The sequence below is a fragment of the Apus apus genome, chromosome 3, assembly GCF_020740795.1.
Source record: "Apus apus isolate bApuApu2 chromosome 3, bApuApu2.pri.cur, whole genome shotgun sequence".
Classification (NCBI taxonomy): Eukaryota; Metazoa; Chordata; class Aves; order Apodiformes; family Apodidae; genus Apus; species Apus apus.
This window is the reverse complement of record NC_067284.1, coordinates 8,839,876-8,911,964: the sequence shown is the minus strand read 5'-3', so window position 1 is coordinate 8,911,964 and position 72,089 is coordinate 8,839,876. Positions and strand designations below refer to the sequence as shown.

The 72,089-nt window shown below is 37.3% G+C and overlaps 1 protein-coding gene across 2 annotated transcripts; it reads left to right on the top strand.

Moving 5' to 3' along the window:
- The first annotated feature begins 21,994 nt into the window (after window positions 1-21,994).
- Window positions 21,995-39,072, top strand: MANEA (mannosidase endo-alpha). 2 transcript variants are annotated; one of them, XM_051614792.1, is made up of 5 exons: window positions 21,995-22,074; window positions 26,508-27,100; window positions 30,649-30,758; window positions 33,095-33,171; window positions 33,820-39,072. In XM_051614792.1, exons 2-5 carry the CDS (start codon window positions 26,551-26,553, stop codon window positions 34,454-34,456), a joined length of 1,374 nt encoding a protein of 457 aa, XP_051470752.1. In that variant the 5' UTR covers window positions 21,995-22,074; window positions 26,508-26,550; the 3' UTR covers window positions 34,457-39,072. The 2 variants fall into 2 exon arrangements, with proteins under 2 accessions (XP_051470752.1, XP_051470751.1); XM_051614791.1 differs by lacking the exon at window positions 21,995-22,074 and adding an exon at window positions 22,671-22,884.
- The last annotated feature ends 33,017 nt before the right edge of the window (window positions 39,073-72,089 follow it).

Sequence of the window (72,089 nt, the reverse complement as noted above, 5' to 3'; positions counted from 1 at the left end):
GGAAAATACATGCTGTCAGATGTCATGCTGTATTCATTTAAAATATGGTACACAAAATTTCTACTGTAGTGACAACTATTTCTTGAAAATTCAGAGAATGTGGAAAAAAAACCCCGTTTTCTGACAGTAGGTTTTCCTGGTGACTTTAGAATGAATCTTTACCCATACAGAATATAGTATTCAAAAGAAAACCTTCCTATCAGAAATCACTTTAGGGAAAAAAATGATTAGGTGGATAGAGCATACACAGCATTGAACTTGTTTTTTCCCTCTACCTAATGACCAAGGATTTCCCATATTCTCTTTCATCCCCAGAATACACAAATCTATACTGTAAAGCACTGAGCTTTACCATTACTATTTGTGTTAACAAAGACAGTACGTGGAGGCATTCTCTGCTCTGAATTAGGAATGTGGTGCTGTTTCTCCCTCTTTGGAAATCTGGATTATTTCCTCACCCACCCTCCTCCTCGTCAGGTCTCATTCCCCAGGCTCCCCTTGGCTGCATCCATGCTGTCTTGGGAAGCACATTAGCAAACACTTTTAAGTTAAGTGATACAGGCTGGATTGTACCCATCCTGCTAAAGACCCTCTGCTTTTATATTGACAGTCAACACTATTTAAATTATATGCAAATGACAACGTATTAGGTTACATCTATACCACAGATTAAAACTTGGTTTGACCCTAGGTTTCTACCTAACTTGCTTAGTCTCCACACTGTTAAATAGGTCTGAATACTCTGTTGGATCTTGCATCTCATGCATATCAGCCCACTATGCCAAACTGATATGTGACCTGGACAACATTTCAAAGCAAGTTTGGAAAGCTACCTTGCAGCTGTCAACTACTTCTTCTTAAAAGCAGAATGGAGAACCACTTGTGTGAGCTGAGATTAGACAAAGGTAAGAAGCACCAGCATTGCTTCCCAACTGATAACTGCCACTCCAGCTGCACAGCTGAGTCTCATTTCTCCTTCTTGCAAGAGAAGGCAAGGCAAGGCAAGGCAAAAAAAAAAAAAAAAAGTGAAAAACTCCTGTTATTTCCCTCCTCTCCACTGAGGTCAAACGACAGGTACTACTGTGTCCTATTTCTGGCAGGAGCACTAGGTTCCAGTGAAAGCACAAGCACAAGGGATGCTTCCACAGCCTGCTTCCTGAAAGAGACACAGTCCCTGGGGCCCAGCCTTTTATGTTTTAGTCGTCAACCTGAAGAAAGAATATTTTGCAAATGGGGAAGTACAAATCTGTAGAAAGAAGCACGTCTGAAGCTAGCTGTCTGCCACCTTGGGCCTCTGCCCTCTGTGGGTCAGCAGGCACCTTCCCAGTGCTCACACCAAGGTAAAATGCAGAGCTCTTATTCAATTTCTGAGGAGACTTTGTAGCCACATTAGGGAACAAAAAGAAACCACAGATTTCACCTATTTTGCCACTGACTGAAAGTCACATTGTGAGTTTCAAATTTCAATATTTTGCATCAAATGGGGAATTATATTGGCTGTGGTCATATAAAGGATATGACACTTTGTGAGTCAGCTTCAAGGCCCCAGATGTCTTTCTACTCTCCTCTTCCTCAGAAGATTAGCACACATACTAAACAACATGGTAAACCACTAAAAAATTGGCAAGGGGTACTTAAAAAATTCTGGAATAGATATATTTTGGAATATATAATATTCCAGTTATATATTGATAAAACATGTGTAAACTGTACAATGAACAGGAGCCTGGGCTTTCTCATATTATAAACAACCCTGCCCTAGCCTTCTCCTTCACCAACTTTTTCAGCTTCTTATTGTTGTTTTTCTTTTTGCTGTGTAAAGTAATGACAGGACTTTATCTTTAGTACATAATAATTGTCTCATGCTCGAGAGGCAAGTCACAACTTGTAAGTCTGAATCCTTCCAGGACAATGCCTTCGGAAAGTCTGAATGTTCGTCAGTAGTCAAGCTTTCTAGTTACAGCTTAAGCATTTAAAACCATGAATACAAGTGAGGTTTTCTAAACTCTGACTTTGCTGGCAGGTAAAAAAGGTGAAGGAGTTGTTGTGCTACTGGTTGTGACTCCAGTCTGCACTCTGTTAAATTTGTACAGAATAACTCTTTCTCTTTTGTTGGTTGAGGTGGGAAATAAATCAATGCTTCTTTGCTTTCACTACTGTCACAGCAGACAAAGTATATGGAAAATGCCAACAAATTCCATGCTCACAAAGTCTCAAGCTGTAACATGAAGAGCACAATACAAGAAACTTAGATAATTTCCCATGTGGAAAGAGCAAGGATAAAAGGCTGTGGTCCAATAAACAAGACATGAACCAACAAATAGAAGACTTTTGATTCCCTTTCTAGCTTCACTGCAAATCTAGTCAACAGTCATACTAAAGGCACCTGATACCTCATGGCTCAGATTTCCCATATGAGCAAAAAGTGCAATAGCCATATACAAATAGCTTCTACATTTGTGGTTAAGAATCGTTGCATCAGATTGAAAGCCAAAATTTTCAAACATGGGAAAAAAAACAATCCAAAACAAAAACCTATGATTTCTCTTTAGACTAAAAGTGAGCAGAATTACTAAGAAACAAATCACTTTCAGCCTTTACTGGGTTTTGCAGGAATAGAATTTTCACTGAAAATCAGGTGTCCCTTAACCACCAAAATGCAAGTCTAGGAAGCAAGAACTACCTACCCAGATATCATTTAAACCCCTTTAATCTTAAACTGAAAAAAAATAGTATTTTTTTTTACCCCTATTTTTCTTTATACTTGTTAAATCATATTATTCCAACTTTGAATCAAGTGATACCAAATAATCCTTTAACTTGTATCAATGATGTTCAAGAGGGCTCTTGCAATTTTTCACTACACTTACAACTTCACTACTAAATTTCCAACGAGTGTAGCAAAACATTAATTTTTATATATCCTTGAGTGGAATGATTCCATTCGCTCCATACTGGAACGATGAGTTCAGTTAAACAAAAAAAACCACATGAAAATCATTTGGGCAGAGTTTAACTGCCCAAAATAAATATTTGGGATATAGTTTTATTTAAAAAAATCCAATCCCTTCCAGTGCATGTGTTCACTTCATTGTTCTCATTTGCAATGGTAATCTGCATTAATTCTGCTGTTTTGTCCTCTCTAAACATTTAGATAAATTATAGTAAGTGCATTAGCAACTGACATGTTACCCTTTAAAAGCTTTAAGGAACACCATTGCTTTTAACATGTACTCTTTTGCACTTGTTAATGAAGCATAATTTGCAATAAGTGCATGTCAACTGCAAAGCATGACAGCAATCATTTTCCAAGGATGTGTGGATCATTTCATTTATAATTTGTGCCAAAACACGTGTGCTGATTTCTAGTGCTTGAAAAACATATATAAGGGACACATGAGAGCTGTATTTTGCTACAAAAAGTATTGTGGAGGCCTTAGACCTTCTGAGGATGTTTGCCATCTGCAGGCACCAGTTTCTTACTACTAATCACAGCAATAATAAAATAGTCTATGCATATACAGAAAAATACTAACACGTTCAAGCAAAAAAAAGCCACAACAAACCACCAACCAGCTCTTCCATGAGTGGTTCTAAAGTCACTATACACAGATTTCAAACCAAAATTTACAATATTTTATAATATTGACTAAAAACTGTACAAGCAAGCAAGTGATGAAAGTGAATTTGCTGATGCTTACACCTGTACTGATAAACAAGTCTGGTCATTCAATGGGTGAATGAATATAACTTACACCAAATCTATAACAGCAGAATGAAATGTAGGAATAGACTAATGGCCTTGTACATGAAAGCTTTCACTTAGTGGACAAGAAACAAATAGTATCCTTCTTACTGTTTTCTCAAGTCTGCCTTGTTTCTCACAGTGAAAGCATCATTATTTAAATAACTTCATCTGGATGATGAAACTGCTGTTTTTATTCCAGGCTAGGTTACTTCAGAGACTTCTCTGCTTACTGATGGTGTACTGCACCTAAGAATATTAAGGCAATCAAGAAACTCCATTACCTGAGCCAGGGACTGAAATGATGTCTTGTACAGTCAAATGTCTAATATTTCAATGTTCTGTTAGTGCTAGGGAAGATGAATAAACATCATCACACTGAGAAGCTGTAGCTTCCACCCTAAAGGATTTTGTTTTATGTATAGATCAAATGTATAGGCTGAGTTGCCAGCAACTCTTTCTGGAAGTAAGCACAGCAAAGGCCCTATGAATCTTTAATGCCCAGATCTTATTAGAATACAAATTAGAGTAAATTAATTTTTAAAGGGAGGAAAACATGACTCTTCTAGTTGAGACAGACCAACAAGAGATTTGAAATCAGATTTTCCCAGGCCTGCCTGAGAGTTTACAGAGTCAATCCTTATCCTAGGAACTTCAAGTGGCTTTGAATGTTGTAAAAAACTCTGCCTACCCAGTTGCCTTCCATTCCTTCCAAAGATTCCTCTTCCAAGCCTTGGAGACCTGTGTGTGTCCACTCCTTGTTCAACTCAATATTCTCCTCTGTAACCAACCTACAAAATCCTAATTTCTAACTGATGAACCTCTCTTTCAGCAGGTTCTTTCAGGTAACTAGGGTCAGTTGTTCTTATGGAAGACATTGCCTGCTACAGGCCACCAGATTAGGAGGAAGGTAGAGACACAGCCCTTTTTAGACAGATAGGAGCAACTCCACACTTGAAAGCCATGGTACTCAAGGGGGACATCAACAATCCTGACGTTGGAGGGGCAACTCTGCAAACATAGCCCCTATTTTTAAAAGGGGGAAAGAGGAAGACCTGGAGAACTACAAGCCAGTTAGTCTCAACACTTGCCCAGCAAGATCATGGAGCAGATCCTCCTGGAAACTCTGCTAAGGCACATGGAAAATAAGGAGGTGGTTGGGAAGCGGTATCCTGAGAAAAGTGTAGGGCTGTTGACCAGTTGTGTAGGGACCAGGTCAGGAAGGCCAAGGTGTAGCTGCAGCTGAACTTGGCAAGGGACATGAAGAAAAGCAAGGAAGGCTTCTACAGGTATGTAAACCAGAAAAGGAACGTTAAAGAAAGTGTGCCCCCCTGATGAGCAACAGTGGTGAACTAGTAAGAACAAATGAGGAGATGGCTGAGATTCTCAACAAGTTTTTGCCTTAGTCTTCACTGGCAGTCCCTCTCCACATGGGTCTCAAGTTGATGGCCCACAAGACAGAGACGAAGGAGACAAAGTCACTCCCACCAGAAGCAAAGACTAGGTTTGCGCTCATCTGAGGAACCTGAACATACACAAGTCCATGGGACCTCATGAGATGCATCCCAAAGTCCTGAAGGAATTGGCTGATGTAGTTGCCAAGCCACTCTCCATGATACTTGAAAAGTCATGGCAGTCAGGTGAAGTCCCTGGTGAAGAAAGGAAACATTACACCCATTTTTAAAAAGGGTAGAAGAGAGGACCCTGGGAACTACTGACCTGTCAGCCTCACCTCTGTGCCTGGGAAGATATGGAACAGAAACTCCTCGAAGACAAGCTAAGGCACATAGAGGATAGGGAGGTGATTCAGGACAGCCGGCATGGCTTCACTAGGGACCAGTCCTGCCTGACCAACCTAGTGGCTTTCTACAAGAAGTGACTGCATCAGTGGACAAGGGAAGACCTACAGATGTCATCTATCTGGATTTCTGGAAGGCCTTTGACACAGTCTCCCACAATATTCTTCTCTCTAAGTTGAAGAGATACGGGTTTGATGGGTGGACTGTTTGGTGGATAAGCAATTGGCTGGATGGTCACATCCAGAGGGTAGTGCTGACAAGTGGTGTCCCTTGCAAGGTACAGAGCAGTTGATCTCCCTGATGGACATTTACCAAATACTTGGCTCCCTGTTTGCAGACCCAGCACTGGAGAAAAGGTTTCATGGCTAGGAAATTGCTGAATTTCTGGCAAGAACTGATTATAGGTAGTTGGGGGAAAGGTGAGGTAGAGTGACATGATTAAAGCTTTAAACTATTTTTTTTTTTTTTTTTGCTTGTGGTTATTCAGGATATTATCCTGTAACTACTTAGTTCTTCATTAACTTCACGGATCAGAGCTGCACATGCATCAGCTCTATTTGGGATATTAGCAACAAATACCAATGATAGCAGAGATTTCAGTGAGACTTTTTGAAAATAAAAAATAATTCCATTAGATCTGATAAGATGTCCTTTTCCTTTGGATGGATTCAGTAAAAACAAAATTATTCTCAAAAAAGCATATTCCCAAATCTTTGAGAAAGCATGTTGAATATTCTTCCTTTGGCTTTTGAAAGAAACAAAGAAGTAATTTTGTAATCTAATAGTTAAGATGTTTAAGAATATCTGAAACAATCTCCAAATGCACAAGAAACAAGCTTATAAGTAGTCAGATACTGTTTTGCATTATTAGAATACCTTCTAATCATATAATTAAAAATGTTTAATAATACATGCATCTACCTCAGAGGGACTTAGTGAAGATTATTAGTATTTGTGTAATGTTCTGAAGATGTGTGAGGCTACATAAAGACCAAATATTACTGTCATAGATGATAGCTATAGCACAGGGTCTTGTAAAACACAGGGGATAAATACTGCTTAATATATGAACCTTTGAAGAAATATTTTAAATAAATATTTTAATGCAGGCCTCAGCTTCTATGGTTTCCTGAGTAATTTTCACTTCCAGGGACTATGTTCAGTTTTATAAAGTAATGTCAGTAGAAATGCTAAATTTGGCCATTTTAACCAGTCACAGAAATTATTTTTTTGTCTGACAGTTTTGTCTGAACTGTTCCTCAGTTAAAACATGCAATAAATGAAAAAGAGTCTAGGCTGCAGTGATCAAATCCAGTTGTCAAATATTTTACAAATCAGTTTATTCAGACCAAAGCCTACACGTAATTATTTTATAATTTAGGTATCTTTTTAAAGATCTTATAGAACAGTATTTTTAATTCATATTTACTGCTTATCTCAGAAATTTATGACAAGGTGATAAATAATGGGATGACAGGGTATAATTTATAGAGAGACGACAGGTTAGACCAGTAGAAGAAAGGAGCTATACATTAATACATTAATTGAGGTTAACTATAAACCATCCAATAAGGAACACAGGAACTAAATACACTGAGACTTATAACAGCACAGACAGAGGAAAATATTTAGGGTTCAAGTTTTTTCCAAAGACTAGGATGGTAGCAGTGACAGTAATTTGCTATGAAGTCAGAGATATTATTAATTATTTAGTTGGTATATGTAGACTGCATAACAGTTAAATCAATTGACAATGTGACAATTACATCTCCTGTCAATGATTACTTGAACTGATTAATGAGGGAACACACAAGAGAGATTAGTCTTCAGTACTGCATATGATCTGGTAGAGAATGCTACACTGGGAGATCATAGTATAGTCAAATTTAATATCATCTAAGAAATAAAAAAGTTATATAAATGCACTATATTAATGTTTAATGCTTTTAAAAGCATTATAAAATGTAATTTTAAATGATTATTTTAAATAATTAGTTAAAAAACTGTAGGTGGTCTAGAGATTGTTCAAAAGCACTGATTTAGAAGCTGACTGTAAATGAATATAAAAATATTAATGCAGTCTTCAAAGGGTAAGTGTACCAATCTTATTTCAGTAGCCTGGTTAAATAAAAAAGTGTATTAGAACTAAAAAGGCATACTTCATAAAATTAGAATGTTTTATCACATAATTATGACTATGTGAGATACAACATAAGCTCTGATGAGTTAAAAGAAAGCTACAATGGACATGTAAAAAAAAAAGTAACATTTTGCTAGGGTTAAAAAATATTCAAGTGCATCAGAAGTGGAATATCTAGAGCATGCTTAGGACAAAAAAGACATTAGAAAACTGATTATGGAAGAAAGGTCCAGTATACCTGAATTTCTAAAAGGTTTTGCTCAATTCCAGTGTGAATGGCTTTAAAAGGAACTATGCCATGGATAAGCAATAAAGCTTCTCCTTCATTCCTAACTAGTTGCAAGATTGAAAGCAAAAGGTGAAAGCAATTGTGCATGTTCCATAAAGGGAGGGGACAGATTATTAAAAGAAAAGCTGACCAGAAAGAATTCCTTATGATAATAGCTGACCAGGGAGCAATAACTGATGACAGTCTATCAGTAAATGCATAATGAAACAAAAACTAAAAAAGGAATTTAAAAAACCAAACAGCAACAGAAATCAACTGTACATTCCTGGTATTTATAGTAGCTATTTAATGCTAAGAAAAGAGGCAGCAAAGACAATCTTCTGAAAAAAATTCTGTTGCTCGAGAGAGGTCAGCAAGTCAAACAGAATGCTATAAAGAAAATAGAGATCAAAACACAAAACGGGTTTTGTGACATGGTGCACATTCATGATGAGTATCTATGACAAATACTGTGTGAAGTCCTGATCTCCTCATCTCAGAAAAGGTAAAGTAGACATACAAAAATTATATAGGTGACAGGGATGATCTAAGAAATGAAACAGCTTCTTTACAAGGAAAATTGAATTGAAAATAACTCTCCTACTGGAAGAGAGGTGCCTGGTGGAAGATAAGATAAATTATTATAAAATAATGAGTGGCACACAAAAAGAATAGGTACCATTTTCTCACAATGTAAGAACAATGTAAGAATATGTGAATTATCAGGCAACAGTTTAAAAAAAATAATAACAAAAAAATAGAATTGTCATCCGAGATGCAGTTGAAGTGTAGGACTTCATTACCATACAAATTCGTAGAAGTCAATGGTATAAAAGAAAAGTTGTAGAAGATTTCAAAAGGTAAATAGACAAATTCATGGTGGAAAAACTGTGAATAGTCTCTGGTTCACAGGACAGCTGACTGTTGGAAGCAAGAAGCATGTTCTACGGACTCAGTATAGGCTCAGTCAATTCATATACTTAACTAGCGAAAAGAGAGTATGGGCTAAATAAGACTTCTTAAAAAACAAACAAAATCCTCCTTCCCCCCAAAAAAAACCACAACAAAACAAACCGAAAAAACAAACCAACCAAAAAAAATAATTAAAAAAACCCAAACAAGTAATGGATACCAAATTATTTCATATGCTTGATCACTTGATCTTTATTCTTGAGGAGAAGATAGCTACTCCAACGCTTTTGAAGTTCTGGAAGGAAGACTGATACCACCTGTTTGCTGTCTTTCCACATGGAAGTTATGTATGCTGTTCACAAGGCTCGGAACTCAGATTTGCAAAAAATAGATACAAATAAAAAAAATACAAGCACCTTCCTCTGACCTGTTTTTCTCCCAGATTAGTACAAAGCGACTTGTGTACTAAACAGTAGCTGAGCTGCAATATCAACGCTGCAAAACATGCCCCCTGCCGTACACTATTTTTTGTAATTTAAAAAAAAAAAACAACAAAGGGAGTCAAGCAGCACATGACAAATGTTGTCCACAAGTTTAATGAAACACTGGGTGATGAGAGATATTGCAGTCATAAATACAGTGTAGCATCCTATGTTAAACAGATAGAACCAATTTGTTATTTGATACCATAATCCCTCTTTGATTCAAAAAGTTAAAAAAAAAAAAAGAGTAATCAAGTTATAGAATACTTTATTTGCTTCCACTTTATATTGAAATCCACTGTGTGAGACTAAAGGAAAATGTAAAGTCTTTCTTTATTCAAGTCAATGGCCTAGAGAATCATTATCAAACCCTGCTATAAAATAGATTTGCTGCTGTTGGATTTTGAAGCTTTTGGGGGTCTATGTCTTACTTATGTCTTACGAAATACCTTATGAAATACCAGTAATTGTAGATTTAAATTATACTTTCTTAGCAAATTACTGTTACAATTTTAACAGGGTTGTTCAGATATATCTTGCAGTTCTAGACAATGAAATACTGTACTTTTAAATTTTAAAGCTGTCAGAGTAAATACCATGTTAAATAAATCTAAATACTACACTACGTGAACATGCAAATTCCTTGTTTCTATGTTCCATTTATCAGTCCCTTTAGTATCCAGGCAGTTTTACACCATGCCTTGGGTTTGCATATATTTGGAGAAGCTTGTAATGGATTAGGTTGCTGTTCATTAGGAGACCCAGTAATACAGAGAACGTTTGAAAACCGTTACCAACTGTTTATTAATTAAATATATGCTTCTTCAAAGATAATGAATAGAGAAAAGTCCACCTTCCATTTTCCTCTTTTCCTGCTATAAAATTGTTATTCCCTTTCCGTATTATCTTGCATCAGAAATATACATGAATAGGCTATCATCCTTGAAAGCATTGTTTAGTTTCTCATCCATCTTGGTCTCACTTCATATTCATTATTCTTATGCTGCTTCTCAACCACTAATTATTTCCATGTTTCATCCCATTTTTTAGCTGGCCTTGTGTGTCACATGTTTTCAAGAAGCCCATTTGTCTGGTGACATCTAAGCAATACTATCACACAGCAATAGTCTTTCCCAGACTTGAAGTTCATTTACCCAAAAATCAGCACCTTTCTGCCTCAGAACAGCAGTATCTCAGCTGAGAATTCACATAACTCACTTCCTTACCCTCCTCCAAGTCCTCTGTTCTAGTTTGCTTCAGACAGGCTTTGCAAATAGCCACCAGCATCCACCAGTCTTTGCAGTTGGCCAAGCTCTCTCTTATCTAGCAGAACTAATAATCATCTCCAGTTCTGAAGATTTAAGAAACCTAATCACAATGAGGAATTTCCAAAATTCTGCCTAGGTGGCAATAAGAAAAAGCTTACCCCAAAATTGTCTTATTTATTTAGTTAGTTGCAATTTGAACTGCACTATATATATATATAATTTCATTTTAAGTTGCTGCTAAGCAGGGTACCCTGTTTGTTTTGCTGCATGTGATTATGTCCATTTTAAAGCATAATCTAGAGTTCAAAGAAAGGTAATAGAGAGATATTAAAAAATACCCAAGAGTGCAGATATCTAATACATAGACTAGCTATAGCATAAGTGAAAAAAAAAGTGATACTATTAATGCTGTCAGGAAGCAGTCATTGCCAAGTCCCATAAGAAATGGAAGGAAAGAAACTTATCCAAGGGTTTAAAAGTGGACTATCAAGAGTTTGTTGCAATGCAGAAAACTGGTAGAAGTCTCTTTCACCAGCAGCAAGATGGGAGGAAAGGACTTGTTCTGCAAAGTAGAATGTGGCATGCAAAGATGTGTCAACTCACTGTTCAAGTCTGAGTTTTCTTTTTCATGTTATCATTGTCTAGTTTGTATTTTAACAAAACTTTGCTCAAACATGCAAAACTCTCTCCCTTTTTAATGTAAATAACTTCAGGAAAAACAGGCTGTCCTACGTCAAAAATTTAGCTTGAGATTCTTCAGAGTTGATATTACTGAACCAAATTTGCAATTTCCAGCAAAAAAACCCATATCTATTGACCATTCGGGACAGGCAGAGATACACAAAAGAAATACAAAAAAAAAAAAAAACTAATCGTATTAGTCATGTGTGCAGAAGAGGTGCAGATTCTACAGTGCTAAGGATATTGTATGAAACCATGCATATTTACCATACTATTTTACAAACAAAAACCCCAAAGCATTAATTTACTGTCCTCTTAATTTATTCTCATGACAGAAAAGGGCAACATGATACATTATCTGTTTTTTAGAAATTATTTAGATTTACTACACAGTAAAAGTGATTTAAGGTTCTGCCAGATAAAATTAACCATCTAAACACACCAGAAAACTGAACTTCCCTATTTGGGAAAAAGACACTTGTCATGGTAGAAATTAGATTATTTTAATTGCCCAGTTTTATAAATTTTCTGCTTACTTAGGGATTGACAATTTAATTTATTGTATTTTTATTCCTATTTTTGATTGATCCTTTCGGATATTCCTCCACATGATTGTACATACTACATATTAATCCTTCAAGGGCAACAGTCTGTTCCTGAATGAGGATTACCAAATTTAGAGCAATAGGTGGAAAGTGGGAAATACAGCCCTGTTTATGGAACATGGGGGAAGGGAATGGCTTTCTCCTCCCTTACTAAAGTAGGGAAGATATTTCTAAGCATGTCATAGTCCTTTGCACTATAGGCAAAAATTATGTAAAGTGTAGTCCCGATGCAGAGTATAAAACTGAACTAGAGTTACAAATGCCTGATCTGCCTTTCACACAGGAAGACAAAAGTTTAGTGCTCTGACCTAGGACAAGTAAAAGGGCACAACATTCTGTTGCAGCAGGGACTGCTGTGGAGCATCTCCTTTGGGAGAGAGAACCAAGGAGAGGTGACTCAAATTAAATGGAAATTGATTGCCTTAGACTGAATCAATTCATTACGATTCTTCCACAAAGACTTGCTAGTGCATTGATTAGCACCATGGCCCTACGGTTGCTCCTGTGTTGAAAGAGGAAGTCCCAAAAAATGGGACTTTTTTCGATTTGTTATGATTCCCTGTTTTTCCACAGCTCACTGGAGAAGATAGGGACCTAAAATGATATGCAGGGCTGGGCTTTATAGGTGTCTTGTACTTGAAGCTGCTTAGACTTCACAGGCCAATAACAAGACATGCAAAGAGAAATATCCTTGACGTCCTCCTGGATTACTAGTGAATGAGGGAAAATACTGTACTAATTATACAGGAAGGGTGTTTTGTAGCAAAAACATTCCTTGTATTTCTGTCATGCAAATTAGCAAGTCAAGTTGCATACCTAAGTAATTACATCACTTTCCCTTGTAAAGAAAGCAGAAAGTGTCCAGGCTCACTCTGACCTTTTTTATTTAATACCTTTCATAGGTTTGCAAGACAGGGAAAGAAGATGCTAAAGTCCTTATTAGAAAAATCTATTCTGCCTTTAACAATCATTTGCACAGATCAGTAACTAGTTTTTGTTGGAAAACGAAATGGGATGTAACAGCTCTTGCAGGTGAACTCTTGGGGAATAGAAACAAGTGGAATATAACTATAATATTTAGAAAATAGAAGAGCTTTCAAAAAGCACCTGAAGCAGCTCATGCATTTTTTAGATAATAGTTCCAACTGAAAAGCCCCAAAGTAAAGTTCTAGCCCTAAGTCAGAGAAAACTATTATCCTTACCTTCAGCCAGATCAGGAGTTCACTCCATATGACAAGAGATCAGGCAACTGTTCCATCTAGTTTAGACAATATCTGCAAACTTGTAATGGAAATAAATGTCATGTTTTAAATTTTCCATTGCCTCCTGTCACTGGGCACTACTGAGAAAACTCCACTGCACCACTCCAGCCACATGAGCTGTCCCACCACATCTCCACAATCCCAGCGAGGACACGGCCCTGTAACTGCACACAGACTGCCAGTGCCTCCTGTTTATTCCCCATGCTGTGCACATTACTATAGAGGTATTTCACAGATGCATTTCAGAAGCCAAAGGCTTGAATTGTTGAGAAGAAGAAGAAATGTGTTTGTGTTTATTTTTCAGGCTCCTGTGCCTAGGCTATATAGCTTATTTTAATGCAAAGTACCAGAAAGCTTTCAATGAAAAAAAAAAATAAAGTCGAAACTAGAAACTATGATTAAAATAGCAAGTTAATTTAAGTAAAAACACCATTTCAAGCTTTTCATTAAAAACCCCATAGATTTATTATGGGATTTATGAAAAATATTTTTTTTTTTAATTTGGATAACAGGGAATTTGATCTCTTCTTACAGAATGAGACTTACCTTTCTGGGACTTACCAGTACAGTTGGGATACCAGACTAGACAGACACTAGCGTAATCATCTGTGATAGCTCCTTGTATTATTAAAACCTTCTCATATGCTGTTGAATAAAACAGAAGTCACCTCCTAGATAGGACTCACCTTCTAGCTTCTACTGCCTGATAAACCCTTACTATAATGATATTATAAAGCCAGTAAAGTAACAGTAAGCTAGAAGAATTAAAAATAATAATGAAAGATGAGTGTGTATTTAGCATAAAATGAAGATACTAAGCAGAAAAGTGATGAAGCCACCAGTTAGCACTAAGAGAAAATATTTTCTAAGTATTTAGATACCAATTCAACAAGTTCAGGTAATAAGAGAGCCAATTAAGGACTGATTTCCAACCAGTGTCTTTTTTTAGTGGAAAATGCAATTATTCTTTTTAAACAGGCTGCTTTTTGAAACTTTGTGAGTTCGTTTGACAATCCATTTTAGGAAGGAGCAAAAATACATGATGCATTTACTGGAATATCAGAACATTTTGGCCTTTTCAAGAAGAAAAAAAAAAAGTTTTAAATTTTCTTTTTTAAGTTACTATATAAAATGTAGATTTTCCAAATTTGTCTTGAAACGAAACATTTTTGTTTTTTGTTTTCATTGCTAGGAAAGGCCAAAATAATCTAAAAATACTGATGAAAACTTTAAGAAGGATACAGAATTAACACATATTTGATTCTTGAAAGATAGCTTGTCACACTGGTTTTGCAAATTTGTAATGACACTACTTGCTTTGAAGCTAAATCTCAGAGCTTATTTTAACATCACACTTAACTTGTGATTTTGCTATTTTAATTTTGAACTCAAAAATATTGCTAAATGTTACATTACAAAATGCAACTATATAGAATTTATTCACATTAGATACAACCAGAAAAGTTTCTAGGGAGTTCTAGGAAAAAAAAACAGAATAAAATTTAAACAGATAAAGACCTACAAGAAACTGTCACTAATGTTAGCCTGCTGGTGGACAGTCTGATCACCTGCAACGTTGCAGTTATGATGATTTCATATTAGATAACAAAAAGAAAAGCAGCCTTAAAAGTCTGGTAAGGAAAAATGCAAGACAAAACTGGACAGCAATCAGTACTGAATAAAAGGCTTTAATATTGCACTGGATCACAGCTCTGAACAGAGGTTAGCAGTCTAATTTTGCTGTGATAAAAAGTAAATGTAATTCTAGGATTTATGCAAGGCTGCTGCATTAAAAACATTCAGAATATATATTTTTAGTCAACATGGTACTCCTAAAGCATCTGCTGGCCTTTTTTTGCATTTTCAAGTAACTGCAACTCAGGAAGAATATAGAATAACTGGAGATAGTCCAAAAGAGGCAAATAAAAATTATCATTGGTATAAATAGCTTGACCTAAATGTAAGAGGAGGTGTTAAAGAAGAAAATTCATCCATCTTTGTGTAGTCTAGCAGAGAGCTAGAATTCCAGAAAATGAGATTAAAATTAGAAATAATGAAACTCTATTTAAGAGTGAGGACAGGAAATTATTACAACAGATTAATTAGAGATGCTGTGCAGTCTTTTAAAGGAAATTTGTAATAAACATCTCTTAAGAACAACTGGATTATAGTATATACTGTCTCAATGCAAGAAATGTATCCAGCATAATCACTTGATATCCACATATCCAAGATAACCACTTGAAGTCCTATTTATGACTCCAACATGTCATATATCCTTACAGGATGTAAGTCTTTCCCCTGAAAAGAAACGTCACTGGAAAAACATTGTTTATGTTGCTATAATGTACCTAGTTTGTATGCCCAAAACTCAAAGAAGACATAAACAGATCTGAGGAGGATTCATGAGAATGATCAAAGCCTTGTGAAGCATCTCTTCCAGAGGCATGAATTAAATTCAACCTATCAAATGAAAGAACAAAGAGTGACTTAGTCTCTGTACCACTGTAAGAACCAAAATTTAAAAAAAAAAAAGGGGGATCTTCAAAGCAGCAGACAAGGATATAAGGCTCTGTAACAAGTAATGGATAAGAGCACAAATTTTTAACAATCATCAAAGTAACTTACCAAGGACTGTGATAGGACGTATACATTTATAGAAAGAGATCTGAAAATGTTGCTATAGTTAACTATAAATTTAGACTCAGAACAAGAATTTTGCATTGATCCACTGAAATCTGAACCTCATTCAGTGCCACAGATGCAACAGCAGCAGGCAGGAACTGAAGTGCTGAAGTGTTCAAAGAACCTGGTGAACTTCTGAGTTCAGAAAGAAACATGACACGATATATTGGTATGTTTGGCACACCCAGAAAGTAATCCTGGATTTTCAGAATTACATAAATGCATATGTTACCCTTAAAAGGTGAACTGAAGCTCTGGAGTTCCATGTAGAAGATAAAAAAGCACTAGGGAGACAATATGTGTGGAATTTTTTATGCTACTTTTTACCTCCTCTAAAAGCTGTACCAGAAGGGCAAAGATCTCCTGTAGTTGTGTTAAAACTTCCAGCTCCAAATGGATTTTTCTTACGATAAGCTAGTGCATCTTAGTGGGCACTGAGTGTCTTTGTTTAAGTAACTAAATCCAAGCCTTGAGCTTTCAGTGCCCTCACAAGGGAGTGATTCCATAATTACTTATTATTTTAAGCCTCTTCAGGAAGGATTCATAACATTTTAGTTCATCACACCAGATTCCTACTGTGTCCTAGTAAAACAGCAATGTCTCAGGATTGAAAGTACTAAACAAAGAGGTCTAAAGGATGTGTGTTAGTAATTTATTTTTAAAATCTTTTGGTGGTATTTTTTGGTACCAGCTGTGGTGGATGAATATTAAGACAGTATTGATACTACATAAAATACTTTCTAAAAACAGAATGACTGAGGACTTGAAAGTAATATTTGCTTCTTCAGGCTAAAAACAGGAATAATGAAGGTAAATATTGATGGAAAAAACATGTTTGTGCAATACAGTATTGTAATTTCAGTAGCCTGTACAGGATAAAATCAAGGATCAAACCCTACTTATTCTACATAGTTTGCAAAAAAAGATAATTTCTAGTCCCTAAAATTTTAATGCTTACTGTCCTTCAGGCTTCTGTCATAAATAATGCATTATCAGTTAAGAAATAGAAGGGCTTTTTCTTTGAGCTATTTTCTAATGCACCATTACATAACTTAATTCCCAGCAAGTTGTCAACCACTCCTAAAGCAGATGGTCAGGATGGGCATTTGACTTCTGGTTCCAATAGGTGCATGAAGAATCACTATCTGTAAAATATGGACATTTTTTTATATTTTCTTCTTTCAGAATCAACTGGAGAACAGGTCACTTCAAACCCCACTAAGAAAAGCAAATATGGTGAACTATCATTTGCCTTTCTTTTTCTCCTCTACCTTTCCCACAAAGCTTAGGCAAATTATTGTTTCTAGGCATCTGTTTCTTTTACTCACAAATTGACACCATAGAAGTCCAAAATGCCATCAAAATATCAAGGTTAACTTTCAGAAAGCAGCAAGTGAAATGTATTAGTGATAACATTATACTGGTCCTTTTATCTTCCTCTTTGAGCCCCATTGCTTCTGGTTTGCATGATAACCTTTTGCAAGATAGACTATAAATTATTATCTTTGATTCATTAATTTTCATGCTAGTTAAATGAGTTAATTTGGGTTTTTGTTTGTTTTGTTGGTTTCTTGGTTTATTTTTTTTTTTTTAAGTTTATACAAAAACATCCCTGGAAAAGAAAGAAACCAAACCAAATTCATATACATATACATAGTATGATACCCATCCATAGCTCTGTTTATACCATTTTTGGTAATATCAATATCAAAATTACAGTAAGACAGGATCAAGCCATTAATGGCCTACAACTGCCTTTCACTTCTAACACCACATTGAATCATGCCTATGAAGTTTCTAAGCTGTAAAGATAGGCACTATCTCATCTTATCTCACCTATTTTGAGAAGCACTTTCATTTAATTAGGTGCTACAGGAAATAAATTATTATTGTTACTATTACTGAGGCATTGACCAACAGAGAATCATGCTCTGTCAATAATCTAATGGCAAAACTTGTTAGTGACTGTGACGATGAAAACTGCAGTGCTTGATCATTGCTAGCTCAGTGAGGTTTACTTTTAAATCAACTGCCAACTTTCCCTACAGCCTTGAGTCTGTGCGACAGTAACTGCACAGAGTTCATCTCTCTCTCATGGCATAAAACAATAAGATCTTCAAATTCATCAGATGCCTTCATGATGCAGACAGTTTTAACTGCATGAGTACAGAAATTACTGCACTCACTTGGCACTAATGCTTGACTATACAGTTCAAACAGACCTGATGCACCTTCTTAACGTATCTTTGTCTCCATGATCTTGCTTTGCTACTCCAAATACTAACATTTCAAAATGAGACCCCCCCAATACAAGAAAAGTATTCTGTAGGAAGAATAGCTCTTCAGATGCAGTTTGCCTAGAGAGAACTAGACAAACTAAAGAACCATATGGATTTAATGTCAGTAATTGCAACTAAGGTTTTATGCATTTCAAATACATCCACAGATACAAAGATGGAGATAATGTTGTTTTATAGAGCACCACTGTAATAAAAAATAGTAAAACACTTTCAATTCTAGTTTATGAGTCCAAACTAACAGGAATATTTTTAACACAAGTACATCCTTTTTTTTATTTCTCCTTTTGAGGAAAATCCATGCTTCCACTGTTGGAAGTTCTCATTTCACAGTCTAATTCCCCATATATTCTTTCCCATTCATTTGTGACTCCTTCAATGTCACCACCTTTGACAGGGCAGCCTGATTAGGCAGAATATACATTTCTTTGTAGCTTTTTCTTATCAGAGCTGCACTACAGTTACCAGGTCAATCAACACTTTCTGGTGGATTAAGATACTACATACCTTTGACTTACTATGAGCCAGTATTAATGCTTAATATATGACTACAAATCTAAACCTGTTGCTTTCTGGAAAATGAGACAAATAATTTATGTTACCTAGCAATCCCTTAAAAACAGCCTGTTTGAACATAGAGTAAGGGAAACCTCTTAGTGTGCATTTGTATTTTATATGTACATTTTCTAGCATGTCAAGAGCAGCAGTGTGCAGGTTTTGACTGGCATAGAGTTAATTTTCTTCATAGTAGCTGGTATGGGATTGCATTTTAGATATGTGCTGGAAACAGTGTTGGTAACACAGAGATGTCTTCCTTACTGCTGTGCTGTGCTTTCACCAAGTTAAGGCCTTTTCTGCTCCTCCCAGCACCACACCAGTGAGAAGGGTGGGGGTGCACAAGAAGTTGGGAGGGGACACAACTGTGACAAGTGACCCCAGCTGACCAAAGTGGCATTCCAGACCATATGATGTCATGCTTAGCATATAAAGCTCAGGGAAGAAGAAGGAAGGGTGGACATTCGCAGTGATGGTGTTTGTCTATCCAAGCAACCATTGCAAGGGATGGAGCCTTCCTGCGCTGGAGATGGCTGAACATCTGTCAGCTGATGGGAAGCAGTGAAAGGATCCCTTGTTTTGTTTTGCATGCACACACAACTTTTGCTTTACCTGTTAAACTGTCTTTATCTCAACTCATGAGTCTTCACTTTTACCCATGAGTTTTCTCATTTTAACTCTTCTGGTTCTCTCCCCCATTGCACTGTGAGAGCAGTGAGCAGGAGGTGGTGTGGAGGAGCCTAGTTGCTGGCTGGGCTTAAATCACGACAAATACTGATTTATTCTGAAAGTTTGTATGCACGAATGCATGACTAGCAACTGAACCGCTTGATTACTCTTAGAAGTGTGATAAAATACTATTAATTTATTTCTTCTACTAATAACAGCCCAACTAAGGATGCTGAAGTGCTATTGGAATACTCTGAATCCAAATGGTTACATTTATAAAGAGTACCCACAGGCTAAGTAAGCCATATTTTTCTAAACTCTCCCTTGCTTTGGCTCCTTTTCTGGCCAATACCTAACTCAGTTATTTTTAAAGCATATATCAAATTGTCATCCAAAGATGCATCTTCCTTTGATGAACTATTTATTCTGATGCAATTGCTGAAAAAAATAGATTAAAGAAAATTAAAATCAGTGCATAAGACTACCTAGGCTGAATTGCATTTTCTGCCTGAAGAAGAAAACATCTTTGTCTCATCACAGTTCATTTAATCTGAGTAGAAGCACAAATGAGGCTTCTAATTTCTGAAGGAGATGAGACTCCAAATCAAATATATCCATGGACTGCTAAACACTCCAGGGAAAAACTTGAAAACAATACGTAAATTCCTTTCCTACTATTTTCTTTATGGGCAGAGAAAAAGAATGTTTCCCCTCACTGTAAATATCATGTAAGTTTACTTTGAACAGAAGATGATTAGAAAGAATTAAGTTTTAACTGGCTATACCTTTCCAGAAAAGGTCTTAAAAGTTTGTAAGAAGTGAAAGAAGGAAAAAAGCACATACAAATATGTATAATATGAGTGATGTGCAAAGTATTTTCTGTATTTGTCGCCCAGTTAATAATCTTCATAGAAATGTGTGATGCAGCAACAAGAGGCTGTAGGAAGGATTCAAACATCAGTACATTTTTATCCTGTAAATACATACTCTTAATGGAGTATGACCAAATAAAGCTACAGATTTACTTTTTCCACTCCAAAGTTTTCTGATTATCTTATTTTCAAACACACTTTCTCTGTTCCAGTAGGAGTCCTTCCACATGATAAAGTGACAACTGAAGTTATGCCCTCCATAAAACAGATGTGAAGAACACTCACATACTACCTCTGCTCTAGAAACAGTAGAAAGAGAGAAGAAAGAAGGGGGGTGGGAAGGAAAAAGACAACAAAGAAAGAAAATCCAGTAAAAGAAAATTTTTGTAAGACTGTAAGGAAATGACATGAATATCAAGTTTTCAGACTTGATCTTCAGTTTATTCACATGCCAACTCCTTTATTATTAAAGCACAACATTCCCGAATCACTTACAACACAGCCCCTCTTAATGAATTTATTCAGATACACACAAGAAATAATATTAGAAAGAAGCATTACTGCAAATGTACTTCCCATCAGAGAATTCAGACAGCATAAAGAAAACATCATGCAGCAACTCTACCTGTCAGTTTTCTGAAAACCCAAGAGCACAGCAGGAGCTGTTGAATTTACTTGTTTGTATCTACAGTATGAGACACTCTTTCCAAGTCTTTTAATCCACATATGATGTTGAATACTGCCTCTGCTGAAATCAATGAGACTTCTGCTATTGATTTCAATGAAACCACAATTCTGGTTACTGTTTGTACTCTCTTTCTTTCAGGGCTTAAGAGATTCTTAAAAAAAAAAAAAATAATAATAAAAAAGAAATCAGGCAAATTACAACATAGGGCTCCAACTCATTATAGTAATTTTTCATATAGCAAGAATAAATGTTTTCATTCTGTGGGAAAACTGTGCTATTTACTTAGTGCTACAATTTGAATTGAGTCAATCTGAAGCGTTCATCGACAAGTGTTCTTCTTGACAGACTTCTGATGTTACAGTAGAAAAAGGGTATATATTTTTGTCATTGATTTGGTTACTTATCTCATTATGGCAATCATTCATGCCCATTTTCACTATTTTGCAAAAAAAAAAGAGAAAACGTTAGCGTATAAAATAGTGACACCTTTTTTACATTATTGCAATTACAAAAGGACCGTGTCACAGACGTATTTATCACGTCTAACCCTGTACTTTTCCTGGTTTACTCCCGTATAGCTGATGCGGTGTAAGGACGGGCAGCCACCCCAGCACGCTGGCTTCCCAAAGCATCACCATCTGGGCGGTGCAGAGGTGCTGCTCTTACCCGGCATCACCCATCGCCCGCCGATTTCAGCTTTTAACCAGCCATGAGCTGGTCCTCCCCCAGCCGAAAAGCAACCCCCTGACAGAACTGAGGAAAGCTTAGGCCTTTAGAGTTTTAAAAACAAAAGAACACAACAAAACCTCTTTCAAGGCCCCAAGGAGGCTTAACACGCAGCTGCCGCAGCTCCATTCCTCACAGCGGCACCGCACACCCGCGCTAACCGGCGCTGAGGCCTCACGGGCGGGCACGAACACCCCGCCCGCCCCCGCCGCACCGCAGAGACCGGGACCGGCCCCCGCCGCCTCGGCCCGGCGCCTGCGCGGCTGCCGGCGCCTGCGCAGCTGACCCCGCGCTCCGGCGGAGCTGCCGCCCCGGGGGGAGCCCTTCCGCGGCCTGCTGGGCTGCGGCCGCAGCCGCCGCGCCCGGCCGCTCCAGCGGCGCCGCCTCCCTGCCCGCGGGCAGCCTCCCTGCTTCGGGCGGGTGAGTAACCGCAGCGGCCCGCGCAGCAGCCGCTCTGGCGGCCCTGGGAGCTGGGGAAGGGGCAGCGGGGAGAGAGGCCGGGTCGCGGCGGGCTCCGCGGCGTAACGCGGGGCCTCGCTGAAGGCCGGGCGCTGCTGGGGCGCTCCTCCGGGCTGGCAGGAGGAGGCCGGGAGAGGAGGGGAAGGCGGCCGCCCTCTCGCTCAGGCGATTGTGGAGGGGCCGGGGGTTGCCCTCCCGCCTGGCTCCCGGGGAGGCCCCTCGCCGCGCCTCTGGCCCGCGGAGATGCTCAGCTTGTGGGAAGGGCAGGCAGCAGGTTTGCCTGCAGGATAGCTGCGGGTGTAAGAAGCAGCAGCGAGAGAGGAAAAAGAAACCACATCACTGCCAAGTGTGAGTGTGAATGGGGTTGTTATCCTTCTGTCCTCCAGACAGGTTTGCTGTAAGTTTTGAGGAAGAGTTTAGAAAACACTTAAGCTTATTACACGGAAGATTCCCCCCGCTCCCCTCCCCTTTTTTTTTTTAAGTATTAGTTGTTTTAGGAAGAGCAACTGGAATTTTTGTGCTGTGATGAGTTCCATACTACTTACTCCTGTGTAACAAACAAATTCATTTGGAACAGAGATAGTAATGTAGGATAAATATGTATAAATGCATAAGATTTTTTTGAAGACTGAATGCTATGGAATGCTTCCTCTCATGGTAAAGCTTCATGTTTCTCTGATGTGTAATGAAGAAAGTTGTAGTATCTGTAATCATAAAAGGAAAAATCGAAAGACATCAATTGACTTCTGTGCTTTCCGTCTGGACCTGAAGGTAACAATTAATTATTTTGAAAATCGTGTGGTAGTGAAGAGTACATTGACAAAGTTAACTGAAGATCCCGACTTCTTCAGACACCTGTCAGTGGAAAAATTGCCAAAGAACATTTAAGTATGAAGTGACTGAGTGATTAAACTAAAAAAAAGGAAACTTAATTTTTAAATAAAATGAGGGTGCAGAGAAGGGCCACGAAGATGATCAAAGGGCTGGAGCACCTCTCCTACAAAGGCAGGCTGAGGAAGTTGTGGTTGTTCAGCCTCTAGAAGACAAGGCTCCGGGGAGACCTTATAGCAGCCTTCCAGTACCTGAAGGGGCTACAAGAAAGCTGGGGAGGGGCTTTTCACCAGAGAGGGTAGCGATATGACTAGGGGTAATGGCTTTAAACTGAAAGAGGGGAGATTTTGGTTAGGCATCAGGAAGAAATTCTTCACCATGAGGGTAGAAAGGCACTGGTTGCCCAGGGATGTTGTGGAAGCCCCCTCCCTGGAGGTGTTCAAGGCCAGGTTGGATGAGGCTTGTGCAGCCTGGTCTGATGGGAGATGTCCCTGCTTATAGGGAGGTTGGAACCTGATGATCTTTAAGGTCCCTTCCAATCTTAACCATTCTATGATTCTATTATTTTATTATTTTAAAAATAGGTAGTGAAATGCACAGAGTAAAGAAAATTTTAATTTCACAGTAATGATCTCTGAGCTTATTTTTACCACTCAGGAACTAGATTTAGGGATGATAATTCTGCAGTCAGGTTGCATGCATTAGATGTGGAATGTTAAGTCCAAGATGCATGTTGAAAATCACACTGTATTCAAATCTGTTCCCTTAATCTCAGAAAGGATGTAGTGGAGCTGAAACAGGACAGAAAAGAAACACCAGGAAAATATTTAAATGTATCGAGTTACAGTGATACAATATATAGACTAGAAAATTTTCTGAAGGAAAACTCAAGAGAACTTAATAGAATCAATTACATCATTAGTGCAGTAGAAAATGTAAGTAGCAATAAATAAATGTAAACAAATGCTTGCTTACTCACCTTTCTAATTTTAGAAGTAGGAGCATCAAATTAACCTGCAGATGAATTTCTAAACAGAAGGTGTTTTTTCATGTTGTACAAATAAGTGTCCTTTTGTTCAAGAAGTATCTGATCCACAAATAGCTGCAGATGCCTAACTGTTCTGGCAAAGCATTGGACCTTTTTTTTTGCCAATAAGCAGAGACTGGTGACTTTAACTCAGTTGTTCTTCTTATCTGTTACAGACAGATTTTTTTATTCTTTTCAAATGAATTTACTATGCAAGAGCTTGAACTGCTTACAGTTTTGGCTGGTATTCCAACATGGGTCCACACACTTGGGGTAAGAGTCCGAAAGCTGCTACTAGTTAGTAAGTCATCATATGAGTTAGGGTAACTGTCTGCCTGTGAGATCTTAAACTGTGTAAAGCTGAAGTTGTTCAGGCTGACTTTTTCCTACTGAGAAAGGGAATTGCTATTAGATGCAAATGCACACAGCAGTCCAAGGCAAAATAATTCCCAAGTATGTAGGACTGACCTGTGTATCTCAGTAAATTGAAGTCAGATTATAAAAGTTGGATGTCCATGACAGAAATACAAAATCACAGCTATGGTATCACTAAAGGCTGTTGGTTCAGAAATGTCTTCTAAGACTTCTCTAGTTCCCAGGACAGATATAACTTCAGGTAGCTGTTTCATGTGGCATGTTTGCTCAGTTTGTTTCCCCAGTATTAGCATTCTGCTGTGGCAGTAGCACTGACCAGCATAATTTATCTGTCACTGGTTCTAAAGAGTATCTCTGAGCAAGATTAAATGACATAATACAAGCTCTTCACTGCAGCTTTTATAGTATATCTATGCTAGGGCTGAATTATGTCCTCATCATTGAGACTTATGTTTCCTCAAAACACAAGCCTTTACCACAGGTATCACTCACTTGTTCTAGAGCCTCTATGTAAACATGCCAGAGGTTCATGATATGCTTTGGTGAACCAGCATCTGCCCTAATGCTAGTCCAATTTTAGTTGCTACGGAGGTAATTTTTAATGCATTTTCATGGTAAATATTCCATTGAAAAAATACTTGTTTAAGTAAGATTATGGAGCACCTAGATCAATTCCTGACACTTCAGAAAAGCACTTTATGATAGTGAAATCTTGATGTAATCAGGATAGCACATATGTCAAGCACAGGGATCTTTTTGTTGTTTATTTTTGAGATGTTAACAAGGTTTTGCTGTTGAAGTCTGTGAGTGACCGTACTGTAAAAACCAGATGAATCCTAAAGGCAGACAGCAGGATCAATGGATTAAGGTTGGAAATGGAAATAGAATTTCTCCTTTTTGGCAGTATCATACTGCTAATCCAGTTCAGGCTGTGTTGTTAAAAAGCATATTCTAAAATTCCCTACCTAAAATGATCACAGCAGTAACAAGTAGAGTGTTCTGGCAACTGAGCTATACATTAATGCACTTTAACAGTAGTAAAGCATGTTGGTAGGTTACTGGGATACTTTCCAAGTATTTTGAAACTACCTGTGTATGTCTCAGTAAATTAAGGTAAGATTCTAAAATGTGGACTTCTTAGTGACAGAAATAAAAAATCACAGCCAAACTGTGTCTAATGGCTGTTGTATCAGAAGTTTATTCTAAGATTTTCCAGTTTACTCTTGTCAGTTTTATGCATAATCTTGTTCCATATAATTCTGTGGTAACCTAAATTTTAATTGATCCTTTTCTCTGGTTCTCTTGTATTTAATGTTGAACAGGAATTAAAGTTATAAATAATCAGGCATTCCATTATACTTATTTTCTTCACCCTACTTTCAGGGCTAAAATCTTACTGTGTACTATTGGTCTTGTTTTGAACTTAGTCCTGGAATCTTCCATGAAGTGTCACACAGTTGTGACATGCTAACAGGTTGCCAGCAGCTAACTTACCAGCTGTCTGGTTGAGGTACATTCTTGATGCTATACTGTTTTTATTTACGTAAGTCAGAAAACAAATTAAGAGTTTTAGATTTGTAAAGTTGCAAAACATACTGTTTTGAGTTTACTTTGCCAAGATATTTAGTTAGTGTGTGGGTTAACTAAACACAAAGGGGTTGGTTCAAAGCCAGAAAACAAATAAACCTTTATTCTAAACAGAAACTGTACTTCTGTCATATTTCATATGGTACTTCACTCTTGTTCTGCTGTGTTATTCTCCTTTCATGGTTTCTGCTTTTTTTCCATCTATTTTCTGTGCTATTTCTATCAGACTTGTCGAAGCATGATAGTTCTAAAATTATGTACCCAGAATTTCCATTTCATGGGATTTATTTGGGTTTGGAAAACAATGAAGTTCAAAAGTAAGATGTCTTATAAAATATGAGTCCTTGGTGGTAGAACCTCAAAACTTGGCACAGATTCTAAAATGCAGAAATATTTTTTTGTCCCAGGTCCCTTTAGTTCACCCTGCCCGCAAAGGGCAATTAGTTATGCAGTCAGTCTGTGTGTCACATTTGTCTCCATATTATTTATGTTATGTAGAAACTTTATTAAGCATTTCATACTGTCAAATGAGGTAATAAGAGATCTGACTTTAAATTATTTGTCTTTTGATCAGTTGTGGCCAAAATCCTTCTGTTTGGATTCTGAACTATGACATCATGGCAAGGTTTCGCAGAAGAACGTGCATCATTTTGTTGCTTTTTATTTTGTTTATTTGCTCCATAATGATGGCTTTGAAGACTCTGAGACCTGACAGAGCTGGATTTGGGGATCCGTTTGGACTTGGTTTGTTGCCCGAGCTTCAACAGCGGACAGTGCTCTTAGAAAATAAACAGAATTCACAAAACAGGGTTCAAGGAGATACTGTAACACACGTCAGTAATTTGCATAGTATTGCAGCCAACACTATGAAAGCTTCTATGCCTCCCGCAAACAAGCTGGAAGAAGAGCTGTCTTCTCCTAATTATAACTTCCACATATTCTATTATAGTTGGTTTGGTAATCCACAGTTTGATGGAAAATATATTCACTGGAATCATCCCTTGTTGCCACATTGGGATCCCAAAATTGCGAACAATTATCCAAAGGGAAGACATAATCCTCCTGAGGACATTGGGGCCAACTTTTATCCTGAACTTGGATCTTACAGTTCCAAAGACCCTTCTGTCATAGAAGCCCACATGAAACAAATGCGTTCAGCCTCAACTGGTAATGAATCTTAACATTTCAGCATGTTGTTCATTTATCCAGCCTTAAATATGTGAACAAACACAACTGACCCATTCCTTCATTTTCCTTTGTAATTCTGGAGATGTCTGAAACTAGTAAATGTCTCTGTATTTCTGAGTTTTAAACCCCAGCAGAAACCTACATCTTCAGAGCTGTGTCTGGTGATTGTAAGAGCACAGAAATGTAAGAAGCTATATTTGTAATCCTATAGGTGCACATCTTTCATGACTTACTGGTAAGCACTGACAACATGTAGAAAATAGAGAAGCCATTGCTAGGATATATTGTCTGTGTATTTTATTTTTGGAGATGAATACTGCAGTTTTAAGAACACATTTCAGTAAATCATATTATCATCAGTAAATCAGTTAACATTATTATTGAGCAGTATGTTCAAATAGGAGCATGTTTTTTTCTGAATTCTTTGTGTGTAATAACAATCACATATTATTACATATGTCAAAGAGCATGTAGGATTATAGCTTTTATACAATTTATATTTTATGCAGTGTATTTATAAGTGTTCTCATTAGCTATGGGAATGTCTAATTCAAACCTTGAACTCTGTCAGGTACAATTTTTTTGATGTAGTTAATTATAGTTTATTTCTTTGTCCAAAATGGTTTTTTTCCAATACAAATTCATGTTCCCTTTCTCTAGATAGGACAGACTATATATGTAAGAATGTTCAATGTATTTTTGTTGTCATTCTTTGTTGTTGGGCTTTAAGGTCCTTTTTATGTCCTTTTTCTTCAAAATAAGCAGTCACATAGGCTGCTAGTAGTGTCTGAACAGCTTTGTAGATGTAGGTGGAGCAACATAACCAGAGCTCATAGCATTATTCTGAGTGCTGATCACCTTGAATTGAATCACTTACATCAAACCTGAATTATTAGGTGAATGAAATGCTTATATTTCCATTAATACTGTTTACTTGTATAATGTCTCTGCTTGGTTATTGTTTTCTCCATTTTTTTTATTTATTTATTTTTTAACCAAACCTTTGTTTTGTACACAGGTTAATCCAAACGTAGGAAATTTCTCACCCTTTTCAGTAGTGTGATAACTCCATTACCAGAAAAACCAGCAACAGTGGGAAAACTGCTGCAGATAAATCTTGGGTATTAGTTACCAGTAAGAACTTTTTTAGTCATATCTAAAGCAAAATAATGCATTATAGCATGATGAAAGCACAGAGGGCACTTACAGTTTTTGAAGAGTCTGTGATGTTTCTCATCCTTTTAATACAAATATCTAACAAAGCTGAACTGATGCAAAAGGCACCAAATACTAGGAAAAATGCTTTGCAATCTAAGGTAGTTTTTTTAGCAGCTTTAATAATACAGCAATGTGAATGAATAGTTCCAAGCTTCCTGTGACATACTCTTTGTAACATATTACTGATATTTGTCAAAAGTTACTTCTTTCTGCAGTTATTGATTTATGGATTTGGGAATACTTTAATTTGTTCTCTTCTTTCTAGGTTTGACCAATGGAATGAATCAGTTTTTTTTTTTCCCTCAGGTCATTTCTTCAAATATTGTGTCTTTTCTATAAGAATTATACATTGGTCCTTTTTTTGTGTACTGTGAGGCTATTTACAGTTTCTTTTTTTTTGTCTCCTAGTCAATGTCTAATCCATTACTGCATTTTACATTCTGTCAAATAATTTTTCATCTAGCCTTTTTTGAGGCTTTATCAAGAATCTTAAAAAAAGAAAAATATCAGTGGTTCTTTCAGCCATTCTTGTGTAATGATCAAAGCTATAAGAGACTGGAGCAGTAGGAGTCTCATGCAGTGCTTCCTTGTATTCTTCTTCTATTTTACAATTATTTCCTTATTTATTAATTTCTTAATTTTTAACAGATTAATACAGTAGATAGTATTTCACAGATTGCTCGATGGCATTTGGTTTTTTGCACCAGCCTATTTTTGCAGTAGTCCAGTTTGAAGTTCTCAATTTATCTTGAACTTTCTACTCTGGTTTTAAACATGTTTATTCTATTGTTTTTGGCATCAAGTCCATCCTTTTTTAATCTTCTGAAGTAGTAAATAACACTGTTTTTTAACCACAAGAAAACATTTAGTAGTCTTTCTCAGGGAAAGGCCAATGCAGACATGTATTTAGGTTCCTTCATGACCAATTCTGTCTCCTAATTTTTTTTCCTGTTTCCTAAATTTTTTCCTGTTCCTAGATGTACAGAGGAGGGTCTTGAGCGCTGTATTCAGCATACCTTAACTGTAGCCTGAGTTTGTTGCTGCTGTTCTACTTGTCCTTTACATCTTAGCCACTTGAAATTAGTGCTTTTCTTTTGTGTGAAATAACAGATAAGGTGATAAAATGCAGTAACATGGTGCATTTTTCTTGTCCTTGGGAAGACTGTTTCACAGTCTGTTATTTCTAGTTGTCTTTTTGTTAAAACGAGGAGAGAATATTCTGAAGGTAGTTGCACTCAATTCTATATATAGTGAGCTGAAATTTCTGGTGTAGCTGTTAGAAGATGATTGTGTATTCTCTCTAATTTATGCTTTCTTTTTCATAATTTTGGACTTGTTTGAAAACTGTCAGTCAGAAATGTTACGATGTTAGTAAAACAGATCGAATTTAGAGTATATACTTATCTATCTCAGTGACCCAACTGGTATACTTAAATTTTTAAATATTTTTTTAAAATCTCATTGATTTATTCTTCCATTCATTTTAAATGGTATTGTTAGGAAAATATTCCTATATCAGTATTTCATGTATTTCTTTGTCTTACTTTCTACCTGATACTATTTCCAGCTACACACCTAACATGTCTAACTTACTTATCTGACAGCATTTTAAATTAGAAGTAAAAGGTTTAGCTTGCTGAAGAGGTATGTATTATTTTGCATTCATGGGGAGCATCAGGTAAATTTACAGTTATAGAGATATTGTATTTGTTGCCACCTTTTTTGACAAGAATAATAGCATCCTTAAATTATGGAGAGTTACTTAAGTGTTGTTTTAGGTAATGAATTAAAAAACTAATTTCACATGCTTGGAAGGGTGGATTACACTGTAATAACTGCTTTTAGCAAGAAGGAAGGTTATGGAATTACAATCACTGCTTCTAGTATGAAATGGTTGTTTTGTAGTAGAAGCAGAGGTACAATACAGAAGTGTGGTGGGGAATTAAGTTTCATAAAATAAGAATCTCTTTCATCACATGTAAAGCTCTCATCTCTCTTGGTACAACCTGGAGGGTAGGACAGTGTGCTGAATAGTGGGAGGGAATGGCTCTAAGTCTTAGGCTTGGGACACTGAGCACAGATCTGTTCTTTTGACAGATGGTCTTAACACTGTTCGTTTTGTTGTCTCTTAAACAAAGAAATCCACTCTGAGAATTCTGAGAGTTTGTAATTGGTTAAAAAGTAATTTGAAATTCTCTTTTATATTATGTACATTTCACATCAAACAATATTTGTAACTCATTACAAAGTTATAACTTACAAGTTCTATGTTAAACAACACAATATAGAACTTAAGTTTTGTGTTGTAGGTGTAATAGTGCTTTCATGGTACCCACCGGGTATGGCTGATGAAAATGGAGAACCAACTGATGATTTGGTGCCTGTTATTTTGGATTATGCACACAAATATAATCTAAAGGTAAAGTATTTTTAAGATGCATAAAGTAGGACTACATAGAAAACTCTACTCCATTTGACTCACGATGTACAGCAGAGAGGGTTGTCATATTAGGAGGGCTTATCTTTCTGTCTGCTGTTACACTGCCCTTCTTTTAGGTCCTAGAAACAGGTATAAGTACCCTTGAAATTACAGTAAATTTTGATAAAACCTAAGAAATATTGTCATATAACTAGAATAAATATAATCTGCCTTTTCTCTGATTTGGTTCAAATCTAAACCTCACATAATCTAAGTTTATGGTGTTGGGCACTTGTTTTTTTCTTTTTAGGAAACAATATGTTGTTTTCAGATGAGTCTTAGGAGTTCAAGGAGGCATTACATATTTCAAAGTACTATGGAATACCATGATCTGTAAACTAAGGAACTTCTAGAAAGAATAAAATCTAGCCTCATTTTTGGCATTACCACATAACTTGCCTGGCATCTTGTCACAGAGGTCAGGAGCAAGCATTTATGACTGATAAAGGTTCGGAAGTTCTAGTTTGTGTAAATGTTTTTATTCCAGAAGGTATTGTGAATGCTTGGACAATAAGGTCAGAGAGGTGCTGCTCTGACTTTAGGTTGCTCCAGGGCATGGCTGGATAGAAAGGCTAAATTACTGGCTTCCTGAAATAGTTGAAATATCAAAGAAATTAAAAATTATATGGATTGATCAGTAGAATCTAAAATCATGCCTTGATTTTGTTTATTTTTAGAACAAAACTTGTGTTTTCCCTTTGGATAAAGAAAACAGGCATTGCCTTCTAGTCTTGCCAAGTAATAAATCTGAGTTTTTAAACTATCTGAATATCTGCATATGTTTTACCTCTGGAGGGTGTTGTCTACACAGAGGCCTAAAAATACAGCCTGTTCATCTGCTCTTGTTTTAGTTGCTTCTGAAAGTTGCAGATTCTTGGAAAAATTCCTGTCACTAGTAGCAACTATAGATTGTTTGACAAGCAGGAGGAAAGTAGGAAGGTTAGTTGAGATACAGAATTAATTTTGAAAGTGTGAAAAATGGTGTGGGAATTGCATTATGTGACATAAGTTGCACACACATAATAGTAAATTATTAAAAAGGAAAAGTATTATCTTTCCCAAAAATGTACAGATCATGTGATGGCTTTTACTGCCACCTAGAAGAACTTGTTCACATTCAAATCTCTTAAAGGAACTGAAGAAAATGCATATAGTAGTATGGTAATGATTGGGATATGGATGGAACTGCTGTTACTGCTTGGTATAATTACCAGAATATAGATATTAAGTATAGATACTACAAGGGATTGCTACCTTCACTGTCCTGTTTTTAGACATTCTTGCCCTAGTAACTTATTACAGTTAAGCATTAGGAATGTCAGTAGACTAAAACCAACATAGAAAATACTTTTCTATTATGTCTGCTTAATAAAAGTCTGCTAAAAGATGCATCCTGGTTTGCCTGGTTTTGATAGTTGGAAATTAAATTTTAGTGCTCTTTAGCCTGTCCTGTCAGTCCTAGGGATTTAGTCTAATACTGTATTTTTCTGTATTTTGTACCTAATAGATATGAATGTTGGCTCTACAATGGAAATTTGCTACTGTTGCAGAGTTGTTGGAGACTTTATTAAATGCATTCTGCTCTAGAATTGCTTCTGAAAAATGAGTGGTTTTTATTAATGTAATATACTCTTCCATTTAACTGAATATTTGAAGAGTAGCATTTTTACCTTGAAATGATTTCACATGTGTAGGTTAAATAACTCCATTACCTTCAAGCTTGAAATTCAGAGCAGTAATGGTACATTAGATTAGAGTTAGTTCAAAGAGTTTATTGCTGTTGATAAATCTATACAATTTTAAATTAAACTTTTCATATCCCGTATCTTAAAGTCTGTTTTGACATCGAAAACTCTCCTTGGAGAATCATCTATGGCAAATTAAATACATTGTTTAGAAATTCAATATTAAAGAGTTTTATTGGTTAATGAGTTCTTTGACATTCACGTAGGCAATATTTTATTTCAATTTTTAGTTTTTACTGTAGTTTTTAAAGTTTTCTGAAGCATACTTGCTACTCTCTGTAGCCTGGGGAAAACAAAATTAGTGTTTTGTTTCAATGTAAAATCTAAATATATACTCTATTATCAGACTTTCTTGGATCTGAAGCTCCTAATCTTAGCAGTGCAGGAATTGAATTAGGGTTGGATTTTTCTCAATATAGACAAATGGAAATGTTTGTTCTGTAAGGAGCTCTATTTTCTGTGACTGTTACTTGCTTCGTATAACACACGAGGCCTGTGTATTCAGTAGCATTTTACCTTTTCATCTTTCAGGTCACTTTTCATATTGAACCTTACAAAGATAGAGATGATCGCAGTATGTACCACAATGTCAAATACATCATTGACAGGTGAGTGCTTTCAGAATGGGTTCCTTTGGGGTTTGTTACACACTGGTTTAGGGGACTTCTCTGTATCATTTAAAGCTTGGAAAAATTTATAGAAATGTGTAATGAGATCAAAGAAAATGGTAAGAAGCTTAGTTCATATTTCAGTGGTACAGAACTCGGTCTGTTTTTTAAATATTGAAGTGTGAATTTTACATAGATACTCAAATGTTAATTGCTTTCAACGTTCATTAGTATCACAAGTCATAATGCTTCAGATTAAAGCAGTTAAAGTATAGCTACATAGTATATAAATTAAACATATATTTTTATAGCAACAAATTTGCAGCTAGAGCTTTAATGTATTGACCTCTAATGATGTTAATTCAGCTTGTCTAATTCTGTACAGCAACTAGGTTTTTTTCTCAATGCTGCTTAGACTGTCTTATTTCATATTGAATTAGAGAATTGCCCTTCTGAGAAAACTAATAGTGCAGATTGACAGTAAGTTACTAATTTGTAGTAATTTGCAGATTCATTATTTAATACTTAGCAAACACTGGACTGAAAATGAATAGGAATTGCTATGTTTTTAAGCACATGCACTGTCTTTATAGATTAGTATTTTCCAAATGGCAAATTTTGTCTTAATTATCCTTGTTTGTTTTATAGATATGGAGGCCACCCAGCCTTTTACAGACATAAAACCAGCACAGGCAGATACCTTCCTATGTTTTATGTTTACGATTCTTACGTAACACTTCCTGAAATATGGGCAAATCTGTTGACTGTGTCTGGATCCCAGACTATCCGAAATACTCCGTATGATGCGTTATTCATTGCACTTCTTGTAGAAGAAAGACACAAGCATGACATTCACAGAAGTGGCTTTGATGGAATGTACACGTACTTTGCCACCAATGGCTTCTCCTATGGCTCATCCCATCATAACTGGGCAAGTTTAAAAGCCTTTTGTGATAGTAACAACTTAATGTTTATTCCAAGTGTGGGGCCAGGATATATCGATACCAGTATCCGACCATGGAACAACCACAACACTCGTAATCGTGTCAATGGGAAGTACTATGAGACTGCCTTCAGTGCAGCCCTTCTGGTGAGACCAGAAATTATTTCTATTACATCTTTTAATGAATGGCATGAGGGAACTCAGATTGAAAAAGCTATCCCCAAACGGACTGGACAGATGGTTTACCTTGACTATAAGCCTCATAAACCAAATATTTACCTAGAGCTTACTCAGAAGTGGTCTGACAAATACAGAAAAGAACAAGAGCAGTGGCTAATGTGAGCTGTTGCTGCTCCAGTTGTATCCTCATGCATTGACTACATTGGGAAAGAAATTTGGAGCTGAAAAATCTGTTCTTAAATGTCTTTATTTTAAGTATATTTAAATTATTCTATTTCTTGAATGTATATGCATTACTACTGAATTTGAATTTTGAAGAGTAAAAATATGATGAGAATATAGGCATTTCTGTCTTATTGGATATTGTAGTTCAGGAGTATTCAGGGAAAATATTAGGGCTTTGTTTGGGTTCTTGTTGTTTTTAACATCATAACTTGCATGTTGAGCTTCCAGAACATCTGCATGGGAGAACTCTACATGACCAAAGGAGAACAAAAATTTGGCATAGTTAACCTGACTTCCTATATTATTATGTTTCTATTTTATCCTAATAGCTTCTTGCAGGCTGCATGTCTGTAGTATGTGGAATAATTTACATCTACTGTTTCTAATGCTTTGCACAGAGGGGCTTCTCGACATGTGAGTGGCTTGTGGTAAAAACACTGAAGAGTTATGTGATGCAATGCTAGTGTGTTTTGTTAAAAGAAAAAAAAAAAGGTATTTGAAAAATTTTGTTCCAAAGAACTGCTGAAAGACTTCTAGTTTACTTCCATTCTATTCAGTATGTTACAGACTTTTGCAGATTACTAGATACTGACCAGTACTGACCACTAACAGTTCTTTCTATGATATTTTGAATTTATTTTCTTTTAATTGTTTGAAACAGAGTAGAAAAGATTTTTGAAGGAGAAAAAAATTCCCTGAACATGCAAAAAATATACTGAAACTTCTGTGCTATATATTGTCTGCTAATTAACTGCAGACACAGATCTAGTATGTTTTGCAGACACAGATCTAGTATGTGTTTTAAGATGCTTAAAAATTCTAAAACTAATACCTTACTAGTCGTACAATAAATATTATTTTAGGAAATGCTTTTTTGTTTGATTTAGAAGCGGTTTAGTTTGCTAGCAATGATAGTAACTATCCATTGTTTTAAATTGAAATCTGAATTTTTCATTTAGTTATTCCAGGATTCAGAATAATAGATACTAAAATCTTTTTATCATTCCGATAAGCTCCCTTCCAGCTCTACCTTTAATACTGTGGTGAGGCTGGAAATTAGTGCTTTCAGACCTAAGTATCTAACCTTCCAAATGCTGTGATAAATGACGCTTGAAAGGATCAAGTCACACAGATGTGTCTCCTCACCAATCCTGGTTTTGACATTTTTGTACAACTTCGTAGAAAAGTCCTGAACTTTGGAATAGTATAAATTGCACTGTTTTGTTTATTTGCAGCAAGTGTTTAATCTGTAGCAAAGTGTCTTGTTTGGTTTTTTCCTTTAATTTTATTTATTTAAATACAAGGTGCTGATCTTCTGTTTTAGTTCATATGTTGGAACTTGTGACCACTGGAATTCCATTGATTTCAGCAGGACCCATGGAATTACACTCTTTACTCAGTTCTCTCAGTTATCTTTCCATGAAGTTGTAAGGTGAATGAGAGGATTTTTGGTTTAAAAAGGAAACAAACCCAAACAATATGCTTCTTCCAGAAACCTTTTTCATTCCAAGTGAACATAAAGCAGATACTGCTACTGTTTTCTAGAGTCTTTCTGTTATGAAAAAGTTTTGTTTATGTATCTTTCACTTACTTAGTTTCATTCTCTTGTCACTTCTCTGCAGTTGTTAAATAGATGAAGTGTCATATTATGGCCTCAGGTGCTTGAAAAAAAAATGCAGAAATTGGATGACAGATACAGAACCTGGCATGTTGAAGTGTGCCTCTGGAGTTACTGGAGTCTTATTAATATCTCTTCATAATTTTCTGCGTTGTCCTACTGCAATTCTGCAAAAGTGTTTACTAATGCTCATTTTGTTTTACTTATGCTCAGGTGGATAAACTGAAGTAGGTACAGGTCACAAAATAGTGTCTGAGACATGAAGCACTTGTTAGATTTTGCCACTTTCAAGTTAACCACTCTCCCTTTACTAAGAAAACTGACTTACACGTTTTTATGATAAGTCCCTTAAGTATTATCTATACATATTTTTTTATAATTTGTATATGTTTATGCTTTTACAGCCCCAATAGCCAATATATTTATTTTCAATGTGAGAGAATTATTATTTTTTGCATAGCAATATTGCATATGTTATTACAAGGTCTTCTGAAATCAAACCTTTTGAAAGGACAAGTCTCTTTGTTTTGCCTTTGCTTAAACTTCTGTCATTCACTTCTAGTCTTTTCTCACTGTAGTTGTCTGAGCACTTTACTAGTCTTGACCTCGCACTCAGCTTTCAGCTCCTGTGTGGCAGTTTGTTTTCTCCACGACTATAAAAGTTGCTTGTTTTGTTACAGTTTATAGAAACATTTGAAATTTGTTGTAGAGTACTGTAGAACTGTGGTGATGTATCTTGTTTAAAATACAATTTTATGGTAACAGTGTAATTGATCTTCACTACTCTGAAAGACTTCTGTATTTGCTGTGAAGGTATCATCCAGCCCTTGCCATGAAGTGGTGTGGTCTATAAGACACTGATGTGTAATGGGATCTTTGGAAGAATTTACACAATTTTTGCAGAGAAGAGTGAAAATTAAGTGCCTAGAAATTCATCGTCCCTGAGCACTTACTGTATTTTTTATGTACTTGATGTGTTTTAAATATAAATATGCAACCCAATAATGTATTTCAGAGTTTATCATTTAATGTGATGATCCCAAGGAGAGCTGATGGGATAGCAGCTTCTAAAACTGCCCCACCTGCCTGCCCAAAATTTTCTCTGTACGTTGAGCAAATATTAGTGCTACTTCTTGTTTACAAGGGATGGTGAGTCTTGCTGATGGACTTCTCCTGCAGTAGTGGTAGTTTTTGGAAAATTGAGTAAAAATAGGTCTGTGGGAGGGAGTTTACATAAATGCAGAGGAATAAGATTGTTTCAAGTACGCAGTTTTTGGGCTGAGGGAAGATGAATGGATTTAGAAGGTGTTTGCTCCAAGCTTTGCAGTTACAAAAAGTATTTAAAAAAAAAAGACTCCGATGTGCAACCAAAATTGGGAGGGAAGAATATTTATTTCAAGTTTCAGATCTGAAATGGATTTTAAGGAATACCTAGATCCTATTTGACTTTAGCTTCAGACCCCTATTATTTCTTGACTAATTGAAAAAAATATTGTAATGATTACGTTTAATATTTTACACTGATTAATTGCATTTCAGTCACCTTTTTATAGTATGTTATAGTCCTTAGAGTGATATGCATGATATACCACATTTTTATAGATTAGGCAAGAAGCACTATGGGAAGTTTTAATAGAGATCATGTCATGCTATTTCTCTGCAAATACAGAAATACCTGAAGTTACTGATCACATACTGCTGACTGAGTATCCCCAGAGGTGAAATGGTTTCTGAGACAAGTAGCAAGTCTTTGTGGTAAAACAGAACTTCCTTTTAAAAGAAAATCTTTAGGTTAATTTCTGCATTTGTTGCTTGTGATCGAGGAAATTGTTTCGGTTCTGTGAGGTATTTCAGAACTGAAGCTTCTCACATCTCTGAAGTAAAAATTTATATGAAATCTTGTACAGTAGTGCATGTTTCTCAGATCTGTAAACTTGTGCTAAGTTTTGAGGGAGAGAACACATGCTGTTACTGTTTCAGTGGCAAGCTGTAAATTATTGTGAATATAGTTTCTGTGCTGATGTTAATCGTGTTTGTCTAGTGCCTTTCTTTTGAAGTGCCAATGATTTGTCTCTTAGGGGTCTTTAGTGAACTCATTTTTAGTATGCAGCTTGGTAAGTATACACTCTGCATAGTTTGAATTAACACATTTTACACATGGCTCTTGGGTTCTCATGAAAACATCTCACAGGAGTGTTTTCAGCACTGTGTTGCTAGAAGAATGTATCTCTGGGCACATGGACAAGAATGTACTGTAAATAAGGGCACTTTATTTGTGAATCTTGTGTACCTTAAAAGATGGAATAAAGTAGTTACAAACTGTTTACCACTAACAGCAAACTGAAATTCTCCTTCCCAGTCTTAAGGTGTGTTACAAGTATTGGTCCTCATCTTTCTACTTGCTTAAGATAATGTCAATCTTTCATTCCTTTTTTAATCTTTTATTATTGACCAGCATGTTAAGTGTTGCATAAACTTCTAAAGTGATTGTATTTCTGGGACTTAATAGTTGTAACATTCAGTAAAGAGAGAGTACAAGACTATAGGTACTGCAGAAAAGCCTGATGTGAATTTTACATTGTATAGGTATGATCCTGTTGTGAATGGATAGTGTATCTTTGCTATGTATTGAACATGAATTAAAAAAACCCCAACATTTCTTTTAATACTTTGCTGTGGCAAAGATGCATTTGCTTATATGCATATATTAAAAAAAAAAGTGTGTGTGTGTCTATTTATAAATATTATATATGTGCATATAACTAAAGTAATTCTTTTTAAAGTACTTTATCATTGTATTAAAATTACAGGCTGGATTCTGATACTTTTAAGTAAGAAATGTTTCTAATTCCCTATGATGTTTACAAAATAAAAAATTGCTTATGTATGAATACTTCATGAACAATAAATATATGCCCCAAAAGTTTGATTTAAATGGAGTGTGCAATATTTGTGTAGAATTTAATTAGGCTGTAAACAACAGGCCTGTCACAATGTTTCAAAATACAGTTTTCCTGAAGTTTTTAGGCCTATTTGTATTACATCTTATTAGGCTACTAAGTGAGGTCACTAGTGCAGGTATCCTTCAGTCCTGAGGTTCAACTGTATTTTGGCTAAGTAAAACTGAAGATTACAGTTCATACAGAAGTTTAAGTGAGATGGGTGAACAAATCATGAGCTTCATAGGAGAATGGTTTACAGCTGAATACTGCAGTGGGGTCAAAGAAGTACTTGTTTCATTCTGAAAGTGTATTGTGGTGTTCAGGTATAAAAACTCTAGAAAGCCAGTGTTGACATTTTGCATAAGTTTCAGTAATGTGAAATTACCTTCTAGGGATTTGAAAAATATGTGGCAATATTCCCAGCAAACTGCATTGATAAGAAAGCAAATCTAATTCACATGCACAGTCAGTGGTGTGTATTTCTGTATGTGAATCAAAGGTATTTTAAAATGTTGAATAATAATTTCATATTTCCTTTTGTGTATCACATCGTGACTCTTCCTTGTAGTTAAGGTGAAATATTTTGCTCCACTAGGCAAATGATTTCCTGAAAACTTCCTGTCTCAGGAAATGCAGAAGGTAATTAACAAAAAGTGTACTTGAAATTGGAATTTATGTATGTACCTGCTCATGTCCAGTTTGTTTTCATCTTCTGTTTTGTATAGGCACAGATATGCAGGGTTTATTGAAACAAATGGAACTAGGTAATTGACACTTTAGTAGGAAACTGTGAAGTAGTTCTGCATTTCAGTAGATAAAATATCTCCTAGGGTATTTCATGTCGCTTCATGTGAATTTAGTAGAAAGAAGAGAGAACAAAGAAGCAGTATTTATGGCCTTTTTTCTTTATCTAATCTGATCAATTTCTATACGGTGTATGTAATGTATATTCAATAAGTTTTCTGTGTGAATGATAAGGAAGAAAGACTACATCCATGTTTGTTTGTTTTCTTCAGCTGGGCAGTGTAGATAAAGGAAACTAATGCAGCAAAAAGCAGCTATCACTTTCATTTTTCAAACTTTGTCACATTAAAAAAAAAAAAAAAACCTCTGAAAATAATGGATTATCCAGAGGTTTAATACAGTAAAAATTTGAAAAATTAATTCCCTGACCCACTTCACTGGTAGATTTGGAGTAAGAATATCTTGAACCTATCATAATTGTTTCAGGATTTTACAAATAGAAAGGAACAGTGTGAAGCTGGAGTCAAGAAAAAAGATACTTAAATTATGATACAGTGTGATGATGTTACTGAAAATGATGAGACTTCTTTTCTGGATATTCTATTATTGCTAATACTCAAAGCTGGCTTAGTGCATAAAAAATTGGGACCTTTTTAAAATCAAATTCAGTTCTTAGAGTATATGTATGCAAATGTATGCATACGCAGGTGGTGTTTTTTTTTCCATTTCTATATTAAAAATACAACTGCCCATGTATGATAGAGGAAATCTACTGCAATTTTAAACAGCTCTCAGATCTGTGCTTTTCAGTGTTCATGGAGTGATTCAGAATGGCTCTCAATGCCAGCAGTTAAGCAGAGTGGCTAGTCAGGAATAATCAATGCATGTTCACTTCCTACAATCTTATCTAAATCTATAAGTAGAAATTTTTGTGAACTGTTAATAATTAGATCATTTTGATAGTGATTAAATGCAACTGCTTTTCAACATGGGTTATAATGTAGTAAAAGTGTGCATTGGCTGACTAAAAATCCCTGTTAGACAAAACGTAAGTCTGTTTTATTGGATAGTGTTGATGTCTGCTATTGCATTCAGAGTTGATTTACTACTTTTAGGAAATAAGTTTCATTTTTAAATTGCTTCTCATCTTTCCTTAGAATATATAAAAACCACATTTTCATTTAGTTAGAATAGTTGTTTTTTAAAACTTTGAAGAGGTACTTTGGTAGCTCTGCACAGAGCTAACACAATAACTGTGGGTTTATTGGGGTTTTTTTTCTTCTTTTTAATACACTGAAATGAGCACTGAACGTCTTAGAGCAGGACTGGGCCTTCAGATTTGGTTTTATAACTTGAAGTCATTGCTATGGAAACACAGCACAATGTCTCCAGACTGATTTCTCAGACTGCAGTGTGATTCAACAAATAAAGAGCAAACCAGAACTCCAGTTGTTTTTAGAATGGTAGTGAAAAATTAATCTGCCAGTCTGATATGATTTTATAATATGACTTGGAAAAGTCTCACGTACTATGATAGAAAATACTTTTCTCAAAAAGCTAAGATTGACTACTTATTAAGATCAAATAGCCAGTTAAAAGTTTGGTGTGAACTTGTATATTATAAAATACATATTTCAACAATACAGTATTTCATAATGTCATTACCACTAATCAAAATAATAACAGTACATCCTTTAAAAAGAGAAGCACTTGGCTCAAAAGAAGCTAATAACCTCAGAAGGCACTGGTAATTTATTAGTAAAAATACTGAGATTTTTCAAGGGAGAAAGAAGTAGCCAGCTGTGTATGAGAAGATCAGCAGTCTTTGCATTGTCTCATATGTGATTCTTAGTGAGTACACAGATTTTATTCCAAGTGAGTGAAGGATCTACTTTCAAAAAATACATTCTAAAAGTACAAATGGAAATCAGTGTTAGTCATACTGTTAGCATACTAAAAGTACATCTGCTTTGCTATTTAGACCCAGCCTCTGGCAAGCTTCCTGTTCTACTACTAGCATTTGGAATTTTTTTGCATATATTTGTACTTTTTTTAAATAATGGAAACATCAGAGAACCAGCATAAATAAAAAAATTTAAAATTCCATTTCAGTAACATGACATTGAAAAAGATAAGCTGCATGGAAGTGAGGGGAATAGTTAAGTGATGTCAGTGGTAAAATGTCTGGAGGCTACACACTGGCAATATAACCATATTCAGATTATTACACCAATCAGAAAAGATTTTTAAGAGGACTGGAAGAAGTTCATGTGGTTAAACAATAGAATAAAGTGTGTTGGAAATCAAAGGCATCTTTAAAATGAAGATTTTGTCTAAATGATAAAACCAGCATAGAGCCTAAGTTCTGGCATTAATGAAGGCAGACTAAAAAAAGTCCCCCACACAGCTTGGAGGAACAACTTCCTAAACCTCTAAAAATGATAATGAACTTTCCCCCCAAGGAGAATATAACAAATTATGGTAGGCAAGTCATAATATAATATGGGGATAGTGGGAAATGCTGAAAAGACCTATATGCTAGAGGCAACATTAATGCATGTTTCTAAAACATCAGAAGCAGACAGAAAGCTGGTAGTGTGCTGGTAGAGGTGACAGGTAACAGGGCAATAAAGGCAGCTTTCAAAGAAGTTAAGGCTGTAGTAGAGAAGTTTAAAGTGATTTGTATCTATGTTTATTGCAGAAGAAGTTAAAGAATTTTCCATGCTGTATCCAGTGTTTGTTGGTGGTTAATCTGAAGAAATATCCTAAGCTGAAATGTCATACAAGTGGGTTTTTTTTAATGGATTGGTAAAATATCAATAAATCACCAAGTCTCAATAGTACTCAGTATATATACAAAATATACAAATATATTGTTCTTAAAAAAAATTAAAATCTTGTATACTCGTTAAGGGTTTAAGTGAAGGAGATGGGACAAATGTGATATCAGTCTTAAAAAGACTTCTAGGAGTGATTCTGGGAACTGTAGACAAGTCTGAAATCCATGCTGGATAACAAAAAATAGCAATGATAGACATTTAAGATAGATGTATTGAGCAATGTCTATATGGCTTTTCCAAAGTAAAGTCATGCACCACAAACCCATTATGTTGTTGAAAGTGCAACTGAAAATGTGGTCAAGGTCAAGAAAGCTTTCAGCAAGTTATTTGGCCTTCAAAGGATACTAAACTGTGAAGTAGAGGAAGGACACTTTAATAGATTAGTTGCCAGTACAAGTTAAGAAACAAATAATGAAAATGTGTGACTTCCATAGCAGTGAGCAGGTACTGGTTACATCCCAAAGAAACATGCATTGACATTTGTGGAGTTCAGAAAGTAATTTTTTATACATATATATTTGTTGTGGTGCACACTTTTTCAAGATAATCAAAATGAAAATCCTAAGTGTATAAAACTTAACACATTGGGTGATAAAATTGCAGCTGGAAAAATAATGTTGACAGATGCATGTCAGTAAATTCTATAAATGCAGAAAGCTGTACTGCATTATAGTGGACTCTTGCTGCTTAAAATTGAGATCTGGCTGTCCTTTTGGCTAGTTCTGTAAAAAATAAAGCTCAGTGATAGTAAACAAAAACACTACCAGGGAAGAAAATTGAAAGTATCACTATACCATTGTACAAAGTTGCATTGTGCTTGTGTCTGGAATACTACTTCTCCCCTTTAAAAAAATATATGGAAAAGATACATGAAGGATTGCAAAAATCACAGATTAAAAGTTTCAAACCAACTAAAAAGTAGATTCAAATACTGAACTTCTAAAAAAGTAGTTTTCTTAGAATGTGATGATGGACTAGAGTCATTAAATGGCATGAAGAAAATGAATAGGAAACAATTTTTTGTTCCTTATAACAAAAAAGGAGTATCTAATTAAATTTTCAGATGACTTGTTTAAACAAAGAAAAGGAAGGATTTTTTTTCATTCAATACAGTTAAATTATCAAACTTGTTGCTACAGGAAATTGTAGAAATTGAAAATATAGTAGGTTCAAAGTCACTTAACACTGATCAGAGATTTGCTTCATTAACAGGGTGGTTCAGCTACAACTTTGGCCTCAAAAGCTGATTGTCAGAAGGCAAGAGATAATATTTCTGGAAGTAAATATGGATTCTGTTTCATAGGCTGCTTTAGGTGTTTTGCAAAAGATGATGGATTGAAAGAAAAAAATATCTTAAGCTGTTTCTGAAATTACAAAAGATTAAACTGAAAATAGAAAAGAGAGGAGGAGGCCAGAAACTATAATTTGGAAGTGGCTAATTAATATTTGTCTGTGTGAGAGAGACTGAATGTTGTTAGCTTGAAACTATGGAGCATCATGGGAGTATCACTCAAGCAATGCTGAGCCAAAACTGTTTATTCTTGCTATTAAAGGATTGTGGTGTTGTGGCTTGTCTAGCATGAAAAATAAGTTCAAGAGGAGATGGAAATAGACCCCACATGTTGCAGGAAAATTCAGCCTACCCCTGTCTCGGCTCTTCAGCTTGGTGCTGTAGATTTGGAGCTTAGCAAAGAGATTATGGTGTTAGAGGCCTTTGAATACATGTTATAGAGGTAAAGAAGGGAATAACCAGATCATTAATCATCAGACTTCCAGGGAATACAGCATAGAGTCTGTAATTTGATAAAGTCAGAATGGAATTTGCTTTATAAACTCCCAGATTTTCTTCTGATTAGCAGTGGAGAACTGTGTACAAGTTAATGATTTTTTTTCCCTTATGCACCCATTTACGTTTATATATGGAATTTCATCAGCAGTTTTATTTCCTTATAAAGTTAAAGCTCATAAAGTCTTTTTGTAGAATTTGTGTGGTTCTGAAAATTGATCTGAGACTAATCCTAGTCCATGAAAAGAATAAATAAATTCTTTAGTTATTGTGGTCAGATGCCTTTGGATTGCTGACTGCTGGTTACCCATTGTGACAAAGATTGGTAATAATTTCTAGGATATTAGACTGTAAAATAAAATATGTGGCTTAAATGATTTTCAACTACATCAGAGGTGAGAAACTGGATTAAATTAATTCAGTGGGGGTGGAAATATGAAGGGAACACACCTTTACTGGAGCAATGTGAGAGTGCTCACATGACATGAAGTAGCACATTCTTTCTAATCTGAGATGTTTTCAACCATATGTTTTATTCATCCAGAAGCTTTTTGAGTGAATCTGTGAAAACCAGTGATTAGACTATCAACTTTATCAACAAAGTTTCCAATTTTGAAATAATTTATAACAATAGGAAACTAATGAAAAGTTGGTTAGCTATTACTAGAGTTGGCATGTAAAACACATGTAAATTAGCTATCATGTAAAACACTAATGGGGACATTTTCAGGTGTCACAAAGGAAAAAATGAGTCTGTAACAGTTTCCTTCAGTAATCTCTGAAAGTGACCCTCAGTACTACTAACAATTTCTGAAATTTGGGATGTTTGCATAGCTATCTGTAACAGGACCTCATACTTATTAAGGATTTATAAAATGGCATTGTTATCTTTTAATATAGCTTATCTGTAAAGTGTTTTTTCTGTGAAGTAATTCCTTCTTTTTGTTCTTATTTTCTCCTTTTTCATTTGATGCATGTAGAAAATGGCCATGTTCTTAGTTTTATGTACACGGTTGATTTTTCCCATCCCCAAATGCACTCTCCTAAGTCCCTGTTCGTTCATTATAGGGATCTATATTCGTTTATTTTGATTTTTATCAGGAAGGAGAGGGATTGCACATCCCTTAGATGCAGCTTAAATGTGTGTAATACATGAGGGGGGTGGAATGCAGGAGGTGTTCATCATTTCACACAGATCAATTCATACTTTTATCTCTCTGAAAATGTAATGTGTAAGCAAATTTTCACTGCAGTAATATGCTAAAAATAGTACAGCTAAATCTATTTGATAAACAACAGTAATATTAAAGAAATGTGCTTTTCCAATTATATTGGAGCTCCCAGGTTGCCTCTGGAGGTTGTGGAAGTCCCCTCTCTAGAGGTGTTCAAGGCCAGGTTGGATGAGGCTTGTGCAGCCTGGTCTGTTGTGAAGTGTCCCTGCTCATAGCAAGGAGGTTGGAACCTGATGATCTTTAAGGTCCCTTCCAACCTTAACCATTCTGTGACTCATATTGTCCTCTGCATTATTTGCCAAATGTTATAATACATGTTCACAGGTACTTAGATCTCTTTTTAAATTCAGAATCTAAAGTACTTTTCTGTACCAAATCTTTATTCATCAAAAAATAGATAATAATTTCAAATTCAAAGACTAATTGGAATACATAATATTATTTAGCTTGCAAAATATTCATACTTAGTATGATTATAAAAGCTTTTTCCTCTCTCAGTATTCAGCCTTTAGTTAAAAAACCTCTAAGAAGAAAGTGAACAAGCAGAGAATGCAGAATATAGGGATTTTTATTCCTTTTTTCTGCCAGCACCTGAAGCCTACAAAAGAGGCCTGTCGTATGGTAGAGAATTTGTGTTCTTAACCCTATGCAATCAATCATTCCTTTAGCTGAGATTTCATAACTCGTAAACCTGTGGCATGTACAGTGCATTAGAATACTAGGGCCTAATTGTGATTATTGTGGGGTTTTTTTTAGCTTTGGTTTAGGCCTTAAATCTTCTAAAAGAGCAGAGAAACCAGTACATATGTTTGGGGAATAAGAACACTTAACCTGCTTTGTACATAAACGTGTGGCAACAGCTAAAAAGCATTTTATAACAAAAAAACAAAAAAAAACCAAGAACAACAACAAAAAGGAAAGATAAATTTATAAATTGCCTTTTAAAACCATATTTTTAATGGCAGTGCTTTTCTCTAGTGAGAAAAAAGCTGGAGGTGGCTAGATGGCAATGTTCATGTGTTTTTAAACCATAGTAAATTCAGAAATCCTAAAAGCTCTGGTTTTGAAGCCCTTCTTCCTTGTCATGAGAGCATGCTCAGCTTTTATGCATTCACTGCTTGCTGATGTTATTGTTATTAGGCAAAGCCCTTAGGAAGTACACATGAAGACAGACCACCTTGCAGAAATAACAGGTTCAAAGGTGTCACTCCACAGATTCACATGACAGAGCAACAATACATCAGCCTTACCTGAGCCAGCACCATTGTAAGAGCAGCCTTGACATAGAAGTAGCATCCAGATTAGAGACAGCATATAGTAAATTCAATATTTTGAAATCAAAGTTCTAAATCAGCAAAACAAAACTCATATGTCATCATCCATCTGCAAGCACTAACACTCTACTAAAACAAAAACAATTTTGTCCCTTTACCTAAGTTCCTGTGCAAGCTACAGAGTATTGGACGGGAAGATGTAGCCTGTGCTACAGCCCTGCTAAATCATCAACTAGTAGCTCACTTCCACAAGAAACAGGAGGAAGAATCAAATGTATTTGGGGCACGTACTCTGCGAACCAACGCACACCCACATGAAGCTTGTCACATGGAAACCAGCTGAGGTGGGGAGGAGGCACTGCTCCAGAGGGAATCAGGAAAGCTGTTAACAAGGAGGGCAGAGCAGCCCATCTTGACTCGGGTGATGTGTTGAGCAGATGGGAATAGTAGCAGTTGACAGAGGGAAATGGAAGATGGGGCCCTGCCCTCTCTGCCAGAATTGACAAGGATGTGGTATAAAGTCAATATGTAATGTGAATCGAATGCTACCAGAGATGTGTGAGTATGAGATTTATGTAAACTTCCGAGCTTAGCTTGGAATTTATTTATTTTTTCCCCCGCGATTAGCCCAAATTCCTAAAATTATAGAGATGTTGTACCATTAAAAAATGTTTCCCATAAGCCCTTCACCATCTCTCTCCATCTTTGCATTTGCATATTTTGTTGTGCCACAGGTTCAGAAAACTGCATGATTTCTCTTGGTCAGATTCTTAGGGAAAGAGTGATTTTTTTTTATTATTATTATTTTTTTTGATGGGACTTGCTACAAGATTTGGTTCCCAGCTGTGTTACAGAACCTTGCTGTCCTCAGGCAATTGCCTAAGTACCCCATGTGTAAAACAGAAGTAATATTCATTATCTATCATGATCCAGCTGCCTGATTTATTCAGTTGTCAAAAATACTTTTTTTTCAGCTGAAGACTTGCTTGTGATGATTTGAGTGCAGAGCACAATGGGTTCCCTGTCACATGCTTATCTAGATGCTGCTAAAATATAAGCTGTCTTCATAAGCTAAAAACCTCAGAGCTTTTGTCTGGAGGTGGCTGATTTTTCAGCCTTGTATTTAGAACAGTTAAAACTCAGCTTTGGATGCACCTGCACAAGAATAAAGGTCATCTATCCAATACATATATATATTTTTTTTACTAAACTAGAAAAAAAAGATACTAGCAGAAGAATTCTTTTATCAGCAGATAATACAATTATGCCAACTGGGTTGCTGAGAGGGATACCATGTAAACAGTGGAGTTCCCTTAGGCCAGAGAGAAATGAGGGGCCAAGGCACCTCAGGTAATATTGCAAATTGCCTGTGCTGATCATACAAGTTGTCTCAGAATCCCTGCTTCCAGAGCTGCAGCCACTGTTTAAGGTGACTGAAGAACTTCCCTTTTTCTTGCTTCTCTGCTTCATGCCCTGCTCCTGCAGTTTGCAGGGAAGAGGGTTTACCACATCTCTCCTTTCCACCATTCCCATCTCACAGCCCCTTGCCGTCTCCCTCTCTTGCTGCCCCCTGCTTACTTGGCAGTTACTCCATACTTAAGATTTTCTCAAAGCTAAGATTTCTACAGTGAGAAGTGAAGGGGAATGACTGCTGGGGTGAAAGAGTAGGTCTTTGAGAAAAAAATGAAAATAACAGCTCCCCCTTTCTTTGATGGAAAAGGAACTTTCAGCAATGTACAAACTGAGAAGCAGTGTACAGGTGTGGAAGGTAACCTCAGCACTGGACCCAGACAGGGACCCAGGCAAATGCCTACAAAACTGAATCCACTGGGTGCAGTATATAAAATATGGGGCTGTACTCTAGCACTTTGTTGGCATAACAGAACCATTTTCAAGTGCAGGATGAAAAATGACCATGAACTGCCAATCATTTAATGCTTTTTAAAAAAAAAAAATCTGGTTAAAAACTAACCAGCCAGTAAGAGCAAAATTCTGAGTGTGGGTCCTTACCACTTCCTCAGACAGCATTCAGTGCCTGAGCAAGAGTAGCTCAGGAGATAGCAAATCAGATATATATATTATGGACAAGAAATTGTGCAGTGAAATTCAGAAACTCCGTCAAGAGTGTGGGTAGGGAGGGATCTAAGGAAGTAGATTAAAAGGAGTAGGATATGGTTGAGACATGAACTGTCAGAAAAATGAAAGAACAGCAAGTACAGTGAGAAATACTGCTGCACTCTAGCCAGTGTTCCCTTCATAAGAAGAGCAACAGTTGTGCAATGTATGGAATGCGCAGGCTCAGGAATTCAGAGTTAGCTGGGTTCAGCCACAGCTTGTGTCCTGGAGAGAGAAGAAGCAATCACAAACCTAGACAATATTAGAAAATTAAAGAGAACTGAATTTTTCCCTTAGACTAAATGTGAGAAAAATTGGGAAAAGCTCCTTAGAAGTTTGCAGTTGACAGAGTTGGGAAAGAACATGATTTCATGTGACTCCTTTCACTTCTTAATTGTGCCGCCTTTGCTCCAATAGCTAAATGGATGATTTCACTGTGGGTTGCTTGTTGCTGTCAGAACCATTGCACAAGAACGAGTGCAGTGTGTATGAAATGTCAGGCCCTTTTTTAATTCTCAAGTACATTTCATCCTTCCTAGCATAGGTTATGATGAACTGAATGAGCTCGTCATTGGGTACTGTGTTCTCAAATGTCCTTAGCATGTAACTCGCTGTTACATATTGTAAGAAGACAATCATTGGATGCATGTGGTAACCATAATAAATTTTGCTCACAGAGCTTTTAAATGATACACATGTGCATAAAGGTACTTCATACTTACATCTTTAAAATACACTTTATATATATATATATGTACAAAAATATACTATATACTATAGTATATAGTACATACATACTATATATAGCTTATATATATACTATATACTATACTATATACACTATATATATAGTGTATATATAGAGTATAAGTATACACTATATATATACTATATTATATATATACTACAAAATATACTATTTTATGTATATACTTTTTATATAAATAGATTAATTTAATCCTTTATATCCCTTACAGCCTTTTATTTATTATAGCCAAGTTCTTCAGGTTGCTTTCTCTTGTTTTAAATGTGTTTAAATAATTTGGATGGGTTTACATGCTCTGTTGGTTTTGTTATGAAGTCCAGCTGAAGTTTAGTCTGGAGTTGTCGCTCATTTTGTAACTAAAGTATTGAATTTGTTACTGCCAACTCACTGCTGTTTATCATTATTAGTAATCACGGTATTTTAGGACTGTAGTGCCTGAGGATAAAGAGTGAAATCTCTGCAATTTTCTGTTCCAGAAATATTAATAGGTTTATTGCCTTCTGTTGTTACAGAGGAGGCAACTGCATACTGCAGCTTCTCTTGTCCTGTATGATAAGGCACATGCATGGGGCAGCTGTGGCTTCATGGAAATCCCAGTGTTAACAGCGTAGAATCATAGAATGGTTTGGGTTGGAAGGGACCTTAAAGATCATCTAGTTCCAACGACCCCCTGCATGGCCAGGACACCTCCCACTAGATCAGGTTGCTCAGATCACTATTCCAACCTGCTCTCAAACACTTCCAGGGATGGGGCTTCCACAACCTCCCTGGGCAACATGTTCCAGTTTCTCACCACCCTCACACTAAGGAATTACTTCCTAATGTCAAACCTAAATCTCCCCTCTTCTGGGTGGCTTTATAGCATATATGCAGGGTAGCCATTCAGTGGAGGAGCAAGAAAACAAGTATATGCTCTGGAAAGGTTGAAAGTAGCACGTGTGTGCAGGGCTGAACTATTGCACATGCCCAGGGTGGCTGAGGCTCAGGGGAACAACCACGCTTGGGCATCACCATGCAACCTGCATGTATTCAACAACTCCAGAGCTTCCAGGACATACCAGTTCTACCCTTGTCCAAGGGTGCAAGAGGCAAAAGACCTGACACCTCTCTTGAGAGGGGAGCTGGGAGGTGGTTGCTCTTACATCCTCTTCCAGAAGAGTTCCTGCAGGTGCTCTAAAACAAAATGGGGTGACCACCACCAGTGGCTGTAGAACTGACAACAGCCAGGGAGGTACAGAAAATGGAACAGAAACCATTGCAGTACATGAGTACATACAAACTGTAAGGCAATTTGAGATCAAGAACAAATGCTTGTAACCAACATTACTAGGATAATTACAATAAAATTTTTATTTGTTAATTTGTTCCTGCTAACTGACAATCAATAATGATTCAAACCATAGCCTGTACAAATCTCAGCAATCTATTCAGCAGTTAACACAGTTATATTTTATTAAAGTGCTCTGGTTAAGTGGAATGTCAGCAACATTTATTACAAAATTGTGCAGTACCTAGAGTATTGTACATAATGTTTTGCTGGGGATCCATTAAATTATTGCATTTTTTTATCTCATAATTTAGAACATATTTGGTAAATTATTTCAATTCCTTTTTTTCCTCACTGATTTCTATCATGAAGAAAAGTATGACTAGTTTATAACTTTTCATCCAAATTAGCAAAAGTATCCATGATAAAAATAACAGGAGCTATTTAGTAGTTCAAGCGACACTTGGGCCATTAAAAATGTTTGGGCAGCTAAGTTACTGTAATTCCACCTGCAAAACATTGATTTTTTTTTTTTTTCTCAGAAGAAAATGTTTCAAGAGATCAGTTAGTGTTTGTGGTTTGTTTTTTTTTTTCTTTAATGGAATGCAGAAAAGGGAATATATCAAGTTTAGCAGAATCTTGCAAATGGGTGCATCACTGCACATGACTAAAACTTGAAAATTAGCAGAAAGGCAAATAAAGATTAAAAACACAAATCTAGTCCATTACAGAAATAGACTGTATTTAGTTCTGTTTAAGTGCATCATCAACAATATTGGACTTAATTGTCCAGTACAATCAAACACAGACATCCTGTTGCACACACATACTCTTTCTTCCTTAAGTAATGTGGTTTGTGTGGGGTAGTGGGTAGAGGGTGGTATTTCACTGTGCTGCCTTCTTTGCATAAAGCATGTACACAATTTATAGTATGTCATACTTCCACTGTGAAATTTCTAATTGCTCAGCTGATTCCTCTACATTCAGAATGTTAAGGTATTTCCTGACCTTTCATCTTCTTTGAGCTAGAATACTCAAAATATTAGGCAGAGATGAAATCATAGAATCACAGAATCACAGAATTATTTGGGTTGAAAGGAACCTTAAGTATCATCTAATTCCAACTGCCCTACATGGGCAGGGACACCTCCCACTAGATCAGGTTGCTCAGAGCCCCATCCAACCTGCCCTTGAACACTTCCTGGGGATGAGGTTTCCACAACTTCCCTGGGCAACCTGGGCCAGGGTCTCACCATACTCATAGTGAAGAATTTCCTCCAAATGGTCTAACTTAAATCTCTTCTCGAGATTTAATCCATTATCCCTCTCACTACAAGCCCTTGTAAAAAGTCCCTCTCCAGCTTTCCTGTAGGCCCCCTTCAGATGCTGGAAGGCCACTGTGAGGTCTGTAATAATAAATAGCACGCACATGTATATGTATATGTATATATGTATATACATATATGTGCATATATTTGTGGCCACATTCTTAAAAATGCTTGCATGTTTTTGGGAAAACAAAGCTCATGCTGGCATTCTTTAAGCCTTTCTACCAAGCAAGGTATCTACAATATTGCTTTGCTAGGAGAGGCTGTTGGGTATAGCACATGAGGAATTAGCCTGATGATTTAGAGTCAAGTACCCTTGTCCTGACCCTGGCACAGGTCTCCAGCATGGCTGTTGGAAAGCTATCTTCCCACTTCATGCCTCAGGCTATCACCTGGCATTTGAGACTAATAATACTGTTTCTCCTTTATTGCATTGCATGACCTACAGATGACCAATGCTTTGCAAAACAGTGTTCCTTTGTTGACAGTATTTCAACTTATTTGGAAATCCTAGCCTTTATGTCCCAGCTCAGATGATAAATCACAGAATCACAGAATTATTGAGGCTGGAAAAGACCTCTGAGATCATCAAGTCCAACCTATGACCTGACATCATGGCACTAAATGCCACATCCAGCCTTTCCTTAAACACCTCCAGGGATGGTGACTCCACCACTTCCCTAGGCAGTCCATTCCAATGTCTGATCACCCTCTCTGTGAGGAACTGCTTCCTGATATCCAACCTAAACCTCCCCAGGTGCAGCTTCAGGCCAGGCCCTCACATCCTGTCACTAGTTGCCTGAGAGAAGAGCCCAACCCCCACCCGACAAAGCCTCCCTTCAGGCACCTTACAGTGAGTCTCCTCCAGGCTAAACAACCCCAGCTCCCTCAGCGTCTCCTCATAAAACTTTCCCTCTACTCCCTTCACCAGCCTTGTTGTTCTCCTCTAGACCTGCTCCAGCACCTCAATATCTGTTTTGAAGTGAGAGGTCCAGAACTGGACACAGTTCACATCATTTTGCGTATCTAAAAATAGTGTTATGAAAAAAACTAAAAAATCTTGTTGCCTGGATTCTTTGCATAGTTACTGGTAAAAGCAGAGAGCTACAGCACAAGGTTTGTAATGAAATAAATTACATGAATGTCCCATTCCAAGTTGATTACATTTGCCTGGGCCAGAAAGGGCTCAGCTGAGTTTGAGTAGAGAAATATAAATGAAATAAAGACAGGAAAAGCAAGGGAAAATAAATACAGAAAATGGGTGGAAAATAGGATAAGAACAAAAGAAAATAAGAAAAAAATAGGATTGGAGTTTAAATTAAGTTTGACTATTTTTCCTTCCTAATGTAATGGCTCATTTTTTGCAAGTCTTTTTAATATGTAGTTTGAAATTGAGTATTTAATTAAAATTTCATCCCAGTAATAGCTTCAGGTTGCTTCTTGATAATTTATCAGTAATAATCCTATCCTGCTCTAATCAACTATGAAGCTTTTGGCCTCAGAGATTAACCTGAATATGATTATTATCTAATAAATAGGGTGCTACCTCAAGCTATCATTATATTGTAATAAATCTTCAGACTAACTACACTAATAACTGGCCTGTTTTACTTCATCAAAGGAATAAAAGCATAGTCGTATGAGGCCATGCTGTGTAGACCACTCAGCTTCTAGGCCTCAGTACACATTTCAGTTGTTTCTGTCTCTGTTGTCAGCGGCATGGACAGTGGCACTGAGTGCACCCTCAGCAATTTTGTTGATGACACCAAACTGTGTGGTGAGGTTGACACCCTAGAGGGAAGGGATGCCATCCAGAGGGACCTTGACAGGCTTGAGAAGTGGGCTTGTGCAAACTGCATGAAGTTCAACAAGGACAAGTACAAGGTTCTGCACCTGGGTTGGGCAATCCCAACCAAGAATACAGTCTGGGTGCAGAATGGATCAAAAACAGCCCTGAGGAGAAGGACTTACGGGTGATGGTGGATGAGAACCTCAACATGAGCTGGTAATGTGTACTACAACCCAGAAAGCCAACCATGAAAAAAAGCGTGGCCAGCAGGTCAAGGGAGGTGATTCTGCCCCTTTACTCAGTTCTTGTGAGACCCCAGCTGGAGCACTGTGTCCAGTTCTGGAGCCCCCAACTTAAGAAGGACACGGAGCTCCTGGTGGAAGTCTGGAGGAGGGCCATGAATATGATCAGAGGGCTGGAGCACTGGTCCTATGAAGGCAGGCTGGGAGAATTTAGGTTGTTCAGCCTGGACAAGAGAAGACTCTGGGGAGACCTCATAGTGGCCTTCCAGTGCCTGAAGGGGGCCTACAGGAAAGCTGGAGAGGGACTTGGAAGGGAAGGGAAGGGAAGGGAAGGGAAGGGAAGGGAAGGGAAGGGAAGGGAAGGGAAGGGAAGGGAAGGGAAGGGAAGGGAAGGGAAGGGAAGGGAAGGGAAGGGAAGGGAAGGGAAGGGAAGGGAAGGGAAGGGAAGGGAAGGGAAGGGAAGGAATATTCTTTTACTCTGACTGAGGTCCCTAGTATAGACACAGCCCCTCTTGTTGTGGTCAAATTTTTACAATGTGCTAACCTATATAGCTCAGCTACCTGTCTGAATTGGGGGAACTGTGTCAAACTGCAGAAATCTGCAGAAATTATCTGGAAAACTGGGGCATGGCTAAGCACAGGTTAGTCCAAGTGATCCCTGCTGCTAAGCAAAAAATGGTCCAAGCTTAAAGGAATGAATGAATACATAAAGGCTGAAGCCAACACAATACACTAGTTGGAGATAAGGACAGAAAGGGGAAAACGTTTTAATAATGGATTCTTTCAAATCATACGAACTGCAGCTGGGATTTTCTGAAATCAAAATGCAGTCGATTCTTTATTTCTTTGGCTGCTTTAATTAAAATAGTCATTGATTTAAAATGCAAAATGACCTACTAAATGCTATTCTTTAAATTTTGAAGTAGAGATTTAGCTAACTCAAAATGTTACATTGCACTATTACACTTTTTTCCTGGGATTAATGGTAATATTATTTAATTAAGAGTTTCCAATGATGTTGTTGTTATTCTTATTGTTGTTTTTATTGTTATTGTTATAATATTTTAATATGGTTTTTAGTATAATAAATTAAATTCCCCTATTGATTGATGTAGAAGGTATTTTTCAAGTGTGAGAAATTATTTTCAAGTGTTTTTCTAAAAACAAACTTCAACCGTAGTTCAGCTAATAATTCTCATGATGGCTGTTGTCTGAAAGTTTAGTTCTAAGTTTGGGTGGAGTTTTTTTTTCTGGTGATCCTTATGTCAGTCATATGCGCAACCCATGATAATAATACTCATTCTTCTGTTTTCCTTTACTTTGGATTTGAAGGTCATTCACTATATTATTAACAAAATGCTCATAACTTACTTAACATCAGCTACAGATTTGTTCTTCCCATATCTGATCTTTCTAACAAATGTGAATGTTAAGACAAGGTGTCTAATTTTCTCACGTTGTCAGTGCATTGCATTTGCTTTTGTGATACCTTTAAAAGATATAAATACAATAGTTTGTAATGTCACTGACCCTTGCTTTGTTTACATTCATTTCATGCCCTTTATGATCTTTAGGACATAGTGCTACAAGGTGCTGAGTGAACCCAGAGAGATACTGAGCAATGTTAATTCTCATAGAAACCAGTGAAGTTAAGGGCAGTTTGCTACCCAAAGAGACCTTTAGTATTTCAGAGTTAGTTAATCCATTTGTCTAGTAAAATAAATGGATGAGACTGGTGAGGAACACATCATACCTGTGGCTCCCCTGAGGTGTATCTGAGCGGCAGTCACAGGACTGCTGGCTGGCTGCTTTGGCACAAAGCTCTGCATGGGCTGCAAAACCTGTCTCAAAGAGAGAACAGCACCTGCCAGCAGGGTTGACGTGTTGGGCATGCAACAGAGTTTTCAGAAAACATCTGCCAAATCCAGTCACTGGTAGAAGACAGTTTCTGGATCTGACAAAGCAGAGTCATGAGCAGAACTCAAGTGTGCAGTGTGCTTGGGCCTGTCAGGGCTCGAGCTGCTCTTAATTATACACAGGAGTAAAAAATATTCAGCCTGGGTCAGCAAAATTTCTTAAGTGTTTAATCTTAAAATCACCCATATACTCTGTAATATCCCAGTCTGCTGCCCCTGTCCCACAGTAGGCAACCTGGCTTGGATTCACAGTTCCTCCTCTTAGGCAGTTCACTGAGCCTCATTTCCCTGCACATTTTCTGCAGAAGATGGAGAAAAATTGTTGTCTCACATTTCCAAATTGTCCTCAGAGGTTGTGCTGTATAAATAAAATAAACAATATTAGGAAGCATTTCTTGGCACTACAACCTGATCACCCATGTTGTTAATGTCTTAGGATGGGCCTGGCAGAGTTTCAGCCAGAGCTAAGTGCTGCCTCCCAGTCTCTACCCCTTCCGTGTCCCCAGCCACTTCTCGGCACAGTTTGAGGATCAACACAATCAGTAGATCATTTCCAAAGGATAGTTCAGATGTGATCCTTGTGTGGATTGTAAGAGCATTTTTAGTGTTTCTTCAGGCTGTTCTCTCTCAGGCAGCAGCAGTAACAGACAAGGACTGTGAGTATATTTTATTTACTGGTGGAGCTTTTCATTTTAACACAGGGGACAGGTGGAAGAAATAACACCAGCTTTTAGTTACGGGTGTCATAATTCCAGCATTCATACAAGAAGGAAGAACCCTGGCCTCTGGTTTCTTCAGAACATTTGGTTTCCAAACCCTTTCTCATGTTTCCTTGGATGCCCTAACAGCCAGACTATTGACAAGGGCTGGGTTGAGAACAAAGCTCTTTGTCACTTAACTTAAAACTGCATGATATGAATTCAAGCACTGAAAAGAGTGGTTAGTGATGTCCTGTGTTCTGGGCCTGACTGTAGATGTTGCGTTTGGGTGGTGTAGAGACCTTCTCTAGCTATGGAAGTCTTCATTTCTCAAGCCAGAAAATCAATTTTCACAGAGATGTAAGAGTCTAAACTCAAACTAAGAAGAACTGAATCCCCTACAAAAGTACATTGACCACTGAACTTCATGGCCAAAAGTTGCCCAAACTACTTTCTGTTTGTGGTACTGTCAAGGGATCCTGAGCTTCTGAATCATTATTAGATGGAGACAGAAAATGTGTGCAACTGAGTCAGACATCCCATGTTCAGCATTTCCCAAGCTCATGTGCAGTATTGCAGATTTTTTTCCCTGAAAACTTTGTTCCTGATAGTAACTGTTATCTTGGAAAAAAATCTATCTACAGACACTACTAATAAAATTGTTAAGATTCAAACAACACTTTGAATCCTGCTCTGCTCTTTTGCATTGAAAAAAGGTTAACTCTTCTATGTATGACCTCATTAGTTTTGACAGTTTTAAGTGCATGCCAGCCTTTCTCTTGGCTGAGCAACATTTGCAGGAACATGTTGAATGACATTTCATTATTTAAGGCTACAACAAATGCAAATATCATAGCATGAGACTATTATTTGCATGTTTTAGGGGGTAAATAGACTTTAAATATAGTAGTATGATACTGGGGCTGTTCCTTGAAGTTTACCAGTATCTGACAAATGTCTAAGGAAAAGGAGAAAAGAAGAAAAGGACTGAGGAAAGGGGAGGGGAAGAGAGAGGAGAAAAGGAGAGGAGAGAGGAGAGGAGAGGAGAGAGGAAGACGGTTGTAATAGGCAGGAATGTAATTTTGGGTATTTGAATGAAAATGGTGTACTTTTGCACCTAAAGTATAGAATATAATCTTTTCCACTATTGATTTTTACTTTGTAAAAAAAATTGTCTAATGTACAGCAGAAATGCATAAAAAATGCAGAAAAGGGCAAATGAATTAATGTGAACAGAATATCCAGTCTGTCCTAGATGCTAAGGGTGCATGTACAGCATCCTCATAACAATAAGTATTTGTAATTACAAAATAATGAATAATTATAAGAGTATAATATTATGCCAAAACTACAACACATATAAGGAAGCTTCTTTTTAAACCCAGACAATTAATAAGTGATGTATAAAGCATAAAGGAGCATAAAGGTTTGAATTCACCAGACATTTTAAGCTGTCTCCTGGGTTATTTCATTTTTTGTACCCTCACCACAGCATTTGAAATCCCATTGTACTCTGCTTCAAAGTAAGATTAGTGCTGTTGTATGTAAGCACATTTCTTTCATAACTTGTGAATATGGGGTCAGCCCATTTTGTTGAGGCCAAGGCTCTGAGGAAGGATAAGCAGGAATGCTCAGACGACCTTCTCCATACATTTGTGCATTCTCCAGAGCATGTAACTTCTGGCATGTCTCAGTCACATTGCTCAGTTGCAGTATCTTCTTTTCCCGTGGTAGCATTGAGGGAATACAGATGCCAGGACTGCTGGCTGTGATCACTGTTCCAATCATGGAAATTCACGGCTTGCACCTGTGCTTGAACACCTGCAGGATTTAGGGTGGTCTGGCAGTTTTCAGCTCCTTACCATAATTTATTTTCACGTTCACTGTCAAAGTGTGTGTGCATGCTTGTGTGTTCTGGCCTGTGTCTGTCCATGGTGATGAGACAGGTATGGATTACTGTTTAGGAATGACTGCTCAGACTTAGCTTGCACAGCCATCCTAGCTAAAGAAAAGATTGTTTTCTCATATTCCCTGTATGTCCCACATACATTTTCAAAGTGTCAGGCTCGATTTCTATCTTTCTCTCTGCCCTTCCTACTCTCTGGTGCATGTAGCTGACACCATGAAATGGATTTTCCTTCCATTTGAATGTCACTGTTTTCTTAAATCCTGTTTTCCTTGAGGCAGAATAACAGCATGAATTCCTGCCTTTTCCACTTGACTCTTGGACATAGTGCTTAGAAAAATGCTGGAAGTGATGCACTAAACCATGAGCAGACCCACTATGGTCAGCTGTTCTCTTCCTCTTATTTTCCTTTAATATTTTTGTAAAAACTTTACTATTTCTTGTGCCCATTCAGTACTTGTAACTTTGTGTCCTGAACCACTGCTCAGACCACTGAGAGCACAGAGGGAGGCCATCCCACAGAGCTTTTGCCAACCCAGCTCTATTGTTTGAATGTATGAAAAGTTCACTCCACCAAACTGGCACCATGCTGTTCCCAAAGCTCCTGTGAAGTTCTGGTTGTTTTTTTTTCTTAGTTTAAGTCAGAGCCATAAAAAAAACAAGCAGAAAAGCTTCTGTTGGCCTTGGGTGGGTGCTGGGGATGGAGCATGGATGCAAATGTGGTAACAGCCTTTGCTGCTGAAATTCTGTCATGTGGACAGAGCTTTTGAATAAAATCCAGAAACAAGACAGATGCTCTTACAGCAGAGGTAAGCATCAGATTCAAAACTGCAACTTGAACTCTTTCCCCCTTCCTCTACCCAAATGACAGCTGCTTGGTCTTGAGTCAATAAAGGTGTTTTGTTTCATTTTTTAACTCCAAGTCTCTCTAGTGCCTAGAGTTCCCCTTTTTAATTTGACCAGGCTGCACCAACCATAACATAGCTAAGTTGAGTGCCTAGACTGGGTTGGTGTCCAACAGAGATCTATCAGAAGGAGAGATCTTCGAAGAACACCCCTAGGAAACAGCAGAGGGGTTGATCTGCTTTAAAAACACAATGATGACAACTGTTTTCTTTTGAGGATGAGGCTTTCAGAAACTAGCTCACTAAATGTTTGCCAAGGAAGTGGGAGAACCAACTCTGCTGAGGATGCCCTGCAACCTACATAATTTTAGAAAGACATCCTTAGTACTGTGCTACAAGTCATTTAAATTAATGAAGGTGACTTTCTACCCTTCCTTGTAATGCTATGTCATGGTGCAAAAATAGACATCAAGATTTGCTGGCTAAAAAAAAAAAGGAAGAATGTTTGAAAGAGACCACAGTAAACAGATCATTAACTGGTCCTTGCTTCAATAGCTGGTTATTTAGAACCATAGAATCGTTTGGGTTGGAAGGCATGTTACAGATCATCAGGTTCCAACCACACAGGGACACCTCACGCTAGACCAGGCTGCACAAAAACTCATCCAACCTGACCTTAAACACCTCCAGGGAGGGGACATCCACAGCCTCCAGCCTGTGAAGATCCCTCTGGATGGCATCCCTTTCCTCTAGGGTGTCAACCCCATCACAAACTTGGTATCAAAGCAAAGCTGCTGAGGGTATACTCAATCCCACACTCCGTATCTCTAAAAAGACCTTTGTCAAAGACATCACGGACATAATGAAGGGAAAATGTTACAGGGTACTTGATCAAGCAAAGGAATTGGATGATGCTTTTGAGCAGAGGATGGAACTTTAAAGTTCAGTTAATAGAAGGTCAGAGGCCAGTTGAATTCTGCAATGTGCAAAACGGAGTTTTAAGGAAGGTAATTTTGGTCTTTGGTACCAGTCCTCCACATAAATGCCACTAAATGGACCAGTTTATTTTATTTATTTATTTATTTTTATTCCAATTCTTGTCCTGAGGCAGCTGAAGAAGATATATGGAGCAGCTGGAATTTTTTAGAAGTACTTTGGCAACAGCATAAAGAGTATTTTGACTGCTATTATTCTGGGGCTCTATGAATTATCAGTCCTACCTTTATGCTGAGCCAAAGTCCATTCTTAGGCCTTCAAGCTGTCTAGTGCTTCAGGGCTTCAGTTGCAGGTATTAATTTGAAGTGAACCATTATTCCAAGCACAGCACAGGCACGGAGCAGTTATCTGAGCTCTGTATTAAATATGATGTACAATCCGGGTTGACTCTGCAGTAACACAGCTGTCAGAAAACCCAGGGGACAACCATGTCAGACCTGTGCACATTTCAAAAACTGAAAAACCGTGTGCGCTGAGGAGCCTGCAGGAATTGTTGCCCTTGGATTCAGCTGATGTTGCCATGTCAGCCTGAATCACTTGAGGGAGGAGGGAATAGCCATGCTACTGTTTCTAAACACTCATCTTTACATTAGTTTAGTTTAGATAGCATAGTTTCATTTTAATCTATGCAGCGTTATACTGTTGGCATGCCACTTTCACTATTCATTTTAAAATAGAGAATATAAAACATGGGAATGTAAACTGCAGCAAGGATGACAGATGGAATTTTTCCTCTTATGTAAAAAATGCTAAGTAATGAATATGTATGCAACTGCTTTTTCACTGCATAGCAGGACAATGAATAGGTCCTTATGCTTCTATCATAGCCCCTGTAATGCTACAGCCTCATGGAGATTCTCACATCAAATGGCACAGAAGAATCTGATTTTTTTTTATTATTACCAAATGGGAAAGACATCCCTGCTTAGGGGGAGTGGCAAAAAAAAAAAAAAAAAATCCTCAAGATGGGTGATTACAATTATTAAAGGTGCATTTTTGTAGAATAAAAAAAATAAATGAACTCCATAATAAAAAACAAGCAGCATAGAAAAGAAATACAGCACATTTTAAACAATCTCTTCTACTCTCCATCAGTCCTTCTGCAGCAGTGATCATCCAGATAGTTGAAGGACTTGTGTTATGACTGTGCTTGAATCTCATTATAGATGTTTTCTATAATAATTTATAAAACCTGTTAAAGAAAGTGTAAAAATCCTAAGTCTAGCTATTTGCATGAACTAACCATAAGATTCATATTCTGCAATGTTTGCCCAGGAAATGAGAGTTTTATTTTGTAAACAGCTGACAGAATTTACATGCAGCAAAATAATTGAACAAGTAGTTTGAACAGCCAAATACAGTGAAAAAAAAAATCATTAAATACATTGTTGATGAAAGGACAGATTGTCAGAACAAAGCCTTCAAGCCAGGGCATATCTTTGAATACTTCTGAAGTAGCACTGTACTTACAACCTATTCTAAATAAGAAGTAAAATGCACAAAAGTGGCTTTTCACTTGAGTCTAGTGAGGCATGCATCAATCTATTTGTTACTTTTGGGTTATTTGAAAGCGAATTGTTTTATTGACCCTATAAAATTATCTTCAGAAGAAGGCAATTCATAAACCATTGATCCGAACACAATTTGGTAATTAAGGAAACAGTAGTTCATACTATGTCCTTTGCAATATCTAAGCGTGGTTCAGGAGTACTGTTGGAAAACCTGAACTCCAGGTGCTTTGTGGGCTGAATTCTTTCCCTTGTGCCTACTTTGCACTGCCTATGAACCCACAAGCCTAATGCTCAATAGGTTACTTGAAAGCAAGTTTGGCAGGTTCTTATTTAACATACAAATAATGAGACTCTGACTCTGAAATGTGGAATAGTTCTCCTTACAATTGATATTCCCTGGCCAATTTCTGTTTGTCAGGTTACTGAATGTGAGCATTTATTTTAGAACCTACTGTTTCCTATTTGGTTAAGTCGTAAGTGCTAAGCAGATACATCCTTTCAGTCAACTTACTGCAAAGCTATTGTTTTGAAGTGTTGTGCTCATTTTACAAATCCAAGATGATTTAATCTGCTATCTCCTCCAGCAATACAATGGACTTTGCCAATCATTGTACACAGTTAGCTTAAGAGATAAGAGCTAATATAAACTCGTTCAGCTTTTCCATCTATCATGCAGTAGCAGTGAACATCCTGTTTGGTATGCAACATAATTAAATGTTGTCCTTGAGGAGTTTACATATTACTTATTTGCGTTCTCCTGTTCTAACAGGAAAATTGCTGCACCTTGTAAGCTTGATCTCCATAGTCCTGTATGGAAAACATGTTTATTTACTGTATTTTCAAATAGAAGAAATACATTTCAGAAGGTAAAGGCCTGGTAATATGTTTGCTTTTGTCAAGGTTTGATGCTGGGTCAGCATTTAAGCAAATGACGGATGCTCTCTATTAACAACCTTCCTTTCCCAGAAAGGGAAAAGAAGGGCAATAACTGAGGGAGACTTATGGCTTGGAAGCTAAACAGCTTTAATGAAAACAGTAATGGTGAAAAATAAAACAATGAAATGTATGCTAATATATACAAATGTATACAAACACAATATCATGCTTCCCCCCAGTAATGCTCATGTCATTATTGAGGCTGCAGGGCAGGCCCTGGAGAAGTCCTGCACTGGGCTTCTGGAGTCAGTGGAAGACTGAATGCCTGCACAGATTGGTATCAAAGGCAGACGAACAGATGGAATCCTCCCAGGATGCCAGCCATGGATGAAGAGAGCTTGATCTTCTTGAGTCCTCAGCTTTATATTGAGTCTGACACATATGGGATGGAATACTTTGTTTGTGTTTTGCTCACCTGTCTGGTCCGTTCCTTCCAACAAGAGGGTGGCAGGTGTGACCCCTTTTACTCCTTTTCATTTCCAATGCACAAGAAGTTTAGCAGAAACAAGCATTGACCTTACAGCTCCAGTGCAGCTCCTGGGTGAGGGGGGTCTTCAGCTTCCCACAGCTGTTGCTGGCATGGCCCGTTCACCACGTCTCAGAGCTGGCTGGAGCCAGAACCTCAGGAGGGGCAGAGAGGCTGCAAATCTCTCCTGACAAGTAGAAGACATGGTGATTGCCAAGGCTGCCAAACAGTGCTGCAGTTGAACCATATTTTGGAGTGCCAGCAGAATTCCCATGATATTTCCATGGGAAAGCAGCATGGGTGCTAAAGAAGTATCATGCCCTTTAGCATTTCCTTAGTGCCATGCTTGTATAAGGCTGTAAAGCCAAGGACAGTGTGAATCTCTACCTGTACACAGAGGGAATACATCTATCATAATTTCCAAGCTCACATTAATTGTTATTTTAAAAGGTCATTGGTTCTTTAAGTCACTGTTTTTAAAAATTTAGAAATCATTTAAATATCCTTGCTGCATACCTTGTCCTTTTTGGGTTTTGCAAGCACAGCCCATATGACACTAACACAGTATGCAAATACCATTTACTTAAAGCATTATTTTAAAATATTCTTTATACTGATTTTTTTCTTCTGCCACATGAAATGAAGTAATTATTAATTTCTTCTTTTGAAGAGGAATATTGTTGTTACAGGACAGTGTTTATACACTGTTTTAAAGAATAACAAGCTTTACCTTAATCTAAATCTTGTGTCCTAGTTTGTACGTATCTAATTCAAAGAAAACTGAAAGATATGTCTTAAATCTGAACTCAGATTTTATCATCCTAATGATAATTTCTGATTTCATATGTTCATAACTATCCATGCTGCTAGACCCCAAAAATTAATAAAGTCTCCTTCTGGTTGTACTTTATCCAGTTTTACAAGGCCTGAGGTTATATCTCAAATATATAAAACAAACTAGGGACCATAATATCAAGGGTATTTATAAAACTGTCAAGGTGAATTGATCATTAATGGTCTTTTTTCCAAAATCTACTTAACTATCTGAATGCAATGTATGAATATATAATATGAAAAGGCTTATTAATGCAATTAAAATCTAATTAATTAAAATTCCTGTTAATTAAACTCTAATTAATCATCTAGATTTATGTAACTAGGGCCTGAAATTAATGATGGAGGTTTGTTTCTGTCATGTATTTCCTACCCTCAACTGGGTACAAGAATGAGGCAGCCAGGATTTATATATTTATAAAAAGATTCAGCTTCTTAGTTCACAAGAATTATTTTCTAGGCCTTCCTTCCATTTGTAATGCTATTTGTCAGAGATGCTCTCTGTTTTTCAGGGTGGTTGATGTGATATCCTTAGCAGGCATAGTTCCTGTGCTTCAAGCACAGCGTGGCTAGCTGATGGAGGGAAGTGGTTGACCCACTCTACGCTGCACTGGTGCAGACCCACCTCAAGTCCTTTGTGCAGTTTTGGGTGCCTCAGTGTAAGACAGACCTCAGACTATTGGAGTGTGTCCAGAGAAGGGCAACCAAGATGGTGAAAGGTCTTGAGGAGTAGATTTATGAGGAGCAGCTGAGGTCATTTGGTTTGTTCAGCTTGGAGAAGAGAAGGTTGAGGGGTGACCTCATTGCAGACTGCACCTTCCTCAAGGGGGGCAGCAAAGGGAAAGGTGCTGAACTCTCTGATGAGCAGTAACAGAACCCAAGGAAATGGAGTGAAGCTGCATTGTGGGAAATTCAGAGTGGACATTAGGAAAAGGTTTTCACTGTGAGGGTGGTTGGTTGCTGGAACAAGCTCCTCAGGGAAGTGGTCACAGCACCAAGTTTGTCAGAGTTCAAGGAGTGTCCAGATGATGCTCTTAGTCATATGGTTTATTTTTAGGTAGACCTGTGAGGAGCAGGGAATCATAATGATTCTTATGGGTCCCTTCCAACTGGAGGTATTCTATGATTCTCTATGATCCTTCAGTTCTTTCCCCTTTCCTTATGCCACCTATTTTTCCATGAATCCTTATGAAGTTATGAATAGATTTTTGGAAGTGATAAGGCACCAGCAGCTCTAGTAGGAATGCTTTCAAAGCTGCTGGATACTGAGCACTTCCAAGCTACTTCATCTAGATGCTTAACAAGGAAGAGAAGCCACGTGAAATACTCGTCAGAGGCTGCGATAGTTTTGCCCTTGGTCTATTTCACAGCCTGGCCAGCAGCAAGGACACTCCATTACTAGAAACACAGGAAAAGCACATCTTCTATTAGAAGGTGTTTGTATTTAACATCTTTTACTCCTCTCTTAATTTCTTTCTTAGTTTTCAATATTTCAACAGAAATACATATTTAAAAAAGAAAACCTATTTTAACATCTCTGTCAATTGTACCAAATTTCATTCATAAAGAGAAATGCTTATAGAGAAGGCTATAGTTGTTTTCCAGTCAGAAAAGTACCAAGTAATTCTTCATTAGATAACCTTCCAGGCTGGTTTAGTCACTTCTTTAATCTCAGGTGTATTTTTCCAGTGGCATCGGACTCCTCAGAAAAAATAAGCATAATATTAGGGAACTCTGCTTTGAGATGTCTCTGAATAAATGGGAGAAAAGATAACATTGATGGGCTGAGATCCTTCTCATTTCACAGGTTCATTCTTAATCTCTATGTTATCTCATGCAAGAACAGTAAGTTTGTGAATGCAGAAAAAAAAACAGTGTATTGACACAGTGTAATGACAATGTAGGTGTCATTCTCTATGAAGATCTCCAGGGGAAGACATACCAAACAAATGCTAAGAGCAATTTGTTGTTTTTTGTGAGTTGATCCCCAGAAAATGGTACTTGAATAACACAGATTAGGTAGATTCTCCAGCCTTTAAGCACCTTGTTCTCCTGTATGGTGTTATGTGTTATGGTTAATTTCGTCATTCTCTGCCTTTCTGTAACATGTCTGCATGCTAGATAAAGACAAGTCCAGTGGTAGAAAAAGATTGTTTTATTCAAGTTTCAGCCAAGGAAGAGAGAGGAATATCAGGGCATTGGCACTGCACCATCCCCAATAGCCATTTCATATAATAGAAAGTTCTGCTTTCACTGAACTTTTCCTCAGTGTTGTGTTGGCTGTGTTTCCAGTTCCTCTGAGCTACCTAAATTTTTAATGCACCTACAACTCAACTCATTCTTTATAGAAAGTCCATGTCCAAAAAGTAACATCCCAGAGAGAGAATCTGCTGAAATAATTCCACCTACTCTGACAAGCTGAGAGGAAAACATCTGATCAGTTAAGGTGCATCCTTCATAGAAAAGTGGCTTTGTGAGCAGAGGAACCTAGCTGTTGTTCATTGTCCTTGAGATAAACAGTCTCAAAACACCATCCTAAAAAGATCTTGAATTTTTCAAGAAAACAGAGCTTATATTGGAGCAGAAACAAAAGTATTTAAAAAAATCCTTTAGTTGCAGTTTCTTGGGGTTCAATCACAGTTAAGCATTTAGTTAAATAAATGTAATTCTTTTATTATTATTACTATCAGATGTTTAATTATCTTGGTAGATAGAATTATTATTTTTTTTCTCAACTCCCTTTTTCCTAACAGTCATAATCACCAAGAGAGCTTATAAAGGGAGGACAGCAGTCAACCTTTATATGGGGTCAACTGACAACTGTCATCAAGTCTATTACTGAAGCAGAATTGCAGACTTCTTAGGAATGGAGGCATGTGCTTTCCATCCCAGTGAAAGGGCTGTTTTGGGAAGTGATGACACTAAATACCATCTCACTAGAGAATAATCCCTCCTGGCAGGCAATAGTCAAACCCCTTTGGCAAGAAGGAAGGATGTTTAAATGACTTCTGACTTGGAGAACAAAGCTTCTTATGACTAATCTATTTTCAGATAAAAAGGGACATAGGACAGAGAGGTGGTGGAGGCCTCATCCCTGGAGAGATTCAAAGTCAGGCTTGACAAGGCTCTGAGCAGCCTGACTTAGCCAAAAAGTCCCTGTGCACTGCAGGGGGGCTGGACTAGATGACTTTTAAAGGTCCCTTCTAATCCCACACATTCTGTGATTCTATGAATCAAAAGAAAACACCCCACAAATCCTCTGTGTGATTTTCAGGTACAAACAGTGTTCTGTGAAGTCTGTGAAACTGCCAGTTAGGTAGATTCAGGAGCATTTGAAGATAAGAAAATATAGGGATTTAGCAATAAGGTGTCAATTAAGCTGAGAAAGTTTGCATCATTCTTATCCTATATCTTGATGTAACATTCTTTGCATTTCACACTTCAGAGTGAGATACATAGTTACCACCATTTTAGAGATGCTCAGAAAGCCCTAGCACACAAGAGATCTAGTAGAAGGACTTCCCATTCTTACATGCACTCCGAAAGAACAAACTTCCAGCACACTTTCTGCACGAAAATCCCCTTGATTAAACCTGTAGTCATAATTGCATATAGATCAAAGTGCTAATCATCTTGGCTGACAGCACCAGTGATGCGAAGTAGTAATATTCTACCCACCATTCCTTTTGAAAAATGCCCTCTCTGACTGAAACACAGACATGCTTTCCATTCACCAGTTTGGAGGTTCATAAAGCTGGGCTTTTGACTTAAGAGTTTTTCCTGGCCGATGTCTAGAAATCAGCATCTTTTCATTGAGATGGAAGCCATTGTAAGAACCACTTCATCTCTGACAGTTCTTTCCTAGGAAAGCTGTCCTTCAATACAGGTCCTTGTAGAGGTCCCTGTACCAACAGGTCACTGTAGAAGAGCTCACAGCAAAGCTCTAATTCTGTAATGATCTCTCTATCTCCAAAGATCCCTGAACCAGTGAAGAATTTATGATGTTGGTCTCTTCCCATAAGGAGGTTTAAGAGAAATGAAAAATGTAGCAATCTGGGATGCAGAGCAAGTCAGTGAAGGAAAAAATCAGGAAAATATATTTACATATTTAAACTGAAAAAATTGAAAGTAACTGCTCTTAGATATGTTGAAGTGAGACAGAGTCCATTATGAACTGGCAGGCATACTGACAAGGTACTGTATTTTTCAGTGTTTGGTTTCTAAACAAGTTTAAGAAGCATAGCATTAAAATAGACATCAGCAAATCTTGGAGCTTCTGTAAGACACTGCTATGACCAAACCTGTGAGCTTTGTTAGCTTGAATTATTTTCACAAGTATTTCGTGATAAAAACTTGAAAGGTATTTGCAGATCAATGAGCAAGCCAGAAGAAAATGAAACCATCAGAAGAGTAAAAGATTCTGAGGATGGCAAGATTGCTATATATTCATTAACAATTTATCAGGATAATGAGTGGCTGTATTGGATCACTGGGCTATTTAGTATAGATGAACATTGTTAGGGTTTATAATAGAATCATAGTATCATAGAATGCCAGTTCAGAAGAGACCTCAAAAATCACCTGATCCAAGCTTTCTAGGTACTACTGTAGTTTATATGAGATGGCTCAGCACCTTGTCAAGCTGAGACTTAAAACTGTCCAATGTGGGGGAATCCACCACTTCCCCTGGCAGACTGTGCCAACGTTTGACTGTCCTCATGGTGCAAAATTTACCTCTTGTGTCTAATTGGAAGCTCCCCAGGAGCAACTTGAGCCCATTACCCCTTGTCTTTCCCATGTGACTCCTTGTAAATGGGGAGTCTCCATATTCTTGGTAGCCAACCTTGAAGTACCAGAACACGGAAATAAGGTCTCCCCAAAGCCTTCTTTTCTCAAGGCTGAACAAACCCAGCTTTCTCAGCCTCTCCTCATATGACAGGTTCTTCAGTCCTCTGATCATCCTTGTGGCCCTTCTCTGGACCCTCTCCAGCCTCTCCTCATCATTTTTGTACAGTGGGGACCGAAACTGAACACAGTACTTCAGGTGTGGTCTGATAAGTGCCGAGTAGAGCAGGATGATGACTTCTTTATCTCTGCTGGTGATGCCTTTGTTGATGCAGCCCAGCATCCTGTTGGTTTCTTTGCTGCTGCAGCACACTGTTCACTCATGTTGAGCCTGTTATCCACCAAGACACCCAGGTTCCTTTCGACAGGGCTGCTCTTCAGCCAGGTGGATCCCAGTCTGAACTGGACTCCTGGGTTATGTGTTCCTAGGTACAAGACCTTACACTTCTCTCTGTTGAACTTCATAAGGTTCCTGCTAGCCCACTCCTCCAGTCTGTCCAGGTCATCCTGGAGGGTGGCTCTCCCTTCTGGAGTGTCAACCTCTCCACTCATCTTGGTGTTGTCACCAAAGTTCATCAGGGTGCTCTTGATCCCAACATCCAGGTCAGTTATGAAGCTGTTAAACAGCATTGGGCCCAATATAAGTCCCTGGGAGACCCCACTAGTGACTGGTTGCCGGTTTGAGGAGGAAGAGGCAATAAAGAAGTCAGTACTACCACTACAGCCACAATTGTCCAAAGATATGTGTGAAAGTACTTTGTATTAAAGAAATAATATATTTTATTAGATCAGCTAGAAAACCAGAGCTAAAAAAACCACAGAGTTTCTTCTCCAGATTGGAAGCAAAAGCAGAAAATTTTCAAATTGAATGCTGGGTAAGAACAAGTGGTTTCTGCTGAACTTCTCCTATCTGAATTAATGTTACCAAATCCTGAAAAGCATATGTGGACCAGAGAGGGCAATTTTCAAGAGCACAGGTGCCAAGGTCGTTAGGTTCCAATCTTGGAACAGAGCAAGAAATATCACCTAAATCATGGGAAACATTAAAGAATTAATTCACGTTTAGAAGACAAGGAAGAAATTTTAGTTATTGCATCAAGAAAATAGTATCTCTGTGGGTCTATGTTTGGTCTATGACCTTTAGTATTTTCTTGAGTTATGAGTTTTAGTTCCCAGGTTTGTCTTTTGAGAGTATTTTGTAGTTCTCTCAGTATCAGGATTCAATTGTCAAAGATTAAGTAGCTGCTTTGTGAAAAAGTTTTTTTCCCGGTGGTAGCTGGATATTTATGTGCTGCATCGACTGCATGTGTGAATTTATTCTCTCACACAGCAGGTGTGCTGTTTTACCCAAGTAATTTCAAGGATGCCATTTTGTGCACTAGATGAAATTCTCAAATGCATGTTTAGATGTTTATTGTGAGAAGGAACACTGTGATCTATGTTGCTCCTCCCTGAGGAGGAAGGAGGGGCAGAAACAATGTGTGATGAACTGACCACAAGTCCCATTCCTGGGGGCAGTTGGTACAGACAATTGGTAGTGAAGCTGAGTCTGGGAATAAGAGAGAAATAGGGGGAAGGTGTTTAAAAATTGGTTTTATTTCTCATTTTCCAACTCTTCTTTGATTGGTAACAAATTAAATTAGTTTTCCCCAAGTCATGTCTCTTTTTCCCATTATGGCAATTGCTCTCTCCCTGCCTTATCTTGACCCATAAATCTTTTGTTATATTTTCTCTCAGCTGTCCAGCTGAGGAGGGGGAGTGACAGAGAGACTTGGTGAGCACCTGGCATGCAGCCAAGGTCAGTCCACCACAATTGGCTATTCGGAATTTTTTCTACACCAAAAGGGTTGTCAAGCATTGGGACAGGTGGTCCAGGAAGTATCAAGAGTCACTGTCCCTGGAGGTATTTTAAAGATGTGTAGATGATTAGGATTGTATCCAATTGTATCCATAGAGACACGGTTTAGTGGTGGACTTGGCAGTGTGCTAAGTTAGCAATTGGATTCAATGATCTTAAAGATCTTTTCCAACCTAGTGAATTAGGGTTCTACTCAATATGGATACCTCAGTGCCTAACAGCCTCCCACCACACAGGATGGAGAAAAAAAAGTTCCTATTTTATATGTGATAACCCACTTCCTGAATATTCACTTTTGCAAATACTCACTTTTGTAGACTAGGTGCTTACAACCTGCTGTCCCACCCAGGCAGGGTGGCCCCTGTTTCCCACATTCAGAAGGAGGTAGTACACCTTCAAATTCAGTAGTAAATGAAATAAAAGGAAAAGGAACAGGAGTCAGAGCTTGGTGAAGTGAAAGATTTTCTTTCACTTGTTACTCCTTACAACTATTCCCTGTTTCTGAGGGATTTCAGAATTTCAGAAGCATGATGTGAACAAGTCCAATTTGGACATTGCTGCAATTTATTGTTGAAGCTAGTGGAAATGTGAGCTTTCTGGACATTTAGTGATGTTTTCTTTTTCCAGCAGCACAATTTTTCTCCCTAGAGGCATAAAAATAATATAGTGAGAGTACTGCAAGTGTGCTCTTAACTAAGCTCCTGTAGAAGGTGTGATTGAGACTATATTAAGGGTAGTAACCAGCCTTCAAGAAGAGTTGAAAACTGCTCAAAGTGATGAACTCCTCACTACCTTCTCCCTGACAGAAAAAGGCAA

Bases quoted from the DNA above. Each gene is read 5' to 3' on its own strand.
- MANEA (XM_051614792.1), top strand. From the start codon at position 26,551: ATGGCAAGGTTTCGCAGAAGAACGTGCATCATTTTGTTGCTTTTTATT. The intron at 27,101-30,648 runs GTAATGAATCTT...TTTGTGTTGTAG, and splicing joins AATGCGTTCAGCCTCAACTG to GTGTAATAGTGCTTTCATGG. The intron at 30,759-33,094 runs GTAAAGTATTTT...TTCATCTTTCAG, and splicing joins CACACAAATATAATCTAAAG to GTCACTTTTCATATTGAACC.